The 71,408-nt window shown below is 49.2% G+C and overlaps 1 long non-coding RNA gene across 3 annotated transcripts; it reads left to right on the plus strand.

Moving 5' to 3' along the window:
- Positions 1-30,956: 30,956 nt before the first annotated feature.
- On the plus strand, positions 30,957-40,991 carry LOC134561424 (uncharacterized). Of its 3 annotated transcripts, none has more exons than XR_010082909.1 (7): positions 30,957-35,419; positions 35,497-35,538; positions 35,629-35,776; positions 35,880-35,934; positions 36,012-37,111; positions 37,840-38,584; positions 38,673-40,991. It is a non-coding gene; the product is annotated as an uncharacterized LOC134561424 (long non-coding RNA). The 3 variants fall into 3 exon arrangements; XR_010082910.1 differs by having other exon boundaries at positions 37,840-38,123; positions 38,517-40,991; XR_010082908.1 differs by having other exon boundaries at positions 37,840-40,991.
- The last annotated feature ends 30,417 nt before the right edge of the window (positions 40,992-71,408 follow it).

Consider the following 71,408-nt stretch of genomic DNA (forward strand, 5'->3'; position numbering starts at 1 on the left):
CCTCTGTGGCGTCACAGGAGGAGCAAAGATGGGGCTGCCACCTCTGTGGTGTCACAAGGGGAGCAAAGCTGGCACAGCCACCCGTGTCATTTAAATAAGGGAGGAAAGCTAGGGCTGCCACCTCTCTGGTGTAACAAAGGGAGCAAAGCTGGAGCTTCCATTTTTGCAGTGTCAGAATGGGGGAAAAGCTGGGGCTGCCACCTCTGTGGTGTCACAAAGGGAGGAATACTGGGGCTGCCAGTGCTGTAGTGTCACAGGGCCTAGCCCTTTGTAAGGGCCATCCCTCTGCCTGCCAAGGGGCCTTTTTCACTCGGCTGAGACAAGTGCTCTTTTCTCCCTGAGAAAAGGCTGTCCTCAAGCTCCTGTAGCTGCACATGTTTTGCAGGAAAGCTGATTGCTTGCATTCTCAGGTGCTGTGTGTGTGCAGGTGAAAGTCTTGAGGGTGGGAGCAGCTCTGCTGGGGTCAGAGTGGTTTGTTTCTTGGAGGGCTTTGGTGTTTCATTTCGTGAATTTTCCCCGTCAGCTCTGGGCACAGCTCTGTTACTGGATGTGACACTATGGTGTGGCAGAGGGGAGCTGGCCAGGGGGACCTTGTCAGAGCAGAGTGCAGAGGAATCCAGATGAGCCCACGGTGAAGCCCGTCAGGTAAGGCTCAGTTGTGTTGAGTGCACACAGCTCTGGATGCTTTCCTTGGGGCATCTCCTTGGAGGGAATATTGGGGCTGCCACCTCTGCGGTGTAAAAAAATACCTAAGCCTGGAGCTTCAACCTCTATGGTATCACAAAGGGACCAGTTCTGCAGCTGCAACCTCTTTGGTGTCACAGAAGGAGGAAAGCCAGGGCTTCCACCTCTATGGTATCACAGAGGGAGTACAGCTGGGGCTGCCTCCTCTGTGGTGTCACAAACAGAGCAAAGCTGAGGCTGCCACCTCCGTGGTGTAACAAAGGGAGGAATCCAGGGGGGTGTCACCCCTGTTGTGTCACAAATTGAGCAAAGCTTTGGCTGCCACCTCTGTGGTGTCACAAACAGATTAAAGCTGGGGGTGCAACCTCTGTGGTGTCACAAAGGGAGCAAAGCTGGGGCTGCCACCTCTGTGGTGTCACAAAGGCAACAAAGCTGGGGCTGCCACCTCTATGGTGTCACAAAGGCAGCAAAGCTGAGGCTGTAACCTCTGTGGTGTCACAGAGAGAGCAGAGCTGATGCTGCCACCTCTGTGATGTTCAAAAAGGGAGGAAACCAGTGTCTGCCACCCCTGTGGTGTCATAACGGGAGCAAAGCTGCCATGGCAACCTCTGTGGTGTCACAAAAAGAGCAAACCTGGGGCTGCCCCTCTGAGATTTAAAGAAGGGAGCAAAGCTGGGTCTTCTACCTCTGTGGTGTCACAAAGGCAGCAAAGCTGAGACTGCCACCTCTGTGGTGTCACAAAGGCAGCAAAGCTGGGGCTGCCACCTCTGTGGTGTCACAAAGGGTGAAAATCTGGGGCTACAACCTCTGTGGTGTGAGATAGGGAGCAAAGGTGGTGACGCCACCTCTGTGGTATCACAAAGGGAGTAGTGCTGGCATGGCCACCTCCGGGTTTGTCACAAGAAGCGCAAAGCTGGGGCTGCCATGTCTGAGGTTTAAATAAAGTAGCTAACCTGGGGCTGCCACATCTGTGGAGTCAGAGGGGGAACAAACCTGTGGCTGCCACCTCTGTGTTGTCTCAAAGGGATCAAATCTGGGGCTGACGAATTTTTGAGCTCACGAAGGGATCAAAGCTGAGGCTGCCACGACTGTGGTGTCACAAAGGGTGAAAATCTGGGGCTACAAACTCTGTGGTGTCAGAAAGAGAGCAAAGGTGGCGATGCCACCTCTGTGGTGTCACAAAGGGAGTAATGCTGGCATGGCCACCTCTGGGTTTGTCACAAGAAGCGGAAAGCTGGAGCTGCCATGTCTGAGGTTTAAATAAGGTAACTAAGCTGGGGCTGCTTCCTTTGTGGAATCGGAGAGGGAACAAACCTGGGGCTGCCACCTCTGTGGTGTGACAAAGGCATAAAAGCTGGGGCTGCCGAATTTTTGAGCTCACAAAGAGAGCAAAGCATGGGCTGCCACCTCTGTGGTGTCACAGAGGGAACAAAGCTGGGGCTGCCACCCCTGTGGTGTCACAAAGGGAGGAAAGCTGTTATGGTATCCTCTGTGGTGTCACAAAAAGAGCAAAGCTGGGGCTGCCACGTCTGAGGTTTAAATAAGGGAGCAAAGCTGGGGATGCCACCTCTGTGGTGTCACAAAAGGAGCAAAGCTGGGGTTGCCTCCTCTGTGGTGTCAGAAAGGGAGCAAAGTTGGTGCTGCAACCTCAGTCGTGTCAGAAAGGGAGCAAAGTTGGTGCTGCAACCTCTGTGGTGTCACAAAGGCAGCAAAGCTTATGCTGTAACTTCTGTGGTGTCACAAAGAGACTAAAGGTGGGGCTGCCATCACTCTTGTGTCACAAAGGTATCAAAGATGTGGCTCCTATCACTGTGGTGTCATAAAGGGAGCAAAGCTGAGGCTTCCACTGTGGAGAGTCTATCTGACGCATGGCTGTACAGCAAAGGCCATGATATTGCTAAGCTAATTAAGACTTAACTGTGTGTACGTGCTGGACGTGAAGGAGCAGCAGGGTGGACGTGAAGAAGTAGCAGAGACATAAGCATAAAATTATGCCAGAATAGGGAAAAATTGTAGCTACAGTGTAAATCGCACGGCCAATTGAACAAAGAATATGTGTCAAGATGTTGTAAACCAATCATGAGCTGTAATTTTGCAATATGCATAAGCTAATTAACAATACTATATAAGTGCAAATAGATCCAAATAAAGCTGAGACTTGCTGACCATTACAGAATGAGGCTTGTTTTCCTTTGCTTTTCCCACAAATGGTGACCTCGCAATGTGATAGCACGGCGATACCACGATTGGAAAGCAAAGTAGGGGTTCGGGTCCTGCAAGCAGAGGGACGGCTGAAGAGCAACAAAACGTGAGAGTGCTCCGTGCCCTAGGAGCTACAAACCGTGAGAGTGCTCCGTGCCCTGAGCGACCACGTAGGTGGGCTTGGCCGATACGTGCTGCCGAGACCTGGAGAGGCTGCAACAGCGCTGACGTGAGTATGGACAGGCAAGCGGCATATGATTTATTTACAGCGCTTTTGAAAAAGCACGAAATAAAAGAAATAGATTTAGAATAAAGAGTTGCCTGAGCTTTTAAAGTACGGCTTCTCTCAAGGATTTTTTATTAACCCTCACACTGTTCATGAGCTGGTAGAATGGAGGAGGTTTGGGGATAAATTATGGGAGTTAACTTTAGGCGATGATAAGACAGCAAAGAAAATGAGTAAGCTATGGAGAGTAGTACATAATGAGTTGTTGTTATATCAGGCAGAAAAGAAGGCAGCAAGGGAGATAGTGACAGCTCAGGAAAAGAATAAGGATTACAATCCTGACTGGGGCACTAGTACTCCCAACCCTCTCGTATTTACCACCATACATGTACTTGCCTCAGCACCTCCTTTACCGATAGAAGAATCTGATTGGGGAGCTAACAACAGAGGGGAGCCTCCATGCAGCCCTGGGAATGCCACCTCTGTATTACCTCAGCTGGCTGCATTCCCAGACAGCCAGGAGCCTATCCCTGGGGCAGAATCTGACCTTGCGGGGGCCATGGCTAGGGAACGCCGCGAGGTATGGGCGGCTCTGGCTCGGCAGGGAGCTGAGCAGGGTGATAACGATATGATGGAGGCTGCCTCTGGCTGTTTAGCTTTTCCAGTTACTTTTTCACCAAATCCAGCGGGAGGTTTGCAGGCAGCAGTTACAGTTTTAGATTGGAAAATATTAGCGCAGTTGCGCTCTACGGTAGGGCAATATGGGGTTACTAGTGAACCTGTAAAACAGATGCTGGAATATCTTTTCAATGCTCATGTTTTGTTGCCAGCAGACATAAAAGGGATAGCTAGACTTATTTTCACACAACATCAGCATCTGTTGTTTAATGCACATTGGCAAGTGGAGGCACAAGCCTCGGTGGCTCTACAGAGGGGACAAGGTGATCCGTTACAAAGTATAACATTGGATGAGTTGTTAGGACTGGGAAACTATCAAACTACGGAGGCTCAAGCACTTCTGGGACCACACAAGTGTCGGGAAGCTATGACGGTAGCTAGAAGGGCTATTGCAAGGGTTAAAGCTCCGGAGGGAGTACCCATATATATGGGAATAAAGCAGGGTCATGAGGAAACTCTGGGATCTTTTGTAGACAAGGTTGCAGAAGCCATAGATAGAGTGGGTGTTCAGGATTACATGAAAGGGGCATTGTTAAAACAATGTGTCCTTCAAAATAGCAACTCACACACTAGGTCTATGATAGACCACTATGGCAGGGGACTGGACAATAGCTGACTTGTTAGAAAAAGCAGCAACTGTGCCATCAGGGACTCAGGCATTTTTAGTGGATGCTATAAAGCAATTAGGGATAGGATTACAAGAGCAGGCAAAAGCTTCACAGATGCAGGTGATGGCAGATCTTGCTCCTCTCCAAGCGGCAACGGCTAGCGCTGGTCCTCGCTCCTCCCCCTCTGCTGCTCGCATGAAATGCTTTAGTTGCGGCAATAGCGGACATGCCCGGAGAGAGTGTAATGCTGCAGGAGTCTGGTGTGCAAAGTGCCGCACTGACACGCATAACACCAGTGCCTGTCGGCAGAGATCGGGAAACTTCAGGAGCCGTGAACGGCTGCCGCGCTGGGACAGAAATAGCAGCTGCAATGCCAACAGTGCCAACCAACAACTACAACCAGCCACCAGCGGGAGCCTCGGCATGGACGTGGCAGCCTCAGTAGACGTCACCATTATGACCACGCACCCTCACAAGATCCCCACTGGATTTATAGGACCTATTCTAATTAATGGACAACCAGTAGGTGGACTTTTGCTGGGACGTTCTTCTACGACCATGTTGGGATTGTTTGTTTTACCTGGTGTCATTGATGCGGATTATTGTGGGGAAATCATGATTATGGCTTATACTCAATACCCTCCCCTGCAAATAAAAAAGGGACAGAGACTGGCACAATTGATACCTCTTCCTCAACTGACTAAACATATTTCTCCTATGCGATATGAAGCAAGAAATCAAGGGGCTTTTGGCTCCACAGGAGGACTAACATTATTGACTATAGATCTTTCTACGCGACCTCGGAAGGCAGTCGAGTTCCATCTCAATGTACAGGACCTGAGTGGATTCCAGCTCGGTGGATGAAGCCGGCATTAAAACCCCAAAACGGAGGACATCAGGAATCCTCAATTACGCCTGGATGGTCTGGTTCGCCCTTATCGGAAGTTTCTACAGACAGTAATTGAACCTTCTATCTGTTATATATATACAGTGGACCATTTTGCATATTTGATAGCTTGTTTAGCAAATTACCAATTAGGAGGCAATAGGTTTTCCTGTTGTTCTTGTTGTTTGGATCAAAAGCATGGTGCTTGGATTTTAATTTGCTGTGGAGGATGTAAACAACAAAAGTGAGTATATCAGAAAGAACTGCAGGGTGATCCATGGTGTATTGCGTGTAAAGGAGCTTGGAGGAGTGAAAACCCTCGTCAAGCACTTGAGAGTGTAACTTGGTTACCTTATCATCAAGCACTAACATTATTTGAGAGTGTAGAACAACAGCGCCTTGCTTTTGCTCGCTGGCAGTTGCAACATTTAGTGAAGAGAGTAGCGGCTATAGCCAGCACACATATAATTCAAAAAAGGTGTGATACAAACTGTTATATTCCTCGCTTGTGGGCCGTTGCACCACAAGACTGGGAACGTCTCAATAGGAGATTTAGAAAACTTAGATGTGAAAGCAAAAGCAAGAAGGGTAAGAAGCGAACATGAAGGTCTTACACCTATTGATCTTTTATTCTTGTGTAACAAATGCTTGGTGGGTTCCCTCACAGACAAAAACAAACATTTGGGTCACTATGGCTAACCTAACTAATCAGAATACAATATGTCTTTCTCTTTCATCTCAGGGAAACCCCTTTTCTACATGTTTGGTAGGATTACCTGTTGATAACTGGCCTTGTCCCTCCTTTGTCCCTCCTTGTAAAAGGAATAATTCTCGGTCAGCAGTGGATACTTGGGATATGTGGGTGCCTTATCTACCTTCAGCACCTTTAGAGCCACAAGAGATCGAGTTGTTAGGATCAGTTCAGGCTGATGGATGTGTTGTCTTTAACTTTACCAGTAAAACTTTATGTTCCGGGAATAATCATGCCACAATAGTTAACTCTTCCCTAGCAGTTTATCGAAATTCTACATTTTGGTGCAACTATACTTCTCCTAAAGTTTCTCTATCTACCTTAGCACCACGTCAGTTACTATCTGGAATGTTTTTTATTTGTGGCGACAGAGCCTGGGCAGGTATTCCTTCTAGGATGAAAGGTGGTCCATGTACATTAGGACGACTATCGTTGCTTACCCCGAACACATCTATGATCTTAAGTCGAACACGTGCTCGAAAGCGAACAAAAAGGATGGCCCATCAGTTTACATCGGAGTGTAAATCAAACATGGAATTTTGGTCCCCAGATAAAATAATTGCTGCATCCATTTTTGCCCCAGGAGTAGCATTAGCTCAGAGTTTGACTACTCTCAATAAATTAGGGTGCTGGCTGGCAAAACAAACCAATGCCACTTCACTTGCTTTAAGCAATTTGCTAGTAGATGTGGATTCAGTCAGGCACGCGACTATTCAAAATCGGGCTGTGATTGATTTCTTGCTTTTAGCACAGGGTTACGGCTGTGAGGAATTTGAAGGAATGTGCTGTATGAATTTGTCTGATCATTCTCAATCCATTCATGCTCAAATCTCAAACCTACAGAAATTGACAGGACAATTAAAACTGCAACAGGGATGGGGCCTAGACGGATGGCTTGCTTCTCTGGGCCTAGGTCCTTGGCTGACCTCAATGCTAAAAATAGTTATCACAGTAAGCATAGTGATTCTCTTGTTAATTATTTATTTGCCTTGTATCTGTATCTGCTTACAAAATTTGATGCACCAAGTCATTCAAAAATGTTTAATCAGCAACTCCTTGTTCAATCTAAAGAAAACGGGGGAAGTGTGGAGAGTCTATCTGACTCATGGCTGTACAGCAAAGGCCATGATATTGCTAAGCTAGTTAAGACTTAACTGTGTGTACGTGCTAGACGTGAAGGAGCAGCAGGGTGGACGTGAAGAAGTAGCAGAGACATAAGCATAAAATTATGCCAGAATAGGGAAAAATTGTAGCTACAGTGTAAATCGCAAGGCCAATTGAACAAAGAATATGCGTCAAGATGTTGTAAACCAATCATGAGCTGTAATTTTGCAATATGCATAAGCTAATTAACAATACTATATAAGTGCAAATAGATCCAAATAAAGCTGAGACTTGCTGACCATTACAGAATGAGGCTTGTCTTCCTTTGCTTTCCCGCATTCTACCTCTGTGATGTCACAAGGGGAATCAAAGCTGGGGCTGCAACCTGTGTGGTGTGACGAAGGGAATCAAAGCTCAGGCTGAAACCTCTGTGATGTCACAAAGGGAGCAAACCTGGGGCTGCCACCCCTGTGCTGTCAAAATGGCAGAAAAGCTTGGGGCTCCCTCTTCTGTGGTGTGAGAATGGGAGCAAAGCTGGCGCTGCAACCTCTATGGTTTCACAGAGGGAACAAAGCTTGGGTTGCCACCTCTGTGGTATTAAAAAAGGGAGGAAACCAGGGTCTGCCACCTCTATGGTGTCACAAAGGGAGCAAAGCTGTCATGGCAATCTCTGTGGTGTCACAAAAAGAGCAAAGCTGGGGCTGCCACTTCTGAGGTTTAAATAAGGGAGCAAACTGGGGCTGCCACCTCTCTGGAGTCACAGAGGGAAAAAAACTGGGGCTTCGACATCTGTCGTGCCACAATGGGATCAAAGCTGAGGCTGCCGAATTTTTGAGCTCACAAAGGGATCAAAGCTGGGGCTGCCACCTCTGTGGTGTGACAAAGGGAGCAGTGCTGGGGCTGCCACCCCTGTGGTGTCGCAAAGGGAGCAAAGCTTCACCTGCCACTTCTGTGGCGTCACAAAGGGATCAAATCTGGAGTTGATTCATCTGTGGTGTCATACAAGGAACAATGCTGGTGCTGGCACCTCCAGGGTGTAAATATTAGAGCCTATCTGGGACTGCCACCTCTGTTGCGACACAACGGGAGCAAAGCTTGGGCTGCCACCTCTGTGGTGTCACAAAGGGAGCAAAGCTCTTTTTGCCACATCTGTGGTGTCACAAGGGGATGAAAGCCATGGCTGCCACCTCTGTGGTTTCACGAAGGCAGCAAAGCTGGGGCTGCCACCTCTGTGATGTCAAAGAGGCAGCAAAATTGAGGCTGACACCTCTGCAAAGTCACAATGGGATCAAAGCTGAGGCTGCCTCCTCTGGGGTTTAAATAAGGGAGCAAAGCTGGTGATGCCGCCTCTGTGAGGTCCTAAAGGGAGCAAATGAGGCAATGCCACCTCTGTGGTGTCACAAAGGCAGAAAAGCTGCCATGGCCACCTCTGTGGTGTCACAAAAAGCAAAGCTGGAGCTTCCACCTCTGAGATTTAAATATGGGAGCAGAGCCGGGGCTGCCACCTCTGTGGAGTCACAGTGGGAGCAAAGCTGGCATGGCAACCTCTGTAGTGTCGCAAAAAGAGCAAAGCTGGGGCTGCCACCTCTGTGGAGTCACAGAGGCAACAAACCTGGGGCTTCGACCTCAGTCGTGTCACAAAGGGATCAAAGCTGGGGCTGCTGAATTTTTGAGCTCACAAAGGGAACAAACCTGGGGCTGCCACCTCTGCGGTGTCACAAAGGGATCAAAGCTGGGGCTGCCGAATTTTTGAGCTCATGAAGGGATCAAAGCTGAGGCTGCCACATCTGTGGGGTCAAAAAAGGGAGGAAACAGGGTCTGCCACCCCTGTGGTGTCAGAAAGGGAGCAAAGCTGGGGATGCCACCTCTGTGGTATAACAAAGGGAGCAGTGCTGGGGCTGCCACCCCTGTGGCATCACAAAGGGAGCAATGCTGGGGCTGCCACCACTATGATGTCACAAAGGGAGAAGTTTGGGGCTACCAGTGCTGTTGTGTCACAGGGTCTAGCCCTTTGTAAGGGCCGTCCCGCTTCCTGCCAAGGGGATTTTTTCACTCATCTGAGACAAGTGCTCTTTTCTCCCTGACAAATGGTTGTCCTCAAGCTCCTGTAGCTGCACATGTTTCGCAGGAGCGCTGATTGCTTCCATTCTCAGGTGCTGTGTGTGTGCAGGTGGAAGTCCTGAGGGTGGGAGCAGCTCCGCTGGGAGCAGAGTAGTTTGTTTCTTGGTGGACTTTGGTGTTTCATTTCCTGAAATTTCCCCATCAGCTGTGGGCACAGCTCTATTACTAGATGTGACAATATGGTGTTGCAGAGTGGAGCTGGCCAAGGGGACCTTGTGGGAGCAGAGTGCTGAGGAATCCAGATGAGCCCAGGGTGAAGTCCATCAGATAAGGCTCAGTTGTGTTGAGTGCACACAGCTCTGGATGCTTCCCTTGGGGCATCTCCTTGGAGGGAATATTGGGGTTGCCACCTCTGTGGTGTCACAAAGGCAGCACAGCTGGAGCTTCAACCTCTGTGGTGTTACAAAGGGAGCAAAGCTGGGGCTGCCACCTCTGTGTTGTCACAAAGAGAGCAAAGCTCGTGCTGTAACTTCTGTGGTGTCACAAAGAGACCAAAGGTGGGGCTGCCATCCCCCGGGTTTCACAAAGATATCAAAGCTGTGGCTCCTATCACTGTGGTGTGATAAAGGGAGGAAAGCTGAGCCTGCCACCTCTCAGGTTTAAATAAAGGAGCAAACTGGGGCTGCCACCTCTGTGGAGTCACAGAGGGAACAAACCTGGGGCTTTGACATCTGTCGTGCCACAATGGGATCAAAGCGAAAGCTGCCGAATTTTTGAGCTCACAAAGGGATCAAAGCTGGGGCTGCCACCTCTGTGGTGTGACAAAGGGAGCAGTGCTGGGGCTGCCACCCCTGTGGTGTCACAAAGGGAGCAAAGCTGAGGCTGCCACCTCTATGCTTTCATAGGGGGGGATCAAAGCTGGGGCTGCCACCTGTGTGGTGTGACACAGGGAATCAAAGCTCGGGCTGAAACATCCGTGATGTCACAAAGGGAGCAAACCTGGGACTGCCACCTCTGTGGTGTCACAAACGGAGAAAAGTAAGGGCTGCCACCTCTGTGGTGTCACAAAGGGAGCAAAGCTGGGGCTTCCACCTCTGCAATGTCACAAAGGCAGCAAAGCTGAGGCTGCCACCTCTGCAAAGTCACAATGGGATCACAGCTGAGGCTGCCTCCTCTGAGGTTTAAATAAGGGAGCAAAGCTGGTGATGCCACCTCTGTGGGATCCCAAAGGGAGCAACGGTGGCCATGTGGCCTCTGTAGTGTCATAAAGGGAGAAAAGCTGTCATGGCCAGCTCGGTGGTGTCACAAAAAGAGCAAAGCTGGGGCTTCCACCTCTGAGGTTTAAATACGGGAGCAGAGCCGGGGCTGCCACCTCTGTGGAGTCACAGAGGGAACAAACCTGGGGCTGCCACGTCTGTGGTGTCACAAAGGCAGCACAGCTGGAGCTTCAACCTCTGTGGTGTTACAAAGGGAGCAAACATGGGGCTGCCACCTCTGTGTTGTCACAAATGGAGCAGAGTTTGAGCTTCCTCTACTCTGGAGTCATAAAGGGTGGAAAGCTGGGGATGCCCCCTCTTTGGAGTCAGAAATGGAGCAAAGCTGGGGCTGCCTCCTTTGTGGTGTCAGAAAGGGATCAAAGCCGGGGCTGCAACATCTGTGGTGTCAGCAAGGGGACAAAGTTGGTGCTGCAACCTCTGTAGTGTCACAAAAGGAGCAAAGCTCGTGCTGTAACTTCTGTGGTGTCACAAAGAGACCAAAGGTGGGGCTGCCATCACCCTGGTGTCACAAAGGTATCAAAGCTGTGGCTCCTATCACTGTGGTGTCATAAAGGGAGCAAAGCTGAGGCTACCACCTCTGTGCTGTCACAAGGGGATCAAAGCTGGGGCTGCCACATGTATGGTGTGACGAAGGGAATCAAAGCTCAGGCTGAAACCTCTGTGATGTCACAAAGGGAGCAAGGCGGTAGCTTCCTCCTCTGTGGTGTGAGAATGGGAGCAAAGCTGGCGCTGCAACCTCTGTGGTGTCACAGAGGGAACAAAGCTTGGGCTGCCACCTCTGTGGTGTTAAAAAAGGGAGGAAACCAGGGTCTGCCACCTCTGTGGTGTCACAGTGGGAGCAAAGCTGGCATGGCAACCTCTGTGGTGTCGCAAAAAGAGCAAAGCTGGAGCCGCCACCTCTCTAGTGTCACAAAGGGAGCAAAGCTCGTACTGTAACCTCTGTGGTGTCACAAGGGGATCAAAGCTGGGGCTGAAACATCCGTGATGTCACAAAGGGAGCAAACCTGGGACTGCCACCTCTGTGGTGTCACAAACGGAGAAAAGTAAGGGCTGCCACCTCTGTGGTGTCACAAAGGGAGCAAAGCTGGGGCTTCCACCTCTGCAATGTCACAAAGGCAGCAAAGCTGAGGCTGCCACCTCTGCAAAGTCACAATGGGATCACAGCTGAGGCTGCCTCCTCTGAGGTTTAAATAAGGGAGCAAAGCTGGTGATGCCACCTCTGTGGGATCCCAAAGGGAGCAACGGTGGCCATGTGGCCTCTGTAGTGTCATAAAGGGAGAAAAGCTGTCATGGCCAGCTCGGTGGTGTCACAAAAAGAGCAAAGCTGGGGCTTCCACCTCTGAGGTTTAAATACGGGAGCAGAGCCGGGGCTGCCACCTCTGTGGAGTCACAGAGGGAACAAACCTGGGGCTGCCACGTCTGTGGTGTCACAAAGGCAGCACAGCTGGAGCTTCAACCTCTGTGGTGTTACAAAGGGAGCAAACATGGGGCTGCCACCTCTGTGTTGTCACAAATGGAGCAGAGTTTGAGCTTCCTCTACTCTGGAGTCATAAAGGGTGGAAAGCTGGGGATGCCCCCTCTTTGGAGTCAGAAATGGAGCAAAGCTGGGGCTGCCTCCTTTGTGGTGTCAGAAAGGGATCAAAGCCGGGGCTGCAACATCTGTGGTGTCAGCAAGGGGACAAAGTTGGTGCTGCAACCTCTGTAGTGTCACAAAAGGAGCAAAGCTCGTGCTGTAACTTCTGTGGTGTCACAAAGAGACCAAAGGTGGGGCTGCCATCACCCTGGTGTCACAAAGGTATCAAAGCTGTGGCTCCTATCACTGTGGTGTCATAAAGGGAGCAAAGCTGAGGCTACCACCTCTGTGCTGTCACAAGGGGATCAAAGCTGGGGCTGCCACATGTATGGTGTGACGAAGGGAATCAAAGCTCAGGCTGAAACCTCTGTGATGTCACAAAGGGAGCAAGGCGGTAGCTTCCTCCTCTGTGGTGTGAGAATGGGAGCAAAGCTGGCGCTGCAACCTCTGTGGTGTCACAGAGGGAACAAAGCTTGGGCTGCCACCTCTGTGGTGTTAAAAAAGGGAGGAAACCAGGGTCTGCCACCTCTGTGGTGTCACAGTGGGAGCAAAGCTGGCATGGCAACCTCTGTGGTGTCGCAAAAAGAGCAAAGCTGGAGCCGCCACCTCTCTAGTGTCACAAAGGGAGCAAAGCTCGTACTGTAACCTCTGTGGTGTCACAAGGGGATCAAAGCTGGGGCTGCCACCTCTGTGGCAGGAACACTGATTGCTTGCATTCTCAGGTGCTGTGTGTGTGCAGGTGAAAGTACTGAGGGTGGGAGCAGCTCTGCTGAGGGCAGAGTGGTTTCTTGGTGGGCTTTGGTGTTTCATTTCGTGAATTTTCCCTGTCAGCTCTGGACAGAGCTCTGTTACTGGATGTGACGCTTGGGTGTGGCAGAGTTGAGCTGAACAATGGGACGTAATCGGAGAAGAATGCAGAGGAATCCAGATGAGCCCAGGCTGAAGTCAGTCAGGTAAGGCTCAGTTGAGTTGAGTGCACAGAGCTCTGGATGCTTTCCTTGGGGCATCTCCTGGGAGGGAGTATTGGGGTTGCCACCTCTCTAGTGTCACAAAGGGAGCAAAGCTCGTGCTGTAACCTCTTTGGTTTCACAAGGGGATCAAAGCTGGGGCTGCCACCTCTGTGGTGTGACAAAGGGAGCAGTGCTGGGGCTGCCACCCCTGTGGTGTCACAAAGGGAGCAAAGCTGGGGATGCCACCACTATGGTGTCACAAAGGGAGGAGTTTGGGGCTCCCAGTGCTGTGGTGTCACAGGGTCTAGCCCTTTGTAAGGGCCGTCCCGCTGCCTGCCAAGGGGATTTTTTCACTTGGCTGAGACACGTGGTCTTTTCTCCCTGAGAAAAGGCTCTCCTCAAGCTCCTTTAGCTGCACATGTTTTGCAGGAACGCTGATTGCTTGCATTCTCAGGTGCTGTGTGTGTGCAGGTGAAAGTACTGAGGGTGGGAGCAGCTCTGCTGGGGGCAGAGTGGTTTCTTGGTTGGCTTTGGTGTTTCATTTCCTGAATTTTCCCCGTCAGCTCTGGGAAGAGCTCTGTTACTGGATGTGACACTATGGTGTGGCAGAGGGGAGCTGGCCAAGGGGACGTTGTCAGACCAGAGTGCAGAGGACCCCAGATGAGCCCAGGCTGAGGCCAGTCAGGTAAGGCTCAGTATTGTTGACTGCACAAAGCTCTGGATGACTCCCTTGAGGCATCTCCTGGGAGGGAATATTGGGAATGCCACCTCTGTGGTGTCACCAAAGGCAGCACAGCTGGAGCTTCAACCTCTGTGGTGTTACAAAGGGAGCAAAGCTGACTCTGCCACCTCTGTGTTGTCACAAAGAGAGGAAAGTGGGGGCTGCCACCTCTGTGTTGTTAGAAATGGAGCAAAGCCAGGGCTGCCACATCTATGGTGTCACAAAGGGATCAAAGCTGAGGCTGCTGAGTTTTTGAGGTTACAAAGGGAGGAAAGCTGGGGCTGCCACCTCTGTGGTGTAAGAATTGGAGCAAAGGTGGCGACGCCACCTTTGTGTTGTTACAGAGGGAACAAGCCTGGGCCTGCCACCTCTGTGGTGTCACAAAGGGAGCAAAGCTTCAAGTGCCAGTTCAGTGGTGTTCACAAGGGATCAAATCTAGGCTTGATTCATCTGTGGTGTAACACAAGGAACAAAGCTGGTGCTGTCACCTCCGGGGTGTGAATTATAGAACCTATTTTGGACTGCCACCTCTGTAGTGTCACAAGGGGTGCAAAGGTGGGGCTACTAACTCTGTGGTTTCACAAATGGAACAAAGCTAGGGCTGTCATATATATAGTGTAACAGAGGAAGCAAAGCTGAGGCTGCCACCTCTTTGGAGTCAGACAGTGAGCAAAACTGGGGCTGCCTCCTCTGTGGTGTCAGCAAGGGAGCAAAGGTGGGACTGCAACCTCTGTGGTGTCACAAAATAGCCAAGCTCGTGCTGTAACTTCTGTGGTGTCACTAAGGGACCAAAGGTGGGGCTCCTATCACTGTGGTTTCACAAAGGGACAAAAGGTTGGGCTCCTATCACTGTGGTGTCATAAAGGGAGCAAAGCTGAGGCTGCCACCTCTGTGGTATCACAAAGGGAGCAAGGCTTCAAGTGCCACTTCTGTGGTGTCCCGAAGGGATCAAATCTGGGCTTGACTCATCTGTGGTGTCATAAAAGGAACAAAGCTGGTGCTGTCACCTCCAGGGTGTAAATAATAGAGCTTATCTGTGACTGCCAGCTCTGTTGCTTCACAAAGGGAGCAAAGCTGAGGCTGCCACCTCTGTGGTGTCAAAGCGGAGAAAAGTTAGGGCTGCCACCTCTGTGGTGTCACAAATGGAGGAAAGCTCTTTTTGCCACCTCTATGCTGTCACAAGGGGATCAAAGCCAGGGCTGCCACCTCTGTGGTTTCACAACGGGTGGAAAGCGGGGGCTACCACCTCTGTGGTATCACAAATGGAGCAAAGCTAGGGCTGCCATATCTATAGTGTAACAGAGGGAGCAAAGCTTAGGCTGCCACCTCTTTGGAGTCAGACAGTGAGCAAAGCTGGGGCTGCCTCTTCTGTGGTATCAGAAATGGAGCAAAGCCAGGGCTGTCACATCTGTGGTGTCACAGAGGGAGCAAAGCTGAGGCTGCCACCTCTGTGGTGTCACAAAAAGAGCAAAGCTGGGGCTGCCGAATTTTTCAGGTTTCAAAGGCTACAAACCAGGGGCTGCCACCTCTGTGGTGTCACAGAGGGAGCAAAGCTGGGGCTGCCACCTCTGTGGTGTCAGAAATGGAGCAAAGGAGCCGATGCCACCTCTGTGGTTTCAAAGAGGGAACAAAGCTGTGGCTGCCACCTCTGTGGTGTCACTATTGGAGGAAAGCTGGGGCTGCCTCCTCTCTGGTGTGAGAAAGGGAGCAAAGTTAGCACTGCAACCTCTCTGGTGTCACAAAGGGAGCAATGTTGGCATGGCCACCTTGGTGGTGTCACAAAAAGGGCAAAGCTGAGGCTGCCACCTCTGTGAAGTCAGAGAGAGAACAAACCTGGGGCTGCCACCTCTGTGGTGTCACAGGGGGATAAAAGGTGGGGCTGCAAATTTTTGAGCTCACAAAGGAGCACAATTTGGGCTGCCACCTCTGTGGAGTCACAGAGGGAACAAAGCTTGGGCTGCCACCTCTGTGGTGTTAAAAAAGGGAGGAAACTAGGGTCTGCCACCACTGTGTTGTCACCAAGGGAGGAAAGCTGGCATGGCAACCTCTGTGGTGTCACAAAACCAGCAAAGTTGGGGCTGCAACCTCTGTTGAGTCACAGAGGGAACAAACTTGGGGCTTCCACCTGTGTGGTGCCATAATGGAATCAAAGCTGAGGCTGCCGAATTTTTGAGCTCACAAAGGGAGCAAAGCTGGGGCTGCCACCTCTTTGGTGTCACAAAGGGAGCAGTGCTGGGGCTGCCACTCCTGTGGTGTCACAGGGTCTAGCCCTTTGTAAGGGCCATCCCTCTGCCTGCCAAGGGGCCTTTTTCACTCGGCTGAGACAAGGGCTCTTTTCTCCCTGACAAAAGGCTGTCCTCAAGCTCCTGTAGCTGCACATGTTTTGCAGGAACGCTGATTGCTTGCCTTCTCGGGTGCTGTGTGTGCAGGTGAAAGTACTGGGGGTGGAAGCAGCTATGATGGGGGCAGAGTGTTTTTTTTCTTGGTGGGCTTTGGTGTTTCATTTCCTGAATTTTCCCCGTCAGCTCTGGGAAGAGCTCTGTTACTGGATGTGACACTTGGGTGTGGCAGAGTTGAGCTGGCCAAGGGGACCTTGTTGGAGGAGAGTGCAGAGGAATCCAGATGAGCCCAGGCTGAGGCCAGTCAGGTAAGGCTCAGCTGTGTTGAGTGCACAAAGCTCTGGATGCTTCCATTGAGACATCTCCTGGGAGGGAATATTGGGGTTGCCACCTCTCTAGTGTCACAAAGGCAGCACAGCTGGAGCTTCAACCTCTGTGGTGTTACAAAGGGAGCAAAGCTCGTGCTGTAACCTCTGTGGTGTCACAAGGGGATCAAAGCTGGGGCTGCCACCTCTGTGGCAGGAACGCTGATTGCTTGCATTCTCAGGTGCTGTGTGTGTGCAGGTGAAAGTACTGAGGGTGGGAGCAGCTCTGCTGAGGGCAGAGTGGTTTCTTGGTGGGCTTTGGTGTTTCATTTCCTGAATTTTCCCTTTCAGCTCTGGACAGAGCTCTGTTACTGGATGTGACGCTTGGGTGTGGCAGAGTGGAGCTGGAAATTGGGATGTAATCGAAGCAGAGTGCAGAGGAATCCAGATGCGCCAGGGTGAAGTCAGTCAGGTAAGGCTCAGTTGAGTTGAGTGCACAGAGCTCTGGATGCTTTCCTTGGGGCATCTCCTGGGAGGGAGTATTGGGGTTGCCACCTCTCTAGTGTCACAAAGGGAGCAAAGCTCGTGCTGTAACCTCTTTGGTTTCACAAGGGGATCAAAGCTGGGGCTGCCACCTCTGTGGTGTGACAAAGGGAGCAGTGCTGGGGCTGCCACCCCTGTGGTGTCACAAAGGGAGGAGTGCTGGGGCTGCCACCCCCGTGGTGTCACAAAGGGAACAAAGCGGGGGCTGCCATCAATGCGGTATCACAAAGGGAACAAAGCTGTGTCTGATATGTCTGAGGTGTCAGAAAGGGAGCAATGTTGGGGCTGTCACCTCTCTCATGTTACAATGCGGGCAAACCTGTGGTTGCCACCTCTGTAGTGTGAGAGACGGAGCAAACTTGGTGCTCCCACCTTTGTGGTGTTACAAAGGGAGCTATGCTGGGCCTGCCACCTCTGTGGTGTGACACAGGGAACAAACCTGGGGCTGCCACCTCTGTGGTGTCACAAAGGGAGCAACACTGGAGCTGCGACTTCTGTTTTGTCACCAAGGGAGTAATGCTGGGGCTGCCACCTCTGTGGTGTCACAAAGGGAGGAAAGCTGGGTCTGCCACCTCTGTGGTGTCACAAAGGGATCAAAGCAGGGGCTGCCATCAATGTGGTGTCCAAAAGGAGCAAAACTGGGCCTTTTGTTATATTACTATGTTGTTATATTACTATGCTGTTTTATCGCTATGCTGTTATATCGCTATGCTGTTATATCGCTATGCTGTTATATCGCTATGTTGTTATATCGCTATGTTGTTATATCGCTATGTTGTTATATCGCTATGTTGTTATATCGCTATGTTGTTATATCGCTATGTTGTTATATCGCTATGTTGTTATATCGCTATGTTGTTATATCGCTATGTTGTTATATTACAATGTTGTTACATTACTATGTTGTTATATTGATATATTGTTATGTTGTTATGTTGTTATGTTATGTTGTTATGGTGTTAAGGTGCCCAAGCATGCGGTTAGGAAGGGAAAGCGGCCAAAAACCTCTTGGCCTTTGATTCTTTTGCTGAAGCTTTAAAGTTTGCGGCAGAGCGGGTGGGCAGAGGCTGGCCCTGCAGCCGGGATCCCTGAGAGGGGTCCCTGGAGATGGCCACCAGCCTTGTCCCAGCCTGAAAACACCATCTCTGTCGTGGCCATGTGTTGCTGGCTGGATTCCTGAGGGCTCTTGTGTGCCTCTTGATCGGGCTCCTCTTGAGCTCCTTCAGCAGCCAGGCAGGCCTGGGGGAGGCCTGGAGGGGACAGGACAGAGGGAGGCCATGAGGGGATGCGGTGCTGCGAAGGGCTGACAGGAGAAGGCAGTGGGAAGGCGTGAGGGGGATGCACGTGGTGCTGGGTGGCGGGAGACTATGACAGGACAGGAGGACTGCACTTGGATGGGCTGGTGGGAAGCTTTGAGCAATTGGGTGGCAGAAGCCATGAACAGCCCCCAGACAGCCACATTCTTCCTGCCACATGGCTGCTCTGGCGCTTCCCTGACGCACTTCTCATACCTGCGGCAGAAGGCCTCTGAGGCTGAGCCTCAGCGGGACCATGGGGACAGCCCCGAGGTGCCCAGGCTGGTTTGGCTATGGACAAGGAGGGCAAGCAGGCCCTGCTGGGGCACAGGGCCAGTGGCAGAGTGGCACTGACCAGGGCCAGTGGGCAGAGGCAGGGCTGCTGCTCAGCTGGGCTCCCCACAGCTGCCCAGGCCACAATGCTGTGTGGCCCAGAGCCCCCTGACACAGAGCTTGGGGCCCACAGAGCTGCTGCCACCATGGGAAGGGCAACGTCTCCCTGAGCTGGCCTGCGGAGTCGCTGTTGTCCATGTGGCTCTGGACACCAGAGAAAAAGCACCAGAGTGTGCATGGCAACAACAGGAGCCAGAAGGCTGTGCCTCCTCAGCAAGGCATCCACACCAGCTGAGATGCCAAAAGAGGGGATGCTATTGGCACAATTTTACCTAGGTTGGCAGAAGGTGTCAGGAAAAGCAGCCACCATGGCTTTCTCTGGACTTCCCAGCCTCACAGCAACGTTTGGCAGCTTTGGCTGCAGCCTGTCCCCCTGACTGTCTTCAATGGCTGTGCTTGAAGGCAGACTCACCTTCCACACTTGTGTGTCCCAAGGCAGCAGCATTGCTGCCATCCTTACTCCAGTGGGACACAAGCCCTGAGCTGCAGCAGCTGACACTCTCCTCCAGTCAGACACCTGAAACAAAAGCAGGATGAACCTCTAAACCCTAGACTTCCTGAGGACAAAGGGAGAAGCAGCAGATGCTGAAGAAAAGCAGCACTCGTGTGGCTGAGGTTAAGGGAAGGAGGGAAGTAAACACTCTGGTGTCTGCTGAACACATGGCCCAGGTCACAAGCTGAGGCTCTGCTGATATGACGATTCTGCTCTGGTCTTGTTGAAGGCCATTCCCTACCAATGCATGGCCCTCTGTTGTTCCTGGATCAAGCCTTGTGGAGATGAGGGAACAAGTGTGTTCCATGCCCTTGGTGCAGCAGCAAGTGGCAAGGTATGTCTGCTTCCAGCACTTGTCTTGGCTGTTCCTTCACGCTCCTGGCACCATCATCAGAGACACACAGCAGGTTCTCTCATGCCAGAGTTCTCCCCATATTCTGCACTTCCCCATGTTCCTCCCACCTTCCCCAGGGAAAATGGCTGCTCGTGCCTGTCCATTCCCTTGCCCCGCAGGCACCCGGTTGTGTTTGGACATGAGGTGCTGGCCACAGCCAGACTGGCAGCAGCCACAGCACTGGGCATCAGACACTGGGCTGATGTTTCTGTCCAGAAAGCAAGAAAGACAGGCAGAGGAACAGAAGGAAACTTGGCAGTATCTCTGTAAGAATCTCCTTGTCCTGTGGAAGTCAACAGTGGATGGTGGGTTTGTGCTGCAGATAAACACTGCCATGCCAAAATCCTTCCAGGAGGGAGCAACATGTGACAGACACCGAATGTTGCCACCAAGTGCTGCAGGTGCTCGTGCAGAAAGGAGCACAGCCCCTAGTGCACAAAGGTGGCTTTGGCTGCCCTGTGGCAGAGAAGTCCCCAGGGGCACAGGTCTGTGTGGCAGGACAGGGGCACCAGCACTGGCAGGGCTTGGGGGGTGGCAGCTCTGCTTTGGCAGGGACTCTGCCATGCCTGTTGATGTGCGTGCTCCCTGGCCCCAGGGCTCAGAGCAGCATTGGTGCCCTGGGGCACACGCCCTCATGTCTGTGTCACAGCCCTGTGTGTATGAGGGCCACCCACCCCCGGGACGTGTCCCAAAGCGGCCGTGACAGCGTCTGTGGAAAGTCCTCGTGCCCTTCCTGCTGCAGCTGCACCAGCAGCCCTGGGGGCTCCTTCTGCTGCCCTGAGAGCAGATGAGCATCTGCTTGTTGTTTGAGCCATTCCTAAGTTCCCCTTGGCATTGCCCTGGTTTTTCTGAGTTTTTTGAAAGCCTTCTACTTGTTCATAAGACGGAGTCAGCTCTCTAGTTTCTGTACAATATGAAAGGTCAGTTTTTCATTTCTCACACTTTGGAACATAAACAAGCTTTCTTATTTTTGTTCACAGTCCTTTGTTTACGTAGTTCTAGCCTGAAAATAATTTCCTTGCAAGCTGGGGCAGTTTGGGTGGGCTGAGGGTGTCCCCAGCAGGTGTGCAGGGTGTGTCCTAGCGTTCTTTGTGACACGTGGGCACGGAGCGTAGAACGGTGACCCTTTGTGACACGTCGTCTCATAGGTGCTGGCGCTGACACGGCCACGCCACAGTGCTTGGTGCACGCAGTGGGACAGTGTTGGAGTCTAGAACATCCTTCTGGCCACCCTGGAGGGTTTGGAGACCAGATAGGGGGGTCTGGGAATCTGTACAAGGGGGTCAACCAGCCTCACACAGAGCCCAGGAAGACACTGCCTCTGATCCCTGTACATGGGAGGGAATGCCCACATTTTAATAAGAATCACAAGCTGGGAGAATTCAAAATAAGTAGTATTTAGTTTATCATAGGATGTAAATGTAGAATCAAGGATTCTCAGTATATGGGGTTGAAGTGGCAAGATGGAGGAATTGGGGAGTGGCCCCTGTGCTCCTTGTTCTTGCTCTCATCCCCCATTTTCTGCTGAGTTGGATCTCAAGGATTGGTTTAGAGTAGAAATGACATGTTAGCATAGGTAGTAGGTATTGGTACAATTTTGTAAATAAAAAATACGTCTTGGACAGTGGTTGGGTCAAGAGTACTGTACATAAGGTGCGGGGCTCTCTGATCCACCCAGTCCGCCACGTGTCCTGCTCTGCTGGGGATGACTCACAGAGTTGAGAAAGAACTAAGATAAGGTACCCTGCCAGGGAGGCCTGGCAGAGCTGAAAAAGGACTGAGATAATGAAGAATAAACAACCTTGGAAATGTGCACTGGCGGACTCAGCTTGTCGTCTCTACCTCTGGTGTGAAACACTTAGGGCAAAGAGAAGACTGAAAACCTTATTACCTCTGGGAACAGCAACCCAGAGGACACTCCCAGGGGACAGCAACCTTGGGGGAACTCTTAGTACCTTGGGGAACAGCAACTCCAAGAAGAATCTCAGGGAATCTGTAACCCTTAGAGGACAGCACGGGACAGAGCAGCACTGCGAGGAGCCCTCACACAGGCAACTCATTCCTTGCTGACCCGGAGCTCTTGCAAGGCGTTAGCTGTGCAGGTGACCTCGAGGCCAGGCTGCAGGACTTGGTGAGCCAGAGCATTTCCAAAGGCATCCCTATGGCCGGTGCCCTCCAGGAGAGACTGCAAGACTTCCTGTCCTGTAGTCTTGCCAAGGCTTCTCTCTTGGAGGTGCCTTCAAGGCACAATTGCAGCACTTGCCGATATGGAGCTTTGCTGAAGCATCTCTCCTGCAAACAGTCACAACTCCAAAAAGTGACATGGAGCAGAAACCCCCCATTGTGCTGGCCTGGGTGAAGGAGGAGGAGGCTGCAGCTACCTCAGCACAGCAGCCTCAGGAGCTGGAGCACTTCCAGCTGCTGCACAAAAGTGAGTGGCAGAGCTGGACCACAGGGTTCATTCTAGGTGTGTTCTGGGTTCATTCTAGGTTCATTCCAGGTTCGTTTTGGGCTCGTTCTCGTTCTGGGTTCATTCCAGGTCGGTTCCAGGTCCATTCTCGGTGTGTTCTCGTTTCGTTCTAGTTTCGTTCTCAGTGTGTTCTAGGTTCATTCTAGGTGTGCTCTAGGTTCGTTCTAGGTGTGCTCTAGGTTCGTTCTAGGTTCATTCTAGGTGTGCTCTAGGTTTGTTCTGGGTTAATTCTTGGTGTGTTCTGGGTTCGTTCTAGGTTTGTTCTCGGTTCGGGCTCTGATTGTGGCTCTGTTTCTCTTTCTTCCAGTCCTTCAGGACATGGCAGAGGACACCAACCCTGCCATCTCATGCCTGGCACATCAAACATTGTACATCCTCTTGTTATGAACTAGGGCCAGGAGAGCTTCTTCTCCTTTCAAAAGCCTTTATTACAAGATTTCAGCCTTGGGGTAGGCGGTCGAGGGGTGCTCGCGTCTGCCTCCACTGCTCCCAGGTCGACGTAGAAAAAGAGGTGCATGTTGTCCCTGTTATCGTAGACACCAGGTCCGGTGGGGTCTCGTCCTCACAGGAATGTCCAAACACCTCTCTTAATGGCTCAGAATCCAGGGGTCCTTGCTCTAATGGAGCTCGGTAGAAGTCAGGGCGACATTTTGAACTCTCTCTGCTGAAAGCTACTTTCTCTCTTTATTAGGTAACATGTTTCTTTTGTAAGAACTCTTTCTAGGTTTTCTGTTTTAAAGGTATATTTCACCTAACTTGGCTATGTGCTAGCTCATTTGCATATTCTGTACGTGAGGCAGCCATTTTGTGAAGTACGGGTAGCTGGCAGTGCCACTCTTAGATCACATGGAGAGATGGTGGGAGCAGCGGGCGATTTCCCGACGGAAAAACAAGAGGAGGGGGGCCTTGGGGGGGATCAGCAACACACAGGAGAACGGGAGGGTACACAGGGTGAGTACATTAAACAGTAACACATAAGAGAGCAAGGGGAACACAAATGAATACACTGAACTGCAATACATAAGTGAACAGAGACTACATAGATGAATGAATACAATGAATACAATGAACGGTAACACATAGGAGGATAGGGGGTACATAAATGAATACCACGAATGGGATAGAAGTAAGATAAAGTAATTATAACTATCACACAGCAATGAGGATAACCGTTGGTAACACAGAACGAGACAACATGGGAGGACTTGTAAACCAGCATCAAGGTGGGGCCTTCATGACCTTTATTTCTTACACTAATGTGGCATGGCACCTTATCCTGACCAGGGGCTGACACTGAGGACCCTCCCCATGAGGCACAGCCCCAGCAGCTCACTCCACACCCTCCAAGGCTGAGGAGGCAGCTGCAGCAGCTTTAGAGATGGCTGTGCCCGCTTCACATGGCTCCCCTTGCAGCCGCAAAGCCCTTTCCCAAAATGGCCACGGTCCCCCACGTCTGCTCCAGAAAATGTGTGTGTCCCGTCCCTGCACCACAGCGAGGTACAGACACGCTCCTGAAGGGCCATGCTTTATTCTGAGGGGTGCAGGGCACAAAAAAAGAAGCTGGGTGGACAAGGAAGATGACTTGTGGGGAAGATGTTTGCAGGCTGGCAAGGCCAGGCTGGGCATGACTAGCATGAGGTGAAAGTTTTCCAGAAGAAGTTCTTGCAGGGTGCCTTGCAGTCCCGCTGTGAGAGCTGGGCAAGCCGCCCCAGCACCGCCTGCTCCTCCTCCAGCTTGCCCTCCTCCTCCACATCTGGAAAGGCTGCCTCACACCCCACATCCACACCATCCATCAAGCCTGGACGTTCTTGTGGAGTGAACTCCGTTCCCGTGGGCAGAGAGCAGGTAAAGTGAGGGATGGCAGTCTTATCCGCCATGGCTGTCGAGATTCAGAGCTTGCAAACATCCCCCACGGGTTCCCTTCTCATTCCCCTGATGCATCTCAGAGCCTAGAGATGGGAGAGCCATGCTGGAGCTCAAGGATCTGTGGCTGCAGAAGCCACTGCTGTCTCCCATCCCTATCCAGCTCAGCCAGTTGGACCTTCATGTGCCATGTTAGAGCTGGAAAAGGGCTGCTAACAAATAAGCTTGAATTGCTGTGAAGGCCCTCCCTCTGGCACTAATTAAATTTCAGTGTATGCCAAACTGCCTCTTTGCTGCTCTGGCTGCCTGGTCTCTGCCTTGGAAGGTCAGGGAAGAGGCACAGTGTTCTGGGCAATAGTAAATTAAGCTCATGGGGGGCTGTACCCCACAGTAAAATGCTGAAGTGCAGCAAGGAGAGGGCTGGGTTGATAGGGAGAGGGATACCCCAAATACCTGAAATAAAAATGTTGCATCAGTGGTGACAGGCAGCTGTACTTCAAGAGCGACAACCTGGAATTCCATAGCCTGACCCTGGGGGAAGGTGGGGTGATAAAAGAGCTTCTGAGCTCCATCCCTGTGCTGTAGCAGCACACAGGAGAACAGAGCCTGTGGTTTGGATCTTGTGGGAGTTCCACCAGTACAAGCTATGAGTTACCGTGTTTCTCCTAAATTTACATCCAGCAAATCTGAGGAATTACCTCTTGCCTGAGCTTTCCTGGTCTCTGTGACTAGTAAGAGACAGCTGGTACTGGCCAAGCTGAGACAGGATCTGTTCCTGTCCTGTTCCTATTTCCCATGCAGATGAGAATCTTGGAGGCAAGTTCCCACATCACTCCTCATAAATGCCCACACATACTTCTGGGGCTCCTGTATCTATCTGCTGGATTTGTCAGCACCAGCATTTGCGAAGGATCACCTTGTGAGCAACTCAAAAGACAGATAAATAGAGGCAGCAGCAATTGTCTTGAGTTTACCTTATGGTAAGGCTTATGGATATTTTTAATCACTATAAGAAGGCTTATGGATATTCTTAATCACTTTCTTAGCACTTGCAATTACCCCTGCTACCACACAAAAGAAACCAAGGAACAGAGAAACTCCACTCTATATCTCTGGCAGAAGAAAAGCTAGCAAACCAGTTTGCATTCGCCCTGAGTCCTAGTCCTGTGCTGCAAGTACAGAAATGTCTTGAGCCTTTGGGAGGGGGACTGGGACTGTGGAACCCAGCTGCATGTGTCTCCTAGGTCACGTTTTTCTTGGAAGCATCTTTCCTAGTTTAACTGCTTTTTGGAAATTAACTGTTCTGAGCAGAACAAGTACCTTCGGACTCAGGGGTGGGGAAGGCACAGCACAGCCCAAGTGAGGGGATACTCCTTACACACGATCAACTGTGGCTGCCAGTGAAACCCGGCAGCTCTCCCCCAGCACTAATGCACTGCTCGTGTCCTTTCCGCTTAGAGCTGCTCCGAAAGAGATCAAGGCTCTGGCAGCAGTGGGATCTCAGCACAGTGGGTTGGGGCAAACCTTTGGGCAGCTGCTTCATTCCCTGTGCTACATCCCTCAGTGGCTCAGAGTGAACAGATCTTCCTTTTGCATTGCAATTTATTTCATGGTGGTTTTTTTAGTAAAATCCTGACATTTTTTCATACTTTAAACATTTTTCTGTTACACCAGTGGTGACTGTTTGGATTGGTTCATCAGCATCCATGAGTTTTTCAGTTTGCAGAATGCTCTGTAACAGATATAATGATTCTTTTTACTTATATCAATATTTTGTGTGTAAAAGACCTGAATTAATTTTTGCCAAAGACTTATTTATCAATTTATTCCCTTATTTATTCAATTTATCAATTTATTCAACTTGTTTCTTTTTTTCCCAGCAGCTAGGATTTGCTCCAGGAATTTATTTTAAAAAAAAATTACTTTACTTTTTAGGTACCAGACTTGTTATTGTAAGGATGTAGAGCTGAAAGCTTCCAGTTATGCCCAGAAGGGTTAATCCCAGGCAGCTGCAAGAGCCTTCACTTTTAACAGAATATCAGCACCTCACACTGTGTACACAGTATCAGCACACCACACTGTCATGTGGCCAGTTTTGTTGTTAATGGGATGTGAGCCTGCTCCTGAAGTATTAACACACTGATGGATGAGCTGGAGCCAAGACTAAGACAGGAAGAACAACGTGGATATGCACAAAGGAGAAGGTAGCGCCTGTGAAACCACCACTGGGATCCCTCGCTGCTCTGGACTAGCAGCAGCCTTATGGATACAGCCACGTGCAGCGACTAACCAGAGCTCAGCAACATCAGGGATGGTGGAGAATACGCAGGTGACTGCAGGGCAAGGGCAAGCAAACCATGTCTTGTGATTAGGTTATGCTATGATTTCCTACCCCTTTGGCCTCTTAGGGAAATAGCACAGCAAAACAAAGTTATTCTAGCACTCTAGCCATTATAATATTAGGGTCTTGCCAGGTGGTACAATAATATTGCCTTAAGTTCTGCCACTGCATAGAGCTATGCTGATTCAGAGCATAGTTATCCTAGGAGAACTATGTCAGTCTAACTCCTCATGTGAATATTATTCCAGAAAAAGCAATTTTATCTTGATGTAATTACTTCATTTATGATTCTTCTGTTACTTTCCTACTGAACCCACCTTTTAAACATTTGTCCTTCCCATGAGTCCTATTTAAAATATAATTTCCCTTGATCATTTTACCAAATATATATCTTTTCTCTCCCTCCCTAGTACTTTGTTTTATTTTCTCATGCTGTACCCTTTCCATAATGTTTTCTTCTTTTTCCCTCCCATCTGTTTTTTGCCACTTTTCACTTAGCTCAGACTTCACTTTTTCCAGCTCTCTGGCATCTGTCCTAGTAGCTTTCCTAAATCAGCTGGCCAGCAAGCCATAGTAACAGCCCAGGGGCTTCGCAGCACATGAAGCTATAATGCCTTGGAAAATAGAGGGATGGAAGAGTAGCATCGGGTAAAGCCTACTTGTCTTTATGCCCCTTTTCTTGGCTCTATCCTGCTCCTAACCCAGGGCATGTTGTACCCACCCTGGTGCTCTGTCTTCCCCAGGCATTGCCGTGCCTCTCACGCTCCACAGAGCAGCATGGACACCAGGCTGGCCACCAGCTGCATTTTTCACATTTTCCATGCTAATCGGAATTTTTGTACATCTTAAGGCACATTTCCAAGGAAATTTACCAAATTGATGTTGGTGAATCAGGCATTGTTCAGCACCCTATCCACAGAATTCTTTAAATTCCCAGGAAAGCTTGGTAAGTGTTTAATTGCCATAATGAATCTCTTTGTAAAGTTAAATTTACTGCATTTTAAATTACATAAATCCCATTAAAACTTAAATCCTGGCCTAATTGCTGTTCCTTGGGCACAATGGGATGGTTCTTTCCTGCCTTGGCACATTTGGATGTTCATCCCAAGTGAGCTTCCTGCGAGATAGAATTTGTTTCCAAGTAAAACTGGAGGTTGTCTAGAAAACCTTAATTTGTGTGAGGCACTGGGTTTGTTTTCCCTATCCCTGCATAATCAGGGATACTCCTGGAGCAGTGTTAGGCAGAGGAAGGAGGGGAGAGCTGCATTTATTTAATTCTTTTGGGTTTTTTAAATTATTGTTGTAATTTTTATAATTTGTCATGCTATTTTATTGTGGGGTTTTTTCATGTTTTTATTATTTTGTTTTATATTTTTAAAGAGATTTTTATATTTCTTCTAATTCTATATTTTTAAATTTTCTAATTTACTTTATTTTTTATATTTATTTTTTTACTTTTTACATTATTTTTAATTACTTTTAATTTTTTTTAGATTTTTTTTATTTTCATGTTTGGTTTTTTGTAATTCTTTAATTTTAATTTTTTTTCCTTTTCTTTATAATTTTATTTTATTTTTAATTGTTTTTACTTGAAAATTTTGTTTTATTTTAGTATTTTAATTTTATTTCTTTTTTTTTTTCATGTTTTCTTTTTTCCTTTTTTTTCTTACTCTTTTATAGCCCAAGTAGGTGGAAGTTTGGCTGTTGGCAACAAAGAAGTTAACAAATGACATCCATGTCCACTGTATGTTAGAAAACCTTCTGTATTTTCTGCTGAATTAAAAAACCTGAATGGAGAAAGCTGTAAACATCCTGGGGCCATTTTTTGCCTTTTTACCTCCATCCTACCCATTTACAAGATCAGCAGCTGTAACTTGAAGTTAGGTGTATTTCAGAAGTAACAGTAAAACAAAGTAGTCTTTTGATTTTGTAACTCTCCAAACCTCACTGTTTAGTAACAAAGAAATCCAAACCAAAGCAAACAAACAAACAAAAAGCCCAAACCCCCCTTGCCCAAAGAACACAGAAAGAGAAAATATACCAGTATTATTTTAATAAAAGTAGATTCTTTCCCCCTTAGAAAACCAGGCAAATTTAATTCTGGGTAATTTTGGTTCTGATGTGTTAGGTTAATGAAGTCAAATAGTTTAAAATATAAATAAATAAGCATGAATTTTAAAAAAATATATAAACATAATAAAAATAGAAATATAAAATATGAAAAATAATACCAGGAATATATACTATATATAATATTGTGTATATTGCTATGATATTCTCTATATTATATACATAGATATGAATAGAAAAGATAAATGGTAATGATTAATATAAAAATAATAAATGTAAAGAAATAATGGAATACAGCTTAAAGCAGAGGGTTTTTTGGTTTGAATTTGCTTGGTGGCAGGGGTCTTTTAGTGGTAGTTGGATGTCTTTCTAGGCACTTATTTTAGGGGATTTTTGGACACCTCTTCTGCCTTCCCTTTCTGGCTGTCCGTGACGTGCGGGGAGCCCCGTGCCCATCCCAGTGCTGCCGCCCTGTGTACACAGTGTGGTACTGCAGCTCTGCCCCGTGCTGGGCCCCAAGAAGCCCCTGTGAGTTGGGCCTCAGTGCTGCTGCCTTGTGGACACAGCACAGTACTGCAGCTCTGCCCCGTGCCTGTCCCTGATGCCCAGAGGGGGCCCAGGCTGAGCTCAGGGGCAGTGGTGCCGCCCGACCTTCCAAAGATGGTGGCAAAACAGGAGGGAAAATGACAAGGACCGCGCGCGCCACGCCAACAATGGTGCCGCCCTGGGGCAATTTTCCGCAGCACTTCCCAGTGTGAGAGCACGGGGTGCGCGTTCCGTGGCGCTGCAGTGCAGTTCCGGCAGTAATTTTGGTCAGGCGTCTGAGTTAGGGAACACCTGGGGGCCTTGTTGCTGCCACAAACAAGATGGCGGCTCGGCATCCGGGCAGCGACCTTCCCAAAATGGCAGACAAAAGGGCGGGAAAACACAAGGACTCCAAGTTCGTCTACCTGGCTGCCTGTGCGCAGCCCCGACCATGGCGCCTCCCCGGGGCAATTTTCCGCAGCGCCTCCCGGTGCGAGGGCACAGGGTGCACGTTCCGTGGCACCGTGGTGCGGTTCTGGCAGTAATTTTGGTCAGGCGACTGAGTTAGGGAACACCCGGGGGCCTTGTATCTGCTATAAACAAGATGGCGGCTCGGCGTCTGGCCAGTGACCTTCCCAAAATGGCTCAGAAGTACCAAAACAAAGAATTGCTCAGTAAGTACTAAACTATTTCAAACAAGGCAGATTTTCTTGCAGCTGTTACAGACCAACAGTACAAGTGAGGCAAACTTCTTTGCAAATAGTACTAATACCTTCTGTCAGACTCATGTAGCTTGAGGGAGGAGAAAAGGAAATGGAAAGGCATTTTTCAGATCTTCTTTGTGGCGATTTCTAACTTTATTACAATTTGGATGCTTTGGAGAAACACAGTTTGAAAAGGAAAAGAACTTTAAAACGGAACTTAGTTGCAAATCTCGTGTCAGGCTTTGAAAAATGGTATTCTTTAATGAAATCTTAAAAGAAAAAGCTGTGCCTGGAGGATTTGTGCTCAAAGGTTTGAATTGTTCTGACTGTGGATCAGGATCTGAAAGTGAGGTGTAGGTATAAATAGTTGACTTTTCTTGTTGTCATCAGTTTTGAAGAAAGGAAAAATAGATCAGGTCTTGTGTGATTTCTTCTGTTCTCTTTGTGAACAAAAAGTGCAAGGAACGTGGGAGTGGGAGGTGTTAAAACAGCACAGGTTTCCATCAGCAGCAAATACTTTTGGTGCACATTAAAGCTTCTGTAGGTTTGTTTAAATGTTCTGTATCAGTTAAGAAAGTACCATGTATTTAGGGGATACTGTAAAAGCTTGAGCTTTTCTAAAGTTTTTCTCACCCTTTAAAACTTCTCAGAAAGACATGAAGAGAGTTTTTGGAGTAGTGCCTGTAACTTACTCTGTGTGTGGGCTGTGTTGCTCCAGGATTCAGGAGCTTCTCTTGTCTCCTGGCTGGCTGATCTGGTTTGGAATTGAGTTCCAGCCTAGAGTCCCTGGGAGCTCCGGGACCTCCTTGGAACAGCACAGGCTGCTAAAGGAGGCTGCTAAACGAGGCTGCTACTTACCATTGTAACAAGTGAATCAACACAAGAGAGCACCTTACTTGCACAATTTTGTACTCCTTTGGAGTATCTGATGTTTGTTTTGATGGTGGTTGTTATAAATGCCAATCAGATATTCCAATTTTAAATAATAATTTGGTATATTAATAACAAATCAAATCACAGAATTTTGATAACCCACCACCAGCGGAGAAACTTGACAGAGTTTTCCCGGGAAATGTCAAGGGTGAACCATGAGATACAGGGTCTGGCAGCCTGCTATCTCCCCCAACGGTTCAGAAATTAGCCCGGTTTGGGGCTTGGTTTTTATACACTTTATTCCACCCTTGGCAATATTTCCCCATATTTCCCATTGTTTCCCCACTAACTAAACAAATTCAGGAGTCTCCCCAAACAAGCAGAAAAGAGTTCTTTTCTCAGTTCAAATGTTAATGTCCAATTTCAATGGGTCCTTATAGTTGATGAGTGGTCGAGATATCGAGGATGTGGCTTGATGGTCTGTGAAGGTGGCACCCAAGGTGTGAATTGCTGGTGCCAGCTTATCTCCGGGGTCCCCTCCCTGGTGCTTGGGGCAGCTGTGAGCTTTCCCGGAAAACTCCTTTGTTCTTTTCTGAATGGGGCGCCGGCTGTCTCCGGGTGGTCAGTTTCGCCATCTGCTGCAGAATCTCTTAAAACATAAACTTTTACCTGATATCACTTTATACAATTTTATAAATTTCTAATTTATCATAAGAACATGAATTAACCATTCCACATTTATAACAGTGGTTTTCTTCTTACTGAAAATATTAAAGACAAGAACAAACCTCAGGCCTCATCTCATGACAGTTATCACACTCGGGCAAAGAATGAGGTGGAAGAAGGTGACACTGCTGCAGATGTGGAAGTGTCTGAGCTGGAGAAATGCGGAGAACATCTGAATTCCATACTTGCCCCTTGTGCGATGAAGAACTAAGTTGCAGGGGAGGGGGAGTATTTATAAACTGTCTCCATATTTCCCTGTCATTCTGGATGTTTGGATTTAGCCTGGGCTTGTCAGCTAGATCATAAACAAGCCAACCCAGCTCCTGAACTCTCAATGAAATGCTTCTAACAGACAGACAAGCTAGTAATGATTCCAAAGGAAAAATTGTAAATGAAGGCTAATGATTGCTGGGGAATTTCCTTAGGAAATTCCTTAGGAATGATGAACCTTACACACAGGTGTATTTTGGAGGTGGAATCCAAATTTCAGCCTTGGGCACTTGCAGGAGAAGAGGGATCCTTATCTATAGCAAGGAAAGTCCGGTACCCCAGTGTGTCAAGTGCTGACAGTGAACTGTCCAGGGAAGGAGCAGCAAGTCCCCCCTGCCCTCACACTCAGAGTGGCAGCAGCCACAGGTGTCAGCTATGAGAATGATGAGGACTGGGAACAGATACAGCTGGGTGCTGTAAAGATGATGAGGAGGCGGGTCCTCCTGAGGCTGCTTTAAGAGGGGGTTGCCTCAGCTCACTTTGGCATGGAGCTGCTGGAAGAGAGAAGTTTATGGTGGGCTCCCAGGCATGTCTCATGGAGTGATGGTGAGAGCCTCTCATTGGGTCTGGGGGAGCTACTGGATGCACTCGGATGTGGGGCATTGCTTGAAGGAGGTGCTGGGGGGCAAACCTTTGTGCTAGACAGGGCAGCAGCTGGTGAGCCAGTGGGGGTTTGTACAGGGGACTTTCCCCTTTTGCTTTTCAGTTTTATCTTGTCAATCCCTCCCTGTTGCCCCTGAAAAAAATGGGGGTTATGAGGACAAAAGAAGTTTAAATTGAGGGAAGAAATTCCTCTTTTCTTATTGTCTGTGTTTAAATTGGTGAAAATCCCCCTTTGCCTAAGATTTTAATAAATAGTAGTATTTAAATGTGGTTTTTATTAAATATTATGGTTTTTATTAAATATTATGGGGTTTTGGTGGTATATAGTGTTTTGCTTTATTTTTTGGTTTTATTTATTAGGTGTAATTTAGTTTTTGAGTGAAGATAACTTTATGAATGGGTTTTATGGATGAGCTTGTTTGTATTTGAGGTAGAATTAATTGGAGTAGCTTTTTAAATATACTTCTGATAAATGTTATTGAGGTTTTGTTTTTATTTATTGTATGTAGGGATTCAGATTTGGGTGTTTTGTTGGATGCAGCTTTTAATATTTAAAAGTTTTTTCTGTTTAGTTGTTTTAAGGTGGTTTTTATTATTTCACTGTGTAGATTTATTTTGTTTGTTGATGGTGTATGATAAGGGATACGGTCTATTTATTGAATGTTATATTTCGTATTTCAGGCATTGATCGGGTTGTTTTTAGACTGGGTTTTGTTGTGGTGTTTTTTTTGGTGTTTTTTTTTTATGGGGTATAATATTTTTAAAGGATATGCTTTCTAAGGCTTATAATGCTGTAATGGGATATAACATGAGGTACAGGGTATGCTTTCAGTCATTTAGTGGTGGTTTTTTTATTGCGGTGAGTATGTAGTGTTTGTTTTGGTTGGTTTGAGGTAGTGTGATGTAGTTAATTTGTTAGGATTTTCTAAAAATGTGGTTGGATTATTGTTTATTATATTGCAAGGGTTTATTTATTTGGTTTGTTTGGTTACAGTATATGTTTGATAGCTTCAGATAATTTGGGAGATACTGTTCATGGTTAAATTGATCTTTTGGGTTTGTGTGTATTTATAGGTGATATTTTTGTTTGAATGGTTTGAGGCATTATGGGTTTATTGAGTTAGGAATAATATTTTTGGTGTTGTTAATTTAAGTTTTTTGTGATATTTTTATATTTGTAGTATGATTTGTTTGTTGTTTTGGTGGGTCTTATTTGTTTTATTTTTGCAAACATGGGTAGTGATATGATGGATTTTTTTAGGTAGTTTTTTGAGGTAGTGACATTCTTCTTTAGTAGTTTAGATTTTTTCATGTTATTAATTAGTTTGGGTTTTTTAGTTAATTTTATAGAGTAGTGGTTATTATTTATGAGTTAGTATAGGTGTTTTTTAGTTGTGTTTAGGGTCAGTTGTACAGTTGAGTTTAGCAAGTTGGATTGATTTATCTCTTCTGCTAGTTTTTGTGATTTGTTGTGTGGAATTCTATATGGTTGTTTTTAGTTTTAGTTCTATTTTTATGATGTGATAAGAATTGTTAGTGAAAAGAGTCTAGTGTTCTTTGTTTGTATGGTGGAGTTTTTTAGTTTGTGTTTATTTTTTGGTTTTTTGTTAATGATAATAAAGTTTTTATTTTGGGGTTAATTCGTGATTACTTGAAAGATTTTAGGGACATTTCAATTTTTTTATGTGGGTGTGCTGTATGAAGAGAGTAATTTATTTGTTTTTCATTATGTTGGTGGCGTGGTGGGTAGAGGGCATTTTTGTAGTAGTTATTTTAAATGTTTGAAGGGTTTTGGCACTTAAAATACTTGTTTTGAAGGAAGTTTGAAATCTTTGGGGTTAGTTACAGTGGGATTTTAAAATTTTATTTTTAATTAGGTTTTTTAAGGTTTAATTACAGTTAACAGTTGTGATTTTTTTTGTTGTTTTAGTACTAGAAGTGAATTTTGATTTTGTATGTAGTGATGGGATTATTGTATATGGCATACTAGTGTTGACTGGGATTTAAATTTCTGTGGTTCTGATGTGTTAGGTTAAAATGTTTATGTATTTCAAAACACATGGGATTTTGCTTTTTATTTGGTTAGAGACAGGTCTTTTTAAGTTTAGTGGGATTCTGGGCATGTATTTGAGGTCTTTTAAGAGAATTGGTCAAGGGATTATTTTCACTATATTTGGTAGTTTGATTGTGGGTAATCAGAGTTGGCTTTTTTTGGTGCAATTTTTTTGAGTTTTCTTTTTTGAAGTTCATGTATTTGTGTGGTTAGGGCAGTGGTGTTTCTGGTGTAATTCTAAGCATCCATTGTTGTTTGTGTGTTCCAGCTGCTCCGCTCATATTACACTGAGACCCTCTCACAGAGCGGCCAACAGCTCTGCTGAGATTGTGCCCTGATGTTTGGTTTTCTTTGTGAGAGCTGACTGAGACACAGCAGCCCAGGGACAGCAGGAAATTCCCTGAGGGCAGGACGGCCTTCCTTTGCACCTGACGCAGATTCTCGACCCCGGAAGTCCCAGAGATAAGTAGAGGGCTACGAGCCACAGAAGGGATGAAAGCGGGGTGCCGTGTGGGGACTCACCGGGAGGGGTCTGGAGTCAGCTCTGTGGACTGGGATGGCCCAGATGTGACACTTTAGGCCACATCAAGGGAAAGTCTCTGTTTTGATCACAGTGCTGAGGTGTGCAAGGCAGAGCAGTCCTAGGCCATGTTGTCACTTGTCTGTTGTGCACTCTGTGTCTTTTGGGTGTCTCATGTGTAATGTCTTCTGCCTTAGCCCTTTGAGGAGCCTCTTGGAAACACCAGGCATCGTTCTTAACATCTCCCTATTCCTCAGCCCAGCACCTTTGACTCAGGAGCTCACACGCGCATCAGAATCGCATCTCTCTTCAGAAGCATCCAGTCCGAGGTCTTTTCAGGTCTTGTTCTGAGCTGTACTAACAGCTGTGCACCGCAGTGATCCCTTATGGTGGACTAGGCTTTGTAAGAATGCCGAGCTAGGTCGAGGTATCTGACTGTAGGGTTCTCGGGCATCCATCTTTGCAGTTCTCGGATGAAGCAGTTCTGCTGGCATCTTTTTGCTGCCGGGTTCTTTGAGCCTCATCGGCTCCCCATCGGTCTTACCTCAGTCATCTCCTTCCTCATTCTCTCGGCCCTCAGGATCCTTCTTCTTGCCGAGCCTTTTTTCTGTCCCTGTTGTGTCCTTCTCATTGGTGGTGTCCTGTGTCACAGGTGCCACGGTGTGCGTTTGGCCCTGCGCTGCTCTGCCCTGCTGCGTGGCCTGGGTGTAGGGGTAATAGGACATGTCCTGGGGACTTGAAATTTGCAGTGTAGGGTGTAGTGGGAGTGTAGAGGGTATTTCTAGATGGGCACAAGATGCCTGGAGCTTTTAAGTTATCCTGCAGCACTCTGTTTTGTCCTAACTCTCTTTCAGATGCGGATGGATTAGATCCGTGGCGGAGGGCCCCATCCCGGGTGAGGGGCTCGGCCCCAAGCAGGTCAGTCATCGTTTAACTTCAGAGGGGCAGCGTAAAGGGTGACTGTATTACAGCGCTGTTCTTTGCATTTGTTTTAGGAAGCATGGCTGCATTGCAGCAGTCAGGGTGAAGCAAACAAGGTGAGTGTTGATCGGCGGACAGAAGCAGTTGCTGTTGCTCAAGTCTTGCTTGCTGGTGCAACGGTAAGTGTCCATTATGGTGTGTTTTAGGGGGTCCACTTGCATCACGCCAAACTCCCCTCAGTGACCTGACGACGGAGCCGCTTCGCCTGTCTTGTGAGCCCTCGAGGAGCATGATAGGACTCCGTGATGAAGCCTCGATCTTTTCTGTTTGAAGGCGCCATCCGGGTAGACTGCGGTAAGGGCTGAGGATTTGTGATGGGTCCGGGAGGTAGGGAGAAGGAGCGAGGGTCCACTCAAGGTCAAGCCATGCCGCATCACCTCATCTCCTCTTAACCCAGGTATACCCTGCGACGTTGGCATGCAGCTCGAGGATCCGGGCATTCTTGGGAGACGGTGAGCAGCAGAATTGTCAGGTGTTGGCAGTCGTGCTGCCAAGGCCATGCGTTCACGTTTGGTTTCTTTTATTGTAGCCGACTGAGAGACAACAGCCTGCTGCCGGCGGGAAATTCCTCGAGGGCAAGGCGGCCTTGTTTTGCACCCAACGCCGATTGGCATTCCCAGACATCAAAGAGATAAGTGGAGGGCTGTGAGCCACAGAGGGGTTGAAAGCGGGGCGGGCGGTCAGGAGTTAGCGGGAGGGTTTTTTGAGTCCGATTTGCATTCCAGGATGGCGAAGGTGTGGCCCCTTAGGCTACCTAAAGGGAAAGTCTCACTTTTGATTGTGGTGCTGAGCTGTGCAGGGCAGAGCAGTCCCAGGCTATGTGGAGTCACTTTTCTGTTGTGCACTCTGTGTCTTTTGGGCGTCTCACATTTCGTGTCGCTTTCCGTAGCCCTGCAAGGGACCTTTTGGAAACCCTGGCTTTGGTCTTAGCATTTGGGATCTCTGCGTTCCTTGGCTCAGCGCCTTTAACTCAGGAGCATGCACATGCGTTGGAATTGCATCCCTCTTCAGAAGCATCCAGTCCGAGGTCTTTTCAGGTCTTGTTCTGAGCTGTACTGACAGCTGTGCACCGCAATGATCCCTTATGGCAGATTAGGCCTTGTAAGAATGCCGAGCTAGGTCGAGGTATCTGACTGTAGGGTTCTCGGGCATCCATCTTTGCGGTTCTTGGAGGAAGCAGTTCTGTTGGCATCTTCTTGCTGCCAGGTTCTCCGAGCCTCATTGGCTTCTCATTGGTCTTACCTCAGTCATCTCCTTCCTCATTCTCTCGGCCCTCAGGATCCTTCTTCTTGCCGAGCCTTTTTTCTGTCCCTGTTGTGTCCTTCTCATTGGTGGTGTCCTGTGTCACAGGTGCCACGGTGTGCGTTCGGCCCTGCGCTGCTCTGCCCTGCTGCGTGGCCTGGGTGTAGGGGTAATAGGACATGTCCTGGGGACTTGAAATTTGCAGTGTAGGGTGTAGTGGGAGTGTAGAGGGTATTTCTAGATGGGCACAAGATGCCTGGAGCTTTTAAGTTATCCTGCAGCTCTCTGACTTTTGTCCTAACTCTCTTTCAGATGCGGATGGATTAGATCCGTGGCAGAGCCCACCAAGGAGGAAACAGTTGTGTGTGAGAGACGTGCACACTGAAGGTACTTGGCAAAATGTTTACCTTTGTCCTGGATTTTTTGTTTTTTTGAGTTTTCTACAAGGTTTTAATCATCAGCTTGTTAAAATTTATTGTTAAGGAGTGAAACATGAGAGGCTTCCAAGTTATACACACCAAAGTCAACTTTTTTTTAATATATATGAGGCTTATATTTTGTTTTTGAGACTTTCCTTTATTGCTAACTTTATTGTAAAAGTCCTATTTTAAAATAAGCTGTTTCAGTAATGTGTTCATGGTACAAAAACCATCTAATGTCAGCAGGTGAAAAGCACTGGCAGCAACATGGCATGTCCTTAATTTTTATCAGCAAAAATTGATCCTAACTTAACTTAAAACTTTTGTTTTTCTGCTGCTAATAAGGTTAATATAGGAGTTTATTAGCTTTTGCTGCCCTTTACTGATATTAAAGGTCATTAAAAAATTGCTGTACTCTTCTAAAATAAATAGAGTTTTTAGACCTCCCTCATTCTCCCCAAACTAGAAGCATATGAATTGATTTTTGATCTTCTTTCTTTTGGTTTCTGTGGCTTTTTAAGCTGCATGGAGCCAGGTGTCTGTGGACATGTGGCACCCAGGGAATGGTGGTGGGAAGGAACTGGTCAGAAATCCAGATGCAGCAGTGGATTGGGAGCTGGTGATCCTGCCTCAGTCGCACCCTCCTGCCCAGTCTGTGTAATGATAGTATTCCTATTTCTCTTCCTGAACCTGCAGTTTGAGGAGGACGGAAGTCTTTGTATTGATGGAAAGAGGAACACCAGGGAAAAACTTCTGCTTGTGTCCTCAGAGAGCAGTGGGAAGAGCCCGAGAGAAATATTGGCTGCTTGAGGGATCCTTGTGTCCGCTCTGGAATAAATCCCTGCATCTCCTCAGACCTGCTGGTTTGCAGCAAAATTTGGACACATTTTGCTGCTATGTTGGTTCTTAATAACTGGAAATCCCTGGATTTCTGGATGATTTCCATAGGTTCTCCTATTTAGTAGGAGCTGCAGAGTGAGGTTAGTGTTCTGAGGGAGGCCCTGGCAAAGCTGCCAAAGGCAAGGAACATGGAGGGTGCAGGGAGCATCCGAGGGGATTCTCCCACCTGAGTTTCTCACGGCCAGTACAGTGCTGGCTGTACTGCTGGATGTTGAACCTGGGTTTGGGGTGTTCTCCTGCAGTCCCAGCTCCAACTGCTGCCCCTGTGCCCAGACCTTGCCATGTCCCGGCACTAAACCCAGGCAGCTGCGTGTGCTTTTCCAGCCCTTTAATGCCACGGGGAGTCCCAGATTGCCAGAGCTCCCCAATGCACAGCCTGGACTCACTCTCTGGGAGAGGCACTTCCATCTGCCTGAAGCAAGGATGTCCTGCCCAGGTTTGCCACTTTATTCCTGTTGTTTTTCCTCTTCCAGGTAGTTGGCAAAAATGGAGAGAGCCACTGGGAAGCAAAGCCACTGGAAGGCCTTATACCCCGTCCAAGGTACTTCTTTTCTCTCTGACGCCTGGATAATTGCTTGACCATAACCAGAGACTGTCCATTTGATTTTCCAATAAATGGTTACTTTCAGCTGGAGTGTGTTCCTGGGGTCATCCTCCTCCTTCTCTGTTGGAACGGCATGTTGTTAACACGGAGGCAGGAGGTCTGCAGTGAAAGGCTGCTCCCCAAAAAGAGGGCCAGCCTGTTTATTTCTTCCATTTTTATACGTTTGTGGGTCTGGTTATGGATTGGCTTCTGAGGTTACTACCCCTTCACCCCACTGGCCAGACCAGCTGTCAACCAACATTATTTTCAGGCTAGAAATATGTAAACAAAGGACAGTGAACAAAAACAAGAACGGTTGCTTATGTTCCAAAGTGTGAGAAAGTGAAAAACTGACCCTTCATATTGAACAGAAACTAAAGATCTGACTCCATCTTATGAACAAGTAGAAGGCTTTAAAAAAACTCAGAAAAACCAGGGCAACACTCCTCCTCCATGGATTTGTAAATAAAGTTCCTGACTTTTGCCAAGTAGACTTTTGTTATTCTGAGAATTGTGGCTCTTTTGTTCCGTTGAAACTTCCCCACTCTGCCAAGAGTTTCAGATGTCAAATACAAGTAAGACTGGAGTTTCTTTGCATTGTTACTCCCACAAAATACAGATCATTCTTGGATAGGAGAAACTTGACATGTTTAGTTCACGCTACCCTTTAAAATCAGAGCAGAGGAAGCAGATTTTAAATAATCATAAGCTTCCACCAACTTCCTGCCTGTTCCAAAAGTTTTTACTTATAGAAATTCCTGAGGTTGTTTTCCAGGCAAGTTGGGATTTACATGTTATTCGTTCCTTTTATTTGATGTTTTTCCTCTCTCTGATTTTAGTAAGGGAATATTTATTTCTTCGAATATTCCATACTAATTGGAATTTTTGTACAGCTTAGGGCACATTGCCAAGGAAATGTACCAAATTAATGTTAGTAAATCAAGCATTGTTCAGCACCGTATCCACAGAATTCTGTAAATTCCCAGGAAAACTTGCTGAGTCTTTAGATGCCATAATGAATCTCTCTGTAAAGTTAAATTTACTGCATTTTAAATTACATGAATCCCATTAAAACTTAAATCCTGGCCTAATTGCTGTTCCTTGGATGCCATGTTGTGGTTCTTTCCTGTCTTGGTACATTTGTTTCCCACTAAAATAGAATTTGTTTCCAAGCAAAACTAGTAATTGTCTCCCTTATTTTCTGGGAGGCACTGGGTTTTTTTCCCCTATCCCTACATCACTGAGGATGCTCCCAGAGCTGTGTTAGGCAAGGGCATGATGTGAGAGTGACATTTATTTAATTTTGTATTTTTTTAACTTATTGTTTAGTGTATTTTTTTTAATGGTTTGTTTTTGGGTTTTATTTCTTAATAATTTCTTCTTTTTTATGGTATTATTTTATTTTGTTCTATTTTTAAATTTTATTTTATGTTTTGCATTTTTAAATGTTTTTATTTGTTAATTAATTTTATTTAAATTTATTATTTGTCTTTTACTTTTCAAAATCACTTGTAAATTGTTTTAATTTTTTTATATTTGTTTATAGGTTAATAATTTTAAATGTTATTTATTTTGTATTTTCTATTTTTGTCTTTTATTTTTAAATTTTTATTTTGTTTTTAATTTTTAATGTAATTTAAAAATATTTTTCTTTTAGGTTTACATTTTATTTTTTTAATTACTTCAAATATTTTTAGGGTTTATTTTTAATATTTTTAAATTTTATTTTAAATTTTTTCATTTTACATTTTCATGGTTCCTGTTTTCTTCTTTTTTTTTTTTTTTCCCCCTTTACTATTTCTTACCCCAAGTATGGGAAAGTTTGGCTGTTGGCAACAAAGAAATTAAAAAACGACATCCATGTCCACGGGACGTCTGGATATAATTGAGAGTGCAGTTAACAAAACTTCTGTATTTTCTGCTAAATTAAAAAACCTGAATGGAGAAAGCCGTGAACACCATGGTGCCATCTTTTGTCCTTTTAACCCCCTAATAGGTCTCATTCTACCCATTTTCAGTATTGCCACCAGTAACTTGATGTTGAGATGTATTTCAGACATAGCAATAAAACAAAATAAACTTTTTGTTTTCTAGCTCTCCAAACCTCATTGTTTATTAACCAGAAAACCAAAATGAAGAAAAAAAAAACCAAAACAACCACTACAAACAACTAAAAAACCCCAAACAACAACAACAACAAAACACAAAAAGAAAATATACTAATATTATCTTAATAAAAATTAAATTTTTACCCCTTTGAAAAATAGGCTAATGTAATTCTGATTAAATGTGGTTCTAATGTGTTAGGTTAATGAATTCATATAGTGTAAAATATAAACCAACAACAACAACAACAAAAAATCAAAAAACCCCTGCAAAATATAAATAAGTTTAAATATACAATAAAAATAAAAATATAAAATATAAAACATATATCAGGAATATAAATAAATATATATAATATGAAGTATTACATATATTTTCCCAATAAATTATAACATATTAGAATATATTTTCTTAAAAATATATATTAACCAAAAATAGAAATGTTCATTACATATATAAATAAAAAATTATAAATATAAAATATATTGAAATATAGCTTTAAATAAAGACTTTTTTGGTTTTAATTTGGTTTGAGACCGGGTTCTCATAGTTTTGGCCGGGAGTCTTTCAGAGCTTAGAGGATTTTTGGAAAGGTGTCGGGCACTTTCTTTTTTGCCTCCGTTCTCTGCCTGTCCCCAGCATGCGTTGCAGCCCCGGGCTGAGCTCTGCAGCAGTTCTGCTGCCTTGTGGACAGAGAGCAGTGCTGCAGCTCTACCCTGTGCCCATCTCCACCGTACGTTGCAGTCCCTGGCTGAGCTCGGCGGCAGCGCTGCCACCTGACCTTCCAAAGATGGCAGCAAAAAGGGCGAGAAAAGCAAGGATCCCGACTGCACCTAGCTAGCTGCCCACGTGCAAACCTGACGTCGCCCGAGCATGATTTTTCGTGGCGATTCCAGGTGTGCAGACACGGGCTGTGGGCTCACCAGCGGCATGGGAAAGCGGGGGCCTGGAGGGTGCCAACAAGCCCTGGTGGGGACACCTCTCTGCTGAGGTCTGGCTGCAGCCTCATTCTTGGGAGTGGCCCCTGTGCCGGGCGTGCCGGGAGCCCGTCCCGCCACCTCCCCATCCTGCCGTATCTTTCCAGTCCCACCGTATCCCCTCCGTGTCCCCGCCGTCTTCACTCCTTTCTGGCCTGAGGAAATTGAGGAAAACACAAAAAAAATTGGGGCAGAACAGGTGAAGGAGCCACCTGACCTATCCCCGTGCCTGCTGTGCAGCAGCTGCCTGCAGCCAGAGCAGCCAGCAGAAGGAGGTAGCTGCTCTCTTTGCCAGGAAATGAGAGGTGCAGAGGTGGAAAACACGGTTTTCCTCACTGTGTTATGTTGTGATGCTGCTGCCGGAGGAAAGGGCTTGAGGGTGCAAAGCCCTGACCAGCAAGGTGGGAAATGGGAGACAAAGAAGGGTCAGGCTAGGGATGGAGTTAAAATGGGCTGGGGTTAAATTGCTTTCTGGGGCTGCTGCAAACAGAAAGCTTGTTGGTTGCCTATGTAGCCAGCATGCAGATAAGGGATAGCTGAAGTACTGCACTATGTCCACAAGGTGGCAGTACTGGGATGGGAACATGGGAGAGCTGCAGTACCGCACTGTGTCCACAAGGCAGCAGCACTGGGGGCCCAGCTCACTGGGGCTCCTTTAGGAGGGGAACGGGGGAGAGCTGTGGTACTGAACTGTGTCCACAAGGCGGCAGCACTGCAGACACTTTCCCACCTTTTTCATTACTGTCTTACACTTTGCACCAGTTGGTGTTGTCCATGTATACCCAGCAATAGCAAAACTCTCACTACCTAATTTGCATGGTTTCTGTGTGAGAGCTATGAAGAACACAAAGCTTTGCTTTTCAAAGTGAACAGTGAAGTCTGCTTTTGATTGCTGTGTCTTGCATTCTGGGGCTGCTCCAAAGACAAATCTTGTTGATGGTCTGTGTACCCAGCAAGGAGAAAAGCGAGAGCGACAGTATTGCACTATGTGAACAAGGTGGCAGCACCGGAGGCCCATCATACTGAGGTTCCTTTAGGGGGAGAACATGGGAGAGCTGCAGTACTGCACTGTGTCCACAAGGGGGAAGCACTGAGATGGAAAGGAGGGGAAGCTGCAGTACCTCACTGAGTCCACAAGGTGACAGCATTGGGACAGGAATAAGAAGGAGCTGCAGTACCGCTCTGTGTCCAAAAGGCGGCAGCACTGAGACAGGAGTTTTGAAGAGCTGCAGTACCGCACTGTGACCACAAGGGGGCAGAACCAGGACGGGCACAGAGGAGAGCTGCAGTACCGCACTGTCACCACAAGATGGCTGCACTGGGACGAGAATGAGGGAGAGCTGCAGTACCGCTCTGTGTCCATAAGGGGGCAGCACTGGGTCGGGCACATGTAGAGCTGCAGTACCACACTGTGTCCACAAGGGGGAAGCACTGGGACGGACACAGGGAAGAGCTGCAGTACCGCACTGCGACCACAATAAGGCAGAACCGGGATGGGCATAGAGCAGAGCTGCAGAACCGCATTGTGTCCTCAAGGTAGTAGCACTAGGGGCCCAGCTCACTGCGGCTCCTGTAGAAAAGGCACGGGGGAAAGTTGCATTACCGCGCTGTGTTTAAAAGCTGGCAGCACTGCGACGGGAATGAGGGAGAGCTGCAGTACTGCTCTGTGTCCAGAAAGGGACAGCATTTGACAGGCATGGGAGAGACCTGCAGTACTGAACTGTGTCCACAAGGGGGCAGCACAGAGAAAGGAAAGAAAAATAGCTGCAGTACCGCATTGTGTCCACAATGGAGCAACACTTAGACAGGAGTTTTGAAGAGCGGCAGTACTACATTGTGTCTACAAGAGGGCAGCACTGAGACAGGAATTTTGAAGAGCTGCAGTACCGCACTGTGTCCACGAGGGGGCAGCACTGAGACAGGAAAAAAAAATAGCTGCAGATCCGCACTGTGTCCACAAGGGGGCAGCACTGAGACAGGAATTTTAAGGAGCTGCAGTACCACACTGTGTCCACAAGGGAGCAGCACTGAGGAATTTTGAAGAGCTGCATTAATGCACTGTGTCCACAAGGAGGCAGCACTGAGACAGGAAATAAAATAGCTGCAGTACCGCATTATGTCCACAAGGGGGCAGCACTGAGACAGTAATTTTGAAGAGCTGCAGTACCACACTGTGTCCACAAGGGGGCAGCACTGAGAACGGAAAGAAAAATAGCTGCAGTACCAGACAGTGTGCACAAAGGGGGCAGCACTGAGACAAGAATTTTGAAGAGCTGCAGTACCGCACTGTGTCCAAAAGAGGGCAGCACAAAGAAAATAATTTTGAAGAGCTGCATTAATGCACTGTGTCCACAAGCGGGCAGCACTGAGACAGGAAAAAAAAATAGCTGCAGTACCAGACAGTGTGCACAAAGGGGGCAGCACTGAGACAGGAATTTTCAAGAGCTGCATTATTGCACTGTGTCCACAAGGGGGAAGTACTGAGACAGGAAAGAAAAATAGCTGCAGTACCGCACTGTGTCCACAAGGGGGCAGCACTAAGACAGGAGTTTTGAAGAGCTGCAGTACCGCAAGGTGTCCACAAGGGGGCAGCACTGATACAGGAAGGAAAAATAACTGCAGTACCGCACTGTGTCCGCAAGGGGGCAGCACTAAGATAAGAGTTTTGAAGAGCTGCAGTACCACACTGTGTCCACAAGGGGGCAGCACTGAGACAAGAATTTTGAAGAGCTGCAGTACCGCACTGTGTCCACAAGGGGGCAGCACTGAGATAAGAGTTTTGAAGAGCTGCAGTACCACACTGTGTCCACAAGGGGGCAGCACTGAGACAGGAATTTTGAAGAGCTGCAGTACCACACTGTGTCCACAAGGGGGCAGCACTGAGACAGGAAGGAAAAGTAGCTGCAGTACCGCACTGTGTCCACAAGGGGGTAACACTGAGACAGGAAAGTAAAATAGCTGCAGTACCGCTCTGAGTCCAAAAGGCGGCAGCACTGAGACAGGAATTTTGAAGAGCTGCAGTACCGCTCTGTACTGCTGAAGAGCTGCAGTACCGCTTCCACAAGAAGGCAGAACCGGGATGAGCATAGAGGAGAGTTGCACAACCGATTGTGTCAACAAGTGGTAGTACAAGGTGCCCAGCTCACTGCGGCTCCCATAGAAAAGGCACAGGGGAAAGCTGCAGTACCGCGCTGTGTTTAAAAGCTGCCAGCACTGCGACGGGAATGAGGGAGAGCTGCAGTACTGCTCTGTGTCCAGAAAGGGGCAGCATTTGACGAGCATGGGAGTGAACAGCAGTACTGCACTGTGTCCATAAGAGGGCAGCACTGAGACAGGAATTTTGAAGAGCTGCATTACCGCACTGTCTCCACAAGGGGGCAGCACTGAGACAAGAATTTTGAAGAGCTGCAGAACCGCACTGTGTCCACAAGGGGGCAGCACTGGGACAGGAATTTTGAAGAGCTGAAGTACCGCACTGTGTCCATAAGGGAGCAGCACTAAGACAGGAAAGAAAAACAGCTGCAGTACCGCACTGTGTCCACAAGGGGGCAGCACTGAGACAGGACTTTTGAAGAGCTGCAGTATCTCACTGTGTCCACAAGTGGGCAGCACTAAGACAGGAAAGAAAAACAGCTGCAGTACCGCTCTGTGTCCACAAGAAGGAAGCACTGAGACAGGAAAGAAAAATAGCTGCAGTACCGCACTGTGTCCACAAGGGGGCAGCACTGAGACAGGAAAGAAAAATAGCTGCAGCACTGATCAGTGTCCAAAACGCGGCAGCACTGAGATAGGAGTTTTGAAAAGCTGCAGTACCGTACTGTGACCACAAGGTGGCAGAACCGGGATCGGCACAGAGGAGAGCTGCAGTACCGCACTGTGACCACAAGATGGCTGCACTGGGACGAGAATGAGGGAGAGCAGCAGTACCGCTCTGTGTCCATAAGGGGGCAGCACTGGTTAGGGCACATGTAGAGCTGCAGTACCACACTGTGTCCACAAGGGGGAGCACTGGGACAGACACAAGGAAGAGCTGAAGTACTGCACTGTGTCCACAAGAAGGCAGAACCGGGATGGGCATAGAGGAGAGCTGCAGAACCGCATTGTGTCCTCAAGGTAGTAGCACTAGGGGCCCAGCTCACTGCGGCTCCTGTAGAAAAGGCACGGGGGAAAGTTGCAGTACCGCGCTGTGTTTAAAAGCCGGAAGCACTGTGACGGGAATGAGGGAGAGCTGCCGCACTGCTCTGTGTCCATGAAAGGGACAGCATTTGACGGGCATGGGAGAGACCTGCAGTACTGCACTGTGTCCACAAGAGGGCAGCATAGAGACAGGAATTTTCAAGAGCTGCAGTACCGCACTGTGTCCACAAGTGGGCACCACTGACACAGGAAAGAAAAATAGCTGCAGTACCACACTGTGTGCACAAGGGGGCATCACTGAGACAGGAAAGAAAAACAGCTGCAGTACCGCACTGTGTCCACAAGGGGGCAGCACTGAGACGGGAGTTCTGAAGAGCTGCAGTACCACACTGTGTCCACAAGGGGGCAGCACTGAGACAGGAATTTTGAAGAGCTGCAGTACCGCTCTGTGTCCAAAAGGCGGCAGCACTGAGACAGGAAAGAGAAATAGCTGCAGTACAGCGCTGTATCCACAAGGGGGCAGCACTGAGACAGGAATTTTAAAGAGCTGCAGTACCGCACTGTGTCCACAAGGGGCCAGAACTAAGACAGGAATTTTGAAGAGCTGCAGTACCGCACTGTGTCCACAAGGGGGCAGCACTGGGACAGTCACAAGGAAGAGCTGCAGTACCGCACTGTGTCCACAAGAAGGCAGAACCGGGATGGGCATAGAGGAGAGCTGCAGAACCGCATTGTGTCAACAAGGTGGTAGCACAAGGTGCCCAGCTCACTGCGGCTCCTATAGAAAAGGCACGGGGGAAAGCTGCAGTACCGCCTTGTGTTTAAAAGGTGGCAGCACTGGAACAGGAACGAAGGAGAGCTGCAGTACTGCTCCGTGTCCACAAGGGGGCAGCACTGAGATGGGCACCAGGAAGAGCTGCAGTACCACACTGTGTCAACAAGGAGGCAGCACTGACGGGCATGGGAGAGAGCTGCAGCAGAGCACTGTGTCCACAAGGGGGATGCACTGAGAAAGAAATTTTTTAGAGCTGCAGTACCACATTGTGTCCACAAAGGGGCAGCACTGATACAGGAATTTTGAAGAGCTGCAGTACCGCACTGTGTCCACAAGGGGGCAGCACTGAGACAGGAAAAAAAACAGCTGCAGTACCGCAGTGTTTCCACAAGGGGGCAGAACTGAGACAAGGATTTTGAAGAGCTGCAGTACCACACTGTGTCCACAAGGGGGCAGCACTGAGACAGGAATTTTGAAGAGCTGCGGTACCCCACTCTGTCCACAAGAGGGCAGCACTGGGATAGGGATTTTGAAGAGCAACAGTACTGCACTGTGTCCACAAGGCGGCAGCACTGAGGCAGGAAAGAAAAATAGCTGCAGTAGAGCACTGTGTCCACATGGGGGCAGAACTGAGACAGGACTTTTGAAGAGCTGCAGTACCGCACTGTGTCCACAAGGGGGCAGGACTGAGACAGGAATTTTGACGAGGTGCATTATTGCACTATGTCCAGAAGGGGGCAGCACTGAGACAGGAATTTTGAAGAGCTGCATTATTGCACTGTGTCCACAAGGGGGCAGCACTGAGGCAGGAAAGAAAAATAGCTGCAGTACCGCGCTGTGTCCAAAAGAGGGCAGCGCTGAGACAGGAAAGAAAAATAGCTGCAGTACCGCTCTGTGTTTAAAATGCGGCAGCACTGAGACAGGAGTTTTGAAGAGCTGCAGTACCGCACTGTGACCACAAGGGGGCAGAACCAGGACGGGCACAGAGGAGAGCTGCAGTACTGCACTGTCACCACAAGATGGCTGCACTGGGACGAGAATGAGGGAGAGCTGCAGTACCGCTCTGTGTCCATAAGGGGGCAGCACTGGGTCGGGCACATGTAGAGCAGCAGTACCACACTGTGTCCACAAGGGGGATGCACTGAGACAGGAATTTTGAAGAGCTGCAGTACCGCACTGTGTCCTCAAGGGGGCAGCACTGAGACAGGAAAGAAAAATAGCTGCAGTACCGCACTGTGTCCACAAGGGGGCAGCACTGAGAAAGTAACTTTGAAGGGATGCAGTACCGCACTTTGTCCAGAAGGGGGCAGAACTGAGACAGGGAAGAAAAATGGCTGCAGTACCGCACTGTGTCCACAAGGGGGCAGCACTGAGAGAGACGTTTTGAAGACCTGCATTATTGCACTGTATCCGCAAGGGGGCAGCACTGAGACAGGAATTTTGAAGAGCTGCAGTACCGCACAGTGTCCACAAGGGGGCAGCACAGAGACAGGAAACAAAAATAGCTGCATTACCGCACTGTGTCCACAAGGGGGCAGCACTGACACAAGAAAGAAAAATAGCTGCAGTACCACACTGTGTGCATAAGGGGGCAGCACTGACAGGAAAAAAAAAAAAGCTGCAGTATCGCACTGTGTCCACAAGGGGGCAGCACTGAGACAGGAGTTCTGAAGAGCTGCAGTACCACATTGTGTCCACAAGGGGGCAGCACTGAGACAGAAATTTTGAAGAGCTGCAGTACCGCTCTGTGTCCACAAGAAGGCAGAACCGGGATGGGCATAGAGGAGAGCTGCAGAACCGCATTGTGTCCTCAAGGTAGTAGCACTAGGGGCCCAGCTCACTGCGGCTCCTGTAGAAAGGCACAGGGGAAAGTTGCAGTACCGCGCTGTGTTTAAAAGGTGGCAGCACTGTGACGGGAATGAGGGAGAGCTGCAGTACTGCTCTGTGTCCATGAAAGGGACAGCATTTGACGGGCATGGGAGAGACCTGCAGTACTGCACTGTGTCCACAAGAGGGCAGCATAGAGACAGGAATTTTCAAGAGCTGCAGTACCGCACTGTGTCCACAAGTGGGCATCACTGACACAGGAAAGAAAAATAGCTGCAGTACCACACTGTGTGCATAAGGGGGCATCACTGAGACAGGAAAGAAAAACAGCTGCAGTACCGCACTGTGTCCACAAGGGGGCAGCACTGAGACGGGAGTTCTGAAGAGCTGCAGTACCACACTGTGTCCACAAGGGGGCAGCACTGAGACAGGAATTTTGAAGAGCTGCAGTACCGCTCTGTGTCCAAAAGGCGGCAGCACTGAGACAGGAAAGAGAAATAGCTGCAGTACAGCGCTGTATCCACAAGGGGGCAGCACTGAGACAGGAATTTTAAAGAGCTGCAGTACCGCACTGTGTCCACAAGGGGGCAGAACTAAGACAGGAATTTTGAAGAGCTGCAGTACCGCACTGTGTCCACAAGGGGGCAGCACTGGGACAGACACAAGGAAGAGCTGCAGTACCGCACTGTGTCCACAAGAAGGCAGAACCGGGATGGGCATAGAGGAGAGCTGCAGAACCGCATTGTGTCAACAAGGTGGTAGCACAAGGTGCCCAGCTCACTGCGGCTCCTATAGAAAAGGCACGGGGGAAAGCTGCAGTACCGCCTTGCATTTAAAAGGTGGCAGCACTGGGACAGGAATGAAGGAGAGCTGCAGTACTGCTCCGTGTCCACAAGGGGGCAGCACTGAGATGGGCACCAGGAAGAGCTGCAGTACCACACTGTGTCAACATGGGGGCAGCACTGACGGGCATGGGAGAGAGCTGCAGCAGAGCACTGTGTCCACAAGGGGGATGCACTGGGACAGGCACGGGGGAGAACCTAAGTGCCACACTGTATCCTTGAAGAGCTGCAGTACCACACTGTGTCCACAAGGGAGATGCACTGAGACAGGAATTTTGAAGAGCTGCAGTACCGCACTGTGTCCACAAGGGGGCAGCACTGAGACAGGAAAGAAAAATAGCTGCAGTACCGCACTGTGTCCTCAAGGGGGCAGCACTAAAACAGGAGTTTTGAAGAGCTGCAGTACCACACTGTGTCCACAAGGGGGCAGCACTGAGACAGGAATTTTGAAGAGCTGCAGTACCGCACTGTGTCCACAAGGGGGCAGCAGTTGGACAGGAATTTTGAAGAGCTGCATTATTGCACTGTGTCCACAAGGGGGCAGCACTGATACATGAAAGAAAAATAGCTGCAGAACCGCATTGTGTCTACAAGGGGGCAGCACTGAGACAGGAATTTTCAAGAGCTGCATTATTGCACTGTGTCCACAAGGGGGCAGCACTGAGACAGGAAAGAAAAATAGCTGCAGTACCGCTCTGTGTTTAAAATGCGGCAGCACTGAGACAGGAGTTTTGAAGAGCTGCAGTACCGCACTGTGACCACAAGGCGACAGAACAGGAACGGGCACAGAGGAGAGCTCGAGTTCCGCACTGTGACCACAAGATGGCAGCACTGGGACGAGAATGAGGGAGAGCTGCAGTACCTCTCTGTGTCCGTAAGGGGGCAGAACTGGGTCGGGCACATGTAGAGCTGCAGTACCACACTGTGTACACAAGGGGGCAGCACTGGGACAGACACAAGAAAGAGCTGCAGTACCGCACTGTGTCCACAAGAAGGCAGAACCGGGATGGGCTTAGAGCAGAGCTGCAGAACTGCATTGTGTCAACAAGGTGGTAGAACAAGATGCCCAGCTCACTGCGGCTCCTATAGAAAAGGCACGGGGGAAAGCTGCAGTACCGCCTTGTGTTTAAAAGGTGGCAGCACTGGGACCGGAATGAAGGAGAGCTGCAGTACTGCTCCGTGTCCACAAGGGGGCAGCACTGAGATGGGCACCAGGAAGAGCTGCAGTACCACACTGTGTCAACAAGGAGGCAGCACTGACGGGCATGGCAGAGAGCTGCAGCAGAGCACAGTGTCCACAAGGGGGATGCACTGGGACAGGCACGGGGGAGAACCTAAGTGCCACACTGTGTCCACAAGGGGGCAGCACAGGAACGGGCACCGGGGAGAGCTGAAGTACCGTACTGCGTCCACAAGAAGGCATAACCGGGACGGGCATAGAGGAGAGGTGCAGAACCGCATTGTGTCCTCAAGGTAGTAGCACTAGAGGCCCAGCTCACTGCGGCTCCTGTAGAAAAGGCACGGGGGAAAGTAGCAGTACCGCGCTGTGTTTAAAAGGTGGCAGCACTGTGAGGGGAATAAGGGAGAGCTGCAGTATTGCTCTGTGTCCTGAAACGGATAGCATTTGACGGGCATGGGAGAGACCTGCAGTACTGAACTGTGTCCACAAGGGGGCACCACTGAGATAGGAAAGAAAAATAGCTGCAGTATCGCACTGTGTCCACAAGTGGGCAGCACTGAGACAAGAATTTTGACAAGGTGCAGTACCCCACTGTGTCCACAAGGGGGCAGCACTGAGACAGGAAATAAAATTAGCTGCAGTACCGCATTGGGTCCACAAGGGGTCAGAACTGAGACATAGATTTTGAAGAGCTGCAGTACCGAACTGTGTCCACAAGGGGGCAGCACTAAGACAGGAGTTTTGAAGAGCTGCAGTACCACGCTGTGTCCACAAGGGGGAAGCACTGAGACAGGAATTTTGAAGAGCTGCAGTACCGCTCTGTGTCCACAAGGGGGCAGCACTGAGAAAGAAGTTTTGAAGAGCTGCAGTACCGCACTGTGTCCACAAGGGGGATGCACTGAGACAGGCGTTTTGAAATGCTGCAGTACCACGTTGTGTCCACAAGGGGGCAGCACTGAGATAGGAATTTTGAAGAGCTGCAGTACGGCAGTGTGTCCACAAGGGGGCAGCACTGAGACATAAAAGAAAAATTACTGCAGTATCGCACTGTGTCCACAAGGGGGCAGTACTGAGACAGGAAAGAAAACAGCTGCAGTACCGCACTGTGTCCACAAGGGGGCAGAAGTGAGACAAGAATTTTGAAGAGCTGCAGTACCACACTGTGTGCACAAGGGGGCAGCACTGAGACAGGACTTTTGAAGAGCTGCGGTAACCCAACTGTGTCCACAAGAGAGCAGCACTGGGATAGGAATTTTGAAGAGCTACAGTACTGCACTGTGTCTACAAGGGGGGAGCACTGAGACAGGAAAGAAAAATAGCTGCAGTACAGCACTGTGTCCACAAGGGGGCAGCACTGAGATAGGCGTTTTGAAGAGCTGCATTATTGCACTGTGTCCACAAGGGGGCAGCACTGAGACAGGAATTTTGAAGAGGTGCAGTACCACACTGTGTCCACAAGGGGGGTAGCACTGAAACAGGAAAGAAAAATAGCTGCAGTCCCGCACTGTGTCCACATGGGGCCAGCACTGAGACAGTAATTTTGAAGAGCTGCAGTACCGCTCTGTGTCGAGAAGTTGGCAGCACTGAGACAGGAATTTTGAAGAGCTGCATTATTGCACTGTGTCCACAAGGGGGCAGCACAGGGAAAGGAATTTTGAAGAGCCGCAGTACTGCACTGTTTCCACAAGGGGGCAGCACTGAGACAGGAAAGGAAAACCGCTGCAGTACCGCACTGTGTCCACAAGGGGGCAGCACTGAGATAAGAGTTTTCAAGAGCTGCAGTACCGCACTGTGTCCACAAGGGGGCAGCACTGAGACAGGAATTTTGAAGAGCTGCAGTACCGCACTGTGTCCACAAGGGGGCAGCACTGAGAAAGAAGATTTGAAGAGCTGCAGTACAGCACTGTGACCACAAGGGGGCAGAACCGGGATGGGCATAGAGGAGAGTTTCACAACCGCATTGTGTCAACAAGGTGGTAGCACAAAGTGCCCAGCTCACTGCGGCTCCTATAGAAAAGGCACGGGGGAAAGCTGCAGTACCGCCTTGTGTTTAAAAGTGGCAGCACTGGGACAGGAATGAAGGAGAGCTGCAGTACTGCTCCGTGTCCACAAGGGGGCAGCACTGAGATAGGCACCAGGAAGAGCTGCAGTACCACACTTTGTCAACAAGGGGGCAGCACTGACGGGCATGGGAGTGAGCTGCAGCAGAACACTGTGTCCACAAGGGGGATGCACTGGGACAGGAATTTTGAAGAGCTGCAGTATCGCACTGTGTCCACAAGGGGGAAGCACTGAGAAAGGAGTTTTGAAGAGCTGCAGTACCACATTGTGTCCACAATGGGGCAGTACTGAGACAGAAATTGTGAAGAGATACAGTAGCACACTGTGTCCACAAGGGGGCAGCACTGAGACAGAAATTTTGAAGAGCTGCATTATTGCACTGTGTCCACAAGGGAACAGCACTGGGACAGGAAAGAAAAAAACTGCAGACCCGCACTGTGTCCACAAGGAGGATGAATTGAGACAGGAAAGAGAAATAGCTGCAGTAACCGCATTGTGACCACAAGGGGACAGAACCGAGACGGGCACAGAGGAGAGCTGCAGTACCGCACTGTGACCACAAGTAAGCAGCACAGGGATGAGAATGAGGGAGAGCTGCAGTACCGCTCTGTGTCCATAAGGGGAGAGCACTGGGTAGGCCATATGTAGAGCTGCAGTACCACACTGTGTCCACAAGGGGGCAGCACTGGGATAAACACAAGGAAGACCTCTAGTACCGCACTTTGTGTCCACCATCCTCATCCGGCCACGTCGGCTTCGGCCTGCAAAAATGCCGTGGCATTCAAGATTTCTCCCACATGCAAGATGCCACATTTTGAAACTCAAGGTGCTTTTGGAGTGCCAAATGTCTCCCACAATCTGACACCAGGAACATGGCCAGGTGAGTTTAGTTTCCCATGGAAAAGGGCCACCGTTCGTGTCCACCACCCTCATCCGGCCACCTCGGCTTCGGCGTGCAAAAATGCCGCGGCTTTCAAGATTTCTCCCAGATGCAAGATGCCACATTTTGGAACTCTGGCTGATTTTGGAGTGCCAAATGTCTCCCAAAGTCTGACACCAGGAACATGGCCAGGTGGGTTTAGTTTCCCATGGAAAAGTGCCACCATTCATGTCCACCACCCTCATCCTGCCCAATCCTGCCCTATCGGCTTCTGCCTGCAAAAATGCCGTGGCATTCAAGATTTCTCCCACATGCAAGATGCCACATTTTGGAACTCGGGCTGCTTTTGGAGTGCCAAATGTCTCCCACAATCTGACATCAGGAACATGGCCAGGTGAGTTTAGTTTCCCATGGAAAAGGGCCACTGTTCGTGTCCACCACCCTCATCAGGCCACCTCGGCTTCTGCCTGCAAAAATGCCGTGGCATTCAAGATTTCTCCCAGATGCAAGATGCCACATTTTGGAACTCGGGCTGCTTTTGGAGTGCCAAATGTCTCCCACAATCTGACACCAGGAACATGGCCAGGTGAGTTTAGTTTCCCATGGAAAAGGGCCACTGTTCGTTGTCCACAACCCTCATCCAGCCACCTCGTGTACTGCCTGCAAAAATTCAGTGGCATTCAAGATTTCTCCCAGATGCAAGATGCCACATTTTGGAACTCGGGCTGCTTTTGGAGTGCCAAATGTCTCCCACAATCTGACACCAGGAACATGGCCAGGTGAGTTTAGTTTCCCATGGAAAAGGGCCACCGTTCGTGTCCACCACCCTCATCCTGCCCAATCCTGCCCTATCGGCTTCGGCCTGCAAAAATGCCGTGGCATTCAAGATTTCTCCCAGATGCAAGATGCCACATTTTGGAACTCGTGCTGCTTTTGGAGTGCCTAATGTCTCCCACAATCTGACACCAGGAACATGGCCAGGTGAGTTTAGTTTCCCATGGAAAAGGGCCACCGTTCGTGTCCACCATCCATCTCCGGCCACCTCGGCTTCTGCCTGTAAAAATGCAGTGGCATTCAAGATTTCTCCCACATGCAAGATGCCACATTTTGGAACTCAGGCTGCTTTTGGAGTGCCAAATGTCTCCCACAATCTGACACAAGGAACATGGCCAGGTGGGTTTAGTTTCCCTTGGAAAAGGGCCACCGTTCATGTCCACCCGCCTCATCCTGCCAAATCCTGCCCTATCAGCTTCGGCCTGCAAAAATGCCGTGGCATTCAAGATTTCTCCCAGATGCAAGATGCCACATTTTGGAACTCGGGCTGCTTTTGGAGTGCCAAATATCTCCCACAATCTGACACCAGGAACATGGCCAGGTGAGTTTAGTTTCCCATGGAAAAGGGCCACGGTTCCTGTCCACCACCCTCATCCGGCCACCTCGGCTTCGGCCTGCAAAAATTCAGTGGCATTCAAGATTTCTCCCAGATGCAAGATGCCACATTTTGGAACTATGGCTTCTTTTGGAGTGCCAAATGTCTCCCACAATCTGACACCAGGAACATGGCAGGTGAGTTTAGTTTCCCATGGAAAAGGGCCACCGTTCGTGTCCACCATCCACATCCGGCCACCTCGGCTTCTGCCTGTAAAAATGCCGTGGCATTCAAGATTTCTCCCAGATGCAAGATGCCACATTTTGGAACTCAGGCTGCTTTTGGAGTGCCAAATGTCTCCCACAATCTGACACAAGGAACATGGCCAGGTGGGTTTAGTTTCCCTTGGATAAGGGCCACCATTCATGTCCACCCGCCTCATCCTGCCAAATCCTGCCTTATCAGCTTCGGCCTGCAAAAATGTTGTGGCATTCAAGATTTCTCCCACATGCAAGATGCCACATTTTGGAACTCGGGCTGCTTTTGGAGTGCCAAATGTCTCCCACAATCTGACACCAGGAACATGCCCAGGTGAGTTTAGTTTCCCATGGAAAAGGGCCACGGTTCCTGTCCACCACCCTTATCCGGCCACCTCGGCTTCGGCCTGCAAAAATTCAGTGGCATTCAAGATTTCTCCCAGATGCAAGATGCCACATTTTGGAACTCAGGCTGCTTTTGGAGTGCCAAATGTCTCCTACAATCTGACACCAGGAACATGGCCAGGTGAGTTTAGATTCCCATGGAAAAGGGCCACCGTTCGTGTCCACAACCCTCATCCAGCCCAATCCTGCCCTATCGGCTTCGGCCTGCAAAAATGCCGTGGCATTCAAGATTTCTCCCAGATGCAAGATGCCACATTTTGGAACTCAGGCTGCTTTTGGAGTGCCAAATGTCTCCCACAATCTGACACCAGGAACATGGCCAGGTGAGTTTAGTTTCCCATGGAAAAGGGCCACCATTCATGTCCACCACCCTCATCCAGCCACCTCGGCTTCGGTCTGCAAAAATGCCATGGCATTAAAGATTTCTCCCAGATGCAAGATGCCACATTTTGGAACTCGGGCTGCTTTTGGAGTGCCAAATGTCTCCCACAATCTGACACCAGGAACATGGCCAGGTGAGTTTAGTTTCCCATGGAAAAGGGCCACCGTTCTTGTCCACCACCCTCATCCTGCCCAATCCTGCCCTATCGGCTTCGGCCTGCAAAAATGCCGTGGCATTCAAGATTTCTCCCAGATGCAAGATGCCACATTTTGGAACTCAGGCTGCTTTTGGAGTGCCAAATGTCTCCCACAATCTGACACCAGGAACATGGCCAGGTGAGTTTAGTTTCCCATGGAAAAGGGCCACCGTTCATATCCACCACCCTCATCCTGCCCAATCGTGCCCTATCGGCTTCGGCGTGCAAAAATGCCGCGGCATTCAAGATTTCTCCCACATGCAAGATGCCACATTTTGGAACTCGGGCTGCTTTTGGAGTGCCAAATGTCTCCCACAATCTGACACCAGGAACATGGCCAGGTGAGTTTAGTTTCCCATGGAAAAGGTCCACTGTTCGTGTTCACAACCCTCATCCAGCCACCTCGTGTACTGCCTGCAAAAATGTCGTGGCATTCAAGATTTCTCCCACATGCAAGATGCCACATTTTGGAACTCGGGCTGCTTTTGGAGTGCCAAATGTCTCCCACAATCTGACACCAGGAACATGGCCAGGTGAGTTTAGTTTCCCATGGAAAAGGTCCACCGTTCGTGTCCACCACCCTCATCCGGCCACCTCGGCTTCGGCCTGCAAAAATGCCGTCGCATTCAAGATTTCTCCCACATGCACGATGCCACATTTTGGAACTCAGGCTTCTTTTGGAGTACCAAATGTCTCCCACAATCTGACACCAGGAACATGGCCAGGTGAGTTTAGTTTCCCATGGAAAAGGGCCACCATTCATGTCCACCACGCTCATCTAGCCACCTCGGCTTCTGTCTGCAAAAATGCCGTGGCATTCAAGATTTCTCCCACATGCAAGATGCCACATTTTGGAACTCGGGCTGCTTTTGGAGTGCCAAATGTCTCCCACAATCTGACACAAGGAACATGGTCAGGTGAGTTTAGTTTCCCATGGAAAAGGGCCACTGTTCGTGTCCACCACCCTCATCCTGCCCAATCCTGCCCTATCTGCTTCGGCCTGCAAAAATGCCGTGGCATTCAAGATTTCTCCCAGATGCAAGATGCCACATTTTGGAACTCGGGCTGCTTTTGGAGTGCCAAATGTCTCCCACAATCTGACACCAGGAACATGGCCAGGTGAGTTTAGTTTCCCATGGAAAAGGGCCACCGTTCGTGTCCACCATCCAAATCCGGCCACCTCGGCTTCGGCCTGCAAAAATGCCGTGGCATTCAAGATTTCTCCCACATGCAAGATGCCACATTTTGGAACTCAGGCTGCTTTTGGAGTGCCAAATGTCTCCCACAATCTGACACCAGGAACATGGCCAGGTGAGTTTAGTTTCCCATGGAAAAGGTCCACCGTTCGTGTCCACCACCCTCATCCGGCCACCTCGGCTTCGGCCTGCAAAAATGCTGTCGCATTCAAGATTTCTCCCAGATGCAAGATGCCACATTTTGGAACTCGGGCTTCTTTTGGAGTGCCAAATGTCTCCCACAATCTGACACCAGGAACATGGCCAGGTGAGTTTAGTTTCCCATGGAAAAGGGCCACCGTTCGTGTCCACAACCCGCATCCTGCCCAATCCTGCCCTATCGGCTTTGGCCTGCAAAAATGCCGTGGCATTCAAGATTTCTCCCACATGCAAGATGCCACATTTTGGAACTCAGGCTGCTTTTGGAGTGCCAAATGTCTCCCACAATCTGACACCAGGAACATGGCCAGGTGAGTTTAGTTTCCCATGGAAAAGGGCCATCGTTCGTGTCCACCACCCTCATCCTACCCAATCCTGCCCTATCGGCTTCGGCCTGCAAAAACGTCGCGGCATTCAAGATTTCTCCCAGATGCAAGATGCCACATTTTGGATCTCGGGCTGCTTTTGGAGTGCCAAATGTCTCCCACAATCTGACACCAGGAACATGGCCAGGTGAGTTTAGTTTCCCATGGAAAAGGGCCACCATTCATGTCCACCACCCTCATCCAGCCACCTCGGCTTCGGTCTGCAAAAATGCTGTGGCATTCAAGATTTCTCACACATGCAAGATGCCACATTTTGGAACTCAGGCTGCTTTTGGAGTGCCAAATGTCTCCCACAATCTGACACCAGGAACATGGCCAGGTGGGTTTAGTTTCCCTTGGAAAAAGGCCACCGTTCATGTCCACCACCCTCATCCTTCCAAATCCTGCCCTATCGGCTTCGGCCTGCAAAAATGCTGTGGCATTCAAGATTTCTCCCAGATGCAAGATGCCACATTTTGGAACTCGGGCTGCTTTTGGAGTGCCAAATGTCTCCCACAATCTGACACCAGGAACATGGCCAGGTGAGTTTAGTTTCCCATGGAAAAGGGCCACCGTTCGTGTCCACCACCCTCATCCGGCCACCTCGGCTTCGGCGTGCAAAAATGCCATGGCATTCAAGATTTCTCCCAGATGCAAGATGCCACATTTTGGAACTTGGGCTGGTTTTTGGAGTGCCAAATGTCTCCCACAATCTGACACCAGGAACATGGCCAGGTGAGTTTAGTTTCCCATGGAAAAGGGCCACCATTCATGTCCACCACCCTCATCCAGCCACCTGGGCTTTGGCCTGCAAAAATGCAATGGCATTCAAGATTTCTCCCAGATGCAAGATGCCACATTTTGGAACTCGGGCTGCTTTTGGAGTGCCAAATGTCTCCCACAATCTGACACCAGGAACATGGCCAGGTGAGTTTAGTTTCTCATGGAAAAGGACCACTGTTCGTGTCCACCGCCCCCATTTTTCCCAATCCTGCCCTATCGGCTTCGGCCTGAAAAAATGCCGTGGCATTCAAGATTTCTCCAGCATGCAAGATGCCACATTTTGGAACTCGGGCTGCTTTTGGAGTGCCAAATGTCTCCCACAATCTGACACCAGGAACATGGCCAGGTGAGTTTAGTTTCCCATGGAAAAGTGCCACCGTTCGTGTCCACCACCCTCATCCGGCCACCTTGGTTTCGGCCTGCAAAAATGCCGTGGCATTCAAGATTTCTCCCACATGCAAGATGCCACATTTTGGAACTCGGGCTGCTTTTGGAGTGCCAAATGTCTCCCACAATCTGACACCAGGAACATGGCCAGGTGAGTTTAGTTTCCCATGGAAAAGGGCCACCGTTCGTGTCCACCACCCTCATCCGGACACCTCGGCTTCGGCCTGCAAAAATGCCGTGGCATTCAAGATTTCTCCCAGATGCAAGATGCCACATTTTGGAACTCAGGCTGCTTTTGGAGTGCCAAATGTCTCCCACAATCTGACACCAGGAACATGGCCAGGTGAGTTTAGTTTCCCATGGAAAAGTGCCACCGTTCGTGTCCACCACCCTCATCCGGCCACCTTGGCTTCGGCCTGCAAAAATGCCGTGGCATTCAAGATTTCTCCCACATGCAAGATGCCACATTTTGGAACTCAGGCTGCTTTTGGAGTGCCAAATGTCTCCCACAATCTGACACCAGGAACATGGCCAGGTGAGTTTAGTTTCCCATGGAAAAGGGCCACCGTTCGTGTCCACCACCCTCATCCGGACACCTCGGCTTCGGCCTGCAAAAATGTCGTGGCATTCAAGATTTCTCCCAGATGCAAGATGCCACATTTTGGAACTCGGGCTGCTTTTGGAGTGCCAAATGTCTCCCACAATCTGACACCAGGAATATGGCCAGGTGAATTTAGTTTCCCATGGAAAAAGGCCACCGTTCATGTCCACCAACCTCATCCTGCCCAATGCTGCCCTATCGTCTTCTGCCTGTAAAAATGCTGTGGCATTCAAGATTTCTCCCACATGCAAGATGCCACATTTTGGAACTCGGGCTGCTTTTGGAGTGCCAAATGTCTCCCACAATCTGACACCAGGAACATGGCCAGGTGAGTTTAGTTTCCCATGGAAAAGGGCCACTGTTCGTGTCCACCACCCTCATCAGGCCACCTCGGCTTCTGCCTGCAAAAATGCCGTGGCATTCAAGATTTCTCCCAGATGCAAGATGCCACATTTTGGAACTCGGGCTTCTTTTGGAGTGCCAAATGTCTCCCACAATCTGACACCAGGAACATGGCCAGGTGAGTTTAGTTTCCCATGGAAAAGGGCCACTGTTCGTGTTCACAACCCTCATCCAGCCACCTCGTGTACTGCCTGCAAAAATGCCGTGGCATTCAAGATTTCTCCCAGATGCAAGATGCCACATTTTGGAACTCAGGCTTCTTTTGGAGTACCAAATGTCTCCCACAATCTGACACCAGGAACATGGCCAGGTGAGTTTAGTTTCCCATGGAAAAGGGCCACCATTCATGTCCACCACGCTCATCTAGCCACCTCGGCTTCTGCCTGCAAAAATGCCGTGGCATTCAAGATTTCTCTCAGATGCAAGATGCCACATTTTGGAACTCGGGCTGCTTTTGGAGTGCCAAATGTCTCCCACAATCTGACACCAGGAACATGGCCAGGTGAGTTTAGTTTCCCATGGAAAAGTGCCACTGTTCATTACCACCACCCTCATCCTGCCCAATCCTGCCCTATCATCTTCTGCGTGTAAAAATTTAGTGGCATTCAAGATTTCACCCAGATGCAAGATGCCACATTTTGGAACTCGGGCTGCTTTTGGAGTGCCAAAGGTCTCCCACAATCTGACACCAGGAACATGGACTAGTGAGTTTAGCTTCCCATGGAAAAGGGCCACCGTTCGTGTCCACCACCCTCATCAGGCCACCTCGGCTTCGGCCTGCAAAAATGCCGTGGCATTCAAGATTTCTCCCAGATGCAAGATGCCACATTTTGGAACTCGGGCTGCTTTTGGAGTGCCAAATGTCTCCCACAATCTGACACCAGGAACATGGCCAGGTGGGTTTAGTTTCCCATGGAAAAGGGCCACCGTTCATGTCCTCCACCCTCATCCTGCCCAATATTGCCCTATCGGCTTCGGCCTGCAAAAATGCCGTGGCATTCAAGATTTCTCCCACATGCAAGATGCCACATTTTGGATCTCGGGCTGCTTTTGGAGTGCCAAATGTCTCCCACAATCTGACACCAGGAACATGGCCACGTGAGTTTAGTTTCCCAAGGAAAAGGGCCACCGTTCGTGTCCACCACCCTCATCTGGCCACCTCGGCTTCTGCCTGAAAAAATGCCGTGGCATTCAAGATTTCTCCCAGATGCAAGATGCCACATTTTGGAACTCGGGCTGCTTTTGGAGTGCCAAATGTCTCCCACAATCTGACACCAGGAACATGGCCAGGTGGGTTTAGTTTCCCATGGAAAAGTGCCACCGTTCATGTCCACCACCCTCATCCTGCCCAATATTGCCCTATGGGCTTCGCCCTGCAAAAATGCCGTGGCATTCAAGATTTCTCACACATGCAAGATGCCACATTTTGGAACTCAGGCTGCTTTTGGAGTGCCAAATGTCTCCCACAATCTGACACCAGGAACATGGCCAGGTGAGTTTAGTTTCCCATGGAAAAGGGCCACCGTTCGTGTCCACCACCCTCATCCGGGAACCTTGGCTTCTGCCTGCAAAAATGCCGTGGCATTCAAGATTTCTCCCACATGCAAGATGCCACATTTTGGAACTCAGGCTGCTTTTGGAGTGCCAAATGTCTCCCACAATCTGACACCAGGAACATGGCCAGGTGAGTTTAGTTTCCCATGGAAAAGGGCCACCGTTCTTGTCCACCACCCTCATCCGGCCACCTCGGCTTCGGCCTGCAAAAATGCCGTGGCATTCAAGATTTCTCCCAGATGCAAGATGCCACATTTTGGAACTCGGGCTTCTTTTGGAGTACCAAATGTCTCCCACAATCTGACACCAGGAACATGGCCAGGTGAGTTTAGTTTCCCATGGAAAAGGGCCACCATTCATGTCCACCACGCTCATCTAGCCACCTCGGCTTCTGTCTGCAAAAATTCCGTGGCATTCAAGATTTCTCCCAGATGCAAGATGCCACATTTTGGAACTCGGGCTGCTTTTGGAGTGCCAAATGGCTCCCACAATCTGACACCAGGAACATGGCCTAGTGAGTTTAGCTTCCCATGGAAAAGTGCCACCGTTCGTGTCCACCACCCTCATCAGGCCACCTCGGCTTCGGCCTGCAAAAATGCCGTGGCATTCAAGATTTCTCCCAGATGCAAGATGCCACATTTTGGAACTCGGGCTGCTTTTGGAGTGCCAAATGTCTCCCACAATCTGACACCAGGAACATGGCCAGGTGAGTTTAGTTTCCCATGGAAAAGGGCCACCGTTCGTGTCCACCACCCTCATCCGCCCACTTCGGCTTCTGCCTGTAAAAATTTAGTGGCATTCAAGATTTCTCCCAGATGCAAGATGCCACATTTTGGAACTCGGGCTGCTTTTGGAGTGCCAAATGTCTCCCACAATCTGACACCAGGAACATGGCCAGGTGAGTTTAGTTTCCCATGGAAAAGGGCCACCTTTCATGTCCACCGCCCTCCTCAGGCCACCTCGGCTTCTGTCTGCAAAAATGCCGTGGCATTCAATATTTCTCCCAGATGCAAGATGCCACATTTTGGAACTCAGGCTGCTTTTGGAGTGCCAAATGTCTCCCACAATCTGACACCAGGAACATGGCCATGTGGGTTTAGTTTCCCATGGAAAAGGGCCACCGTTCATGTCCTCCACCCTCATCCTGCCCAATATTGCCCTATCGGCTTCGGCCTTCAAAAATGCCGTGGCATTCAAGATTTCTCCCAGATGCAAGATGCCACATTTTGGATCTCGGGCTGCTTTTGGAGTGCCAAATGTCTCCCACAATCTGACACCAGGAACATGGCCAGGTGAGTTTAGTTTCCCATGGAAAAGGGCCACTGTTCGTGTCCACCACCCTCATCAGGCCACCTCGGCTTCGGCCTGCAAAAATGCGGTGGCATTCAAGATTTCTCCCACATGCAAGATGCCACATTTTGGAACTCGGGCTGCTTTTGGAGTGCCAAATGTCTCCCACAATCTGACACCAGGAACATGGCCAGGTGAGTTTAGTTTCCCATGGAAAAGGGCCACCGTTCATGTCCACCACCCTCATCCTGACAAATCCTGCCCTATGGGCTTCGGCCTGCAAAAATGCCGTGGCATTCAAGATTTCTCCCACATGCAAGATGCCACATTTTGGAACTCGGGCTGCTTTTGGAGTGCCAAATGTCTCCCACAATCTGACACCAGGAACATGGCCAGGTGAGTTTAGTTTCCCATGGAAAAGGGCCACCGTTCGTGTCCACCACCCTCATCCGGCCACCTTGGCTTCGGCCTGCAAAAATGCCGTGGCATTCAAGATTTCTCCCACATGCAAGATGCCACATTTTGGAACTCGGGCTGCTTTTGGAGTGCCAAATGTCTCCCACAATCTGACACCAGGAACATGGCCAGGTGAGTTTAGTTTCCCATGGAAAAGGGCCACCGTTCGTGTCCACCATCCTCATCCGGACACCTCGGCTTCGGCCTGTAATAATGTCGTGGCATTCAAGATTTCTCCCAGATGCAAGATGCCACATTTTGGAACTCGGGTTGCTTTTGGAGTGCCAAATGTCTCCCACAATCTGACAACTGGAATATGGCCAGGTGAGTTTAGTTTCCCATGGAAAAGGGCCACCGTTCATGTCCACCACCCTCATCCTGCCCAATCCTGCCCTATCGTCTTCTGCCTGTAAAAATTCAGTGGCATTCAAGATTTCTCCCAGATGCAAGATGCCACATTTTGGAACTCGGGCTGCTTTTGGAGTGCCAAATGTCTCCCACAATCTGACACCAGGAACATGGCCAGGTGAGTTTAGTTTCCCATGGAAAAGGGCCACAGTTCGTGTCCACCACCCTCATCCAGCCACCTCGTGTACTGCCTGTAAAAATGCTGTGGCATTCAAGATTTCTCCCAGATGCAAGATGCCACATTTTGGAACTCGGGCTGCTTTTGGAGTGCCAAATGTCCCCCACAATCTGACACCAGGAACATGGCCAGGTGAGTTTAGTTTCCCATGGAAAAGTGCCACCATTCGTGTCCACCACCCTCATCCGGCCACCTCGGCTTCGGCCTGCAAAAAAGCCATGGCATTCAAGATTTCTCCCACATGCAAGATGCCACATTTTGGAACTCAGGCTGCTTTTGGAGTGCCAAATGTCTCCCACAATCTGACACCAGGAACATGGCCAGGTGAGTTTAGTTTCCCATGGAAAAGGGCCACCGTTCGTGTCCACCACCATCATCAGGCCACCTCGGCTTCTGCCTGAAAAAATGCCGTGGCATTCAAGATTTCTCCCAGATGCAAGATGCCACATTTTGGAACTCTGGCTGCTTTGAGATTGCCAAATGTCTCCCACAATCTGACACCAGGAACATGGCCAGGTGAGTTTAGTTTCCCATGGAAAAGGGCCACTGTTCGTGTCTACCACCCCCATCCTGCCCAATCCTGCCCTATCGGCTTCGGCGTGCAAAAATGTCGTGGCATTCAAGATTTCTCCCAGATGCAAGATGCCACATTTTGGAACTCGGGCTGCTTTTGGAGTGCCAAATGTCTCCCACAATCTGACACCAGGAACATGGCCAGGTGAGTTTAGTTTCCCATGGAAAAGGGCCACTGTTCCTTTCCACCACCCTCATCAGGCCACCTCGGTTTCTGTCTGCAAAAATGCCGTGGCATTCAAGATTTCTCCCAGATGCAAGATGCCACATTTTGGAACTCAGGCTGCTTTTGGAGTGCCAAATGTCTCCCACAATCTGACACCAGGAACATGGCCAGGTGAGTTTAGTTTCCCATGGAAAAGGGCCACTGTTCGTGTCCACAACCCTCATCCAGCCACCTCGTGTACTGCCTGCAAAAATGCCGTGGCATTCAAGATTTCTCCCAGATGCAAGATGCCACATTTTGGAACTCGGGCTGCTTTTGGAGTGCCAAATGTCTCCCACAATCTGACACCAGGAACATGGCCAGGTGAGTTTAGTTTCCCATGGAAAAGGGCCACTGTTCGTGTTCACAACCCTCATCCAGCCACCTCGTGTACTGCCTGCAAAAATGCCGTGGCATTCAAGATTTCTCCCAGATGCAAGATGCCACATTTTGGAACTCGGGCTGCTTTTGGAGTGCCAAATGTCTCCCACAATCTGACGCCAGGAACATGGCCAGGTGAGTTTAGTTTCCCATGGAAAAGGGCCACAGTTCGTGTCCACCACCCTCATCAGGCCACCTCGGCTTCTGCCTGAAAAAATGCCGTGGCATTCAAGATTTCTCCCAGATGCAAGATGCCACATTTTGGAACTCTGGCTGCTTTGAGAGTGCCAAATGTCTCCCACAATCTGACACCAGGAACATGGCCAGGTGAGTTTAGTTTCCCATGGAAAAGGGCCACTGTTCGTGTCTACCACCCCCATCCTGCCCAATCCTGCCCTATCGGCTTCGGCCTGCAAAAATGCCGTGGCATTCAAGATTTCTCCCACATGCAAGATGCCACATTTTGGAACTCGGGCTGCTTTTGGAGTGCCAAATGTCTCCCACAATCTGACACCAGGAACATGGCCAGGTGAGTTTAGTTTCCCATGGAAAAGGGCCACTGTTCGTGTCCACAACCCTCATCCAGCCACCTCGTGTACTGCCTGCAAAAATGCCGTGGCATTCAAGATTTCTCCCAGATGCAAGATGCCACATTTTGGAACTCGGGCTGCTTTTGGAGTGCCAAATGTCTCCCACAATCTGACACCAGGAACATGGCCAGGTGGGTTTAGTTTCCCATGGAAAAGGGCCACCGTTCATGTCCTCCACCCTCATCCTGCCCAATATTGCCCTATCGGCTTCGGCCTGCAAAAATGCCGTGGCATTCAAGATTTCTCCCACATGCAAGATGCCACATTTTGGATCTCGGGCTGCTTTTGGAGTGCCAAATGTCTCCCACAATCTGACACCAGGAACATGGCCACGTGAGTTTAGTTTCCCAAGGAAAAGGGCCACCGTTCGTGTCCACCACCCTCATCTGGCCACCTCGGCTTCTGCCTGAAAAAATGCCGTGGCATTCAAGATTTCTCCCAGATGCAAGATGCCACATTTTGGAACTCGGGCTGCTTTTGGAGTGCCAAATGTCTCCCACAATCTGACACCAGGAACATGGCCAGGTGGGTTTAGTTTCCCATGGAAAAGTGCCACCGTTCATGTCCACCACCCTCATCCTGCCCAATATTGCCCTATGGGCTTCGCCCTGCAAAAATGCCGTGGCATTCAAGATTTCTCACACATGCAAGATGCCACATTTTGGAACTCAGGCTGCTTTTGGAGTGCCAAATGTCTCCCACAATCTGACACCAGGAACATGGCCAGGTGAGTTTAGTTTCCCATGGAAAAGGGCCACCGTTCGTGTCCACCACCCTCATCCGGGAACCTTGGCTTCTGCCTGCAAAAATGCCGTGGCATTCAAGATTTCTCCCACATGCAAGATGCCACATTTTGGAACTCAGGCTGCTTTTGGAGTGCCAAATGTCTCCCACAATCTGACACCAGGAACATGGCCAGGTGAGTTTAGTTTCCCATGGAAAAGGGCCACCGTTCTTGTCCACCACCCTCATCCGGCCACCTCGGCTTCGGCCTGCAAAAATGCCGTGGCATTCAAGATTTCTCCCAGATGCAAGATGCCACATTTTGGAACTCGGGCTTCTTTTGGAGTACCAAATGTCTCCCACAATCTGACACCAGGAACATGGCCAGGTGAGTTTAGTTTCCCATGGAAAAGGGCCACCATTCATGTCCACCACGCTCATCTAGCCACCTCGGCTTCTGTCTGCAAAAATTCCGTGGCATTCAAGATTTCTCCCAGATGCAAGATGCCACATTTTGGAACTCGGGCTGCTTTTGGAGTGCCAAATGGCTCCCACAATCTGACACCAGGAACATGGCCTAGTGAGTTTAGCTTCCCATGGAAAAGTGCCACCGTTCGTGTCCACCACCCTCATCAGGCCACCTCGGCTTCGGCCTGCAAAAATGCCGTGGCATTCAAGATTTCTCCCAGATGCAAGATGCCACATTTTGGAACTCGGGCTGCTTTTGGAGTGCCAAATGTCTCCCACAATCTGACACCAGGAACATGCCCAGGTGAGTTTAGTTTCCCATGGAAAAGGGCCACCGTTCGTGTCCACCACCCTCATCCGCCCACTTCGGCTTCTGCCTGTAAAAATTTAGTGGCATTCAAGATTTCTCCCAGATGCAAGATGCCACATTTTGGAACTCGGGCTGCTTTTGGAGTGCCAAATGTCTCCCACAATCTGACACCAGGAACATGGCCAGGTGAGTTTAGTTTCCCATGGAAAAGGGCCACCTTTCATGTCCACCGCCCTCCTCAGGCCACCTCGGCTTCTGTCTGCAAAAATGCCGTGGCATTCAATATTTCTCCCAGATGCAAGATGCCACATTTTGGAACTCAGGCTGCTTTTTGAGTGCCAAATGTCTCCCACAATCTGACACCAGGAACATGGCCATGTGGGTTTAGTTTCCCATGGAAAAGGGCCACCGTTCATGTCCTCCACCCTCATCCTGCCCAATATTGCCCTATCGGCTTCGGCCTTCAAAAATGCCGTGGCATTCAAGATTTCTCCCAGATGCAAGATGCCACATTTTGGATCTCGGGCTGCTTTTGGAGTGCCAAATGTCTCCCACAATCTGACACCAGGAACATGGCCAGGTGAGTTTAGTTTCCCATGGAAAAGGGCCACTGTTCGTGTCCACCACCCTCATCAGGCCACCTCGGCTTCGGCCTGCAAAAATGCGGTGGCATTCAAGATTTCTCCCACATGCAAGATGCCACATTTTGGAACTCGGGCTGCTTTTGGAGTGCCAAATGTCTCCCACAATCTGACACCAGGAACATGGCCAGGTGAGTTTAGTTTCCCATGGAAAAGGGCCACCGTTCATGTCCACCACCCTCATCCTGACAAATCCTGCCCTATGGGCTTCGGCCTGCAAAAATGCCGTGGCATTCAAGATTTCTCCCACATGCAAGATGCCACATTTTGGAACTCGGGCTGCTTTTGGAGTGCCAAATGTCTCCCACAATCTGACACCAGGAACATGGCCAGGTGAGTTTAGTTTCCCATGGAAAAGGGCCACCGTTCGTGTCCACCACCCTCATCCGGCCACCTTGGCTTCGGCCTGCAAAAATGCCGTGGCATTCAAGATTTCTCCCACATGCAAGATGCCACATTTTGGAACTCGGGCTGCTTTTGGAGTGCCAAATGTCTCCCACAATCTGACACCAGGAACATGGCCAGGTGAGTTTAGTTTCCCATGGAAAAGGGCCACCGTTCGTGTCCACCATCCTCATCCGGACACCTCGGCTTCGGCCTGTAATAATGTCGTGGCATTCAAGATTTCTCCCAGATGCAAGATGCCACATTTTGGAACTCGGGTTGCTTTTGGAGTGCCAAATGTCTCCCACAATCTGACAACTGGAATATGGCCAGGTGAGTTTAGTTTCCCATGGAAAAGGGCCACCGTTCATGTCCACCACCCTCATCCTGCCCAATCCTGCCCTATCGTCTTCTGCCTGTAAAAATTCAGTGGCATTCAAGATTTCTCCCAGATGCAAGATGCCACATTTTGGAACTCGGGCTGCTTTTGGAGTGCCAAATGTCTCCCACAATCTGACACCAGGAACATGGCCAGGTGAGTTTAGTTTCCCATGGAAAAGGGCCACAGTTCGTGTCCACCACCCTCATCCAGCCACCTCGTGTACTGCCTGTAAAAATGCTGTGGCATTCAAGATTTCTCCCAGATGCAAGATGCCACATTTTGGAACTCAGGCTGCTTTTGGAGTGCCAAATGTCCCCCACAATCTGACACCAGGAACATGGCCAGGTGAGTTTAGTTTCCCATGGAAAAGTGCCACCATTCGTGTCCACCACCCTCATCCGGCCACCTCGGCTTCGGCCTGCAAAAAAGCCATGGCATTCAAGATTTCTCCCACATGCAAGATGCCACATTTTGGAACTCAGGCTGCTTTTGGAGTGCCAAATGTCTCCCACAATCTGACACCAGGAACATGGCCAGGTGAGTTTAGTTTCCCATGGAAAAGGGCCACCGTTCGTGTCCACCACCATCATCAGGCCACCTCGGCTTCTGCCTGAAAAAATGCCGTGGCATTCAAGATTTCTCCCAGATGCAAGATGCCACATTTTGGAACTCTGGCTGCTTTGAGATTGCCAAATGTCTCCCACAATCTGACACCAGGAACATGGCCAGGTGAGTTTAGTTTCCCATGGAAAAGGGCCACTGTTCGTGTCTACCACCCCCATCCTGCCCAATCCTGCCCTATCGGCTTCGGCGTGCAAAAATGTCGTGGCATTCAAGATTTCTCCCAGATGCAAGATGCCACATTTTGGAACTCGGGCTGCTTTTGGAGTGCCAAATGTCTCCCACAATCTGACACCAGGAACATGGCCAGGTGAGTTTAGTTTCCCATGGAAAAGGGCCACTGTTCCTTTCCACCACCCTCATCAGGCCACCTCGGTTTCTGTCTGCAAAAATGCCGTGGCATTCAAGATTTCTCCCAGATGCAAGATGCCACATTTTGGAACTCAGGCTGCTTTTGGAGTGCCAAATGTCTCCCACAATCTGACACCAGGAACATGGCCAGGTGAGTTTAGTTTCCCATGGAAAAGGGCCACTGTTCGTGTCCACAACCCTCATCCAGCCACCTCGTGTACTGCCTGCAAAAATGCCGTGGCATTCAAGATTTCTCCCAGATGCAAGATGCCACATTTTGGAACTCGGGCTGCTTTTGGAGTGCCAAATGTCTCCCACAATCTGACACCAGGAACATGGCCAGGTGAGTTTAGTTTCCCATGGAAAAGGGCCACTGTTCGTGTTCACAACCCTCATCCAGCCACCTCGTGTACTGCCTGCAAAAATGCCGTGGCATTCAAGATTTCTCCCAGATGCAAGATGCCACATTTTGGAACTCGGGCTGCTTTTGGAGTGCCAAATGTCTCCCACAATCTGACGCCAGGAACATGGCCAGGTGAGTTTAGTTTCCCATGGAAAAGGGCCACCGTTCGTGTCCACCACCCTCATCAGGCCACCTCGGCTTCTGCCTGAAAAAATGCCGTGGCATTCAAGATTTCTCCCAGATGCAAGATGCCACATTTTGGAACTCTGGCTGCTTTGAGAGTGCCAAATGTCTCCCACAATCTGACACCAGGAACATGGCCAGGTGAGTTTAGTTTCCCATGGAAAAGGGCCACTGTTCGTGTCTACCACCCCCATCCTGCCCAATCCTGCCCTATCGGCTTCGGCCTGCAAAAATGCCGTGGCATTCAAGATTTCTCCCACATGCAAGATGCCACATTTTGGAACTCGGGCTGCTTTTGGAGTGCCAAATGTCTCCCACAATCTGACACCAGGAACATGGCCAGGTGAGTTTAGTTTCCCATGGAAAAGGGCCACTGTTCGTGTCCACAACCCTCATCCAGCCACCTCGTGTACTGCCTGCAAAAATGCCGTGGCATTCAAGATTTCTCCCAGATGCAAGATGCCACATTTTGGAACTCGGGCTGCTTTTGGAGTGCCAAATGTCTCCCACAATCTGACACCAGGAACATGGCCAGGTGAGTTTAGTTTCCCATGGAAAAGTGCCACTGTTCGTGTCCACCACCCTCATCTGGCCACCTCGGCTTCGGCCTGCAAAAATGCCGTGGCATTCAAGATTTCTCCCAGATGCAAGATGCCACATTTTGGAACTCGGGCTGCTTTTGGAGTGCCAAATGTCTCCCACAATCTGACACCAGGAACATGGCCAGGTGAGTTTAGTTTCCCATGGAAAAGGGCCACCGTTCGTGTCCACCACCCTCATCCGGCCACCTCGTGTACTGCCTGCAAATATGCGGTGGCATTCAAGATTTCTCCCAGATGCAAGATGCCACATTTTGGAACTCAGGCTGCTTTTGGAGTGCCAAATGTCTCCCACAATCTGACACCAGGAACATGGCCAGGTGAGTTTAGTTTCCCATGGAAAAGGGCCACCGTTCGTGTCCACCACCCTCATCCAGCCACCTCGTGTACTGCCTGCAAAAATGCAGTGGCATTCAAGATTTCTCCCAGATGCAAGATGCCACATTTTGGAACTCGGGCTGCTTTTGGAGTGCCAAATGTCTCCCACAATCTGACACCAGGAACATGGCCAGGTGAGTTTAGTTTCCCATGGGAAAGGGCCACCGTTCGTGTCCACCACCATCATCAGGCCACCTCGGCTTCTGCCTGAAAAAATGCCGTGGCATTCAAGATTTCTCCCAGATGCAAGATGCCACATTTTGGAACTCTGGCTGCTTTGAGATTGCCAAATGTCTCCCACAATCTGACACCAGGAACATGGCCAGGTGAGTTTAGTTTCCCATGGAAAAGGGCCACTGTTCGTGTCTACCACCCCCA

The sequence above is a fragment of the Prinia subflava genome, chromosome 23, assembly GCF_021018805.1.
Source record: "Prinia subflava isolate CZ2003 ecotype Zambia chromosome 23, Cam_Psub_1.2, whole genome shotgun sequence".
Lineage (NCBI taxonomy): Eukaryota > Metazoa > Chordata > Aves > Passeriformes > Cisticolidae > Prinia > Prinia subflava.